Source organism: Sciurus vulgaris (assembly GCF_902686455.1).
Source record: "Sciurus vulgaris genome assembly, chromosome: 17".
NCBI lineage: Eukaryota > Metazoa > Chordata > Mammalia > Rodentia > Sciuridae > Sciurus > Sciurus vulgaris.
In genome coordinates, this window is record NC_136478.1 from 56,417,453 (window position 1) to 56,486,499 (window position 69,047).

Consider the following 69,047-nt stretch of genomic DNA (forward strand, 5'->3'; position numbering starts at 1 on the left):
TCTGTCCCTCCTCAGAGTGTTTTGGATCTTGGGTTCTGGCCAGCAAATAGAACCTGTCACTTACCCCCGGTAAAAGGTGTTTCAGTAGGTCCCTGCTTGGATGGATTCTGCCCACAGACATACAACATCCAATCAAATATCTGCTTCTTTTTTGGACTAAGGACCTAATAAGACCATCCAGGTGTCTCTGGAAACCAAGGCAGAAGCCAAAGCAGAGTGACCAGCTTAGAAGATCTGGGACTCAAATACCATAAGCGGTCGGTGATAGAGCTCTCTGAAGCGGTGATCTTTCCCAAGAGCAGCTTCTGCCCAAAACAGAGTACGATTTTCCATTGGATTACATGTGGCTGCTTCCCTGGAAAATTCGGTGTATATTAAAATGGTGCAAAATTCTTGCCGTTTATGTGAGATGGGAACGCTTCCAGCCTTGGTGATTGCTAACAGGTTCTTCCTACAGGTTCCTTGTCAGAGCCTTGCCTTGTGCGGCAGTCGATTGCCAGAAGCCGCGCGGATTTACACACACTTCGCTGGATTCTGAAGAGGGGTGTGCAGAACGCTGGGAGGGGCTGCTGGGCCTCCCAGAGTACGACAAAGATCCTCCTCCAGGGGGCGCTGGTGCGCCGCGGCCTCCAGCAAGGATCTAAGGCCACAGTACCCGGCACACCACGCTGGGCTAGTCACCGGCAGCAGTGCCAACGTATACCGCTGCATCTGCACGGGGAACCACGACATTTATGACACCTTCACATGAGCGAATGACAGCAGATAATTCAAACTCACCCGGGGCCAGGCGCTGTGCTAAGCATTCACACGCCTGATCTAATTAATTCTAGCGCGCCTGTGATCCCAGCGGTTCAGGAAGCTGGGGCAGGAGGATGGCGAGTTCAAAGGCAGCCTCAGCAATTTAGCGAGGCCCTAAGCAACTCAGCGAGACCCTGTCTCTAAATAAAAACATATTAAAAGGGGCTGGGGCTGGGGATAAGTTGTTAAGTGGCCCTGTGTTCAAGCCCCAGTACCCCCCCCCCAAAATCATACACACACACACACACACACCACAGTCTCCATAATGTGACACAGCCTGCATTTGACCCAGGTTTCTCAAACTCCAAAAGTAGTGTTCCTAACTATGGGCTTATCCTAAAGACAATCAATGGGAAGATCCCCTCCTCCAATTCCTGGGACACGCAGCCAACACCCTTCCATGGCACGGCAGTCACTCTAGAGAGGATGCAGCCTTCTCATCACTCAGAGAAAGAAACCCAGTGAGGTTCGGAAGTTCAGAACTAGGGGGTGGAAGCTCTGGGCCCTGGGAATGGGTTGTTTTCTCGCAGACACTCCACTTGAAGGCAAAAGAGGCAGGACTTCTCTCTCCCACACCAGGTCTCTGGCCCTCTTGTTGGGGAGGGTATGGAGAAACTGGAAGCTGGGATCATTGCTCCCAGGAATGTAAAATGGTGCAGCTGCAATGGAAAACACTTCAGTGGTTTCTCAGAAAGTTAAATAGAATCACCGTGTGTCCCAGCAATCCCACCTCTAGGCATATTCCCGAAACAACTCAAGCAGATGCTGGTACACATGTCTGTAGCAGCAGTCCTCACGATATCCAAAGGACGGACGCCATCTGCATGTGTAGATAGGAAGGCCTCGGGTTGGGGGTGTAGCTCAGTGGGACAGCACGTGTCCCACATTCTAGAAGCCCTGGGCTTGATTGATCCCAGCATCATAAGCAAATAAACAAAGTCTCAACTTCCCCTAAACATCATTCCCATGAGGCCTGTCGGCTCCAGCGTGGCAACTCTAGCAGAAATTTTAAAAAAAACCTCCTTCCTGACAGTGTCAGCAAATGTCTCAGGGTTGGATTAAGTCACATGCCATCCTTGAACCTATCACTGTGGTCAGGGGAACCAAGAGCTGATTAGAGGTTGTTGAGGGCAGGAGTATGGCCAGCCCTTTTCCAATCAAATAGATTGAAAGGGGAGAGAAGTAGTTCCCTAAAAGAAAACAATGGGATACCGGGGTAAGGTGGGGAGCCAGGTGGCTGGGGAAAGAGTAATATAAGCTGAGAACAGCATGTGCAAAGGTCCAGAGGCGGGACTGGCCTCTTAAATTCAAGGATCAGCAAGGACACTTCTGCTACATTGTGCACTTCTGCTACAGCGTCCTCTTCTCTGCCCCAAGTTGCATCCTGAATACAGATTCATATGCATCCTCTTCACACACATCTCTCTTACCCAAGTGCAGTACAGCTGTGGCTTTGTACCTCTCCCTCCTTACTTGGCTGGTAAAAAGATATCGTTTCTCTGCTCCTTTTAAAAGTGGGTGGTGTTGAGTCAAAACATATTTACTTGACATAAACTAATTTTTCATCAGTGGGAACCTGAAAAGAGAGTTAGGGAGGCCAAGGGGTTAGGGGTTGGTGGAGAGGGATGGAGGGGCAGGACCAAGATAACAGAGGGTGCCAGACTGGAAGAATGGGGTAGGGATTGTGGAATTGGGGTGGAGCTGGGAGTCGGGGGTGGGAGGGGAAGCGGGGCTTCATTGGATAAGGAAGAGGGGTTTCAGGAGGCTCGACTGGAGGACTGAAAGGGATGCAAATGGAGGTCAGAGGGGCCCAACTGGGGGTAGGAAATAAGGGGGTGAGTCGGCGGTGGGGTTAGAGGGTGGGACCTGGGGTACAGGGAACAGAGTGAATTCTGTTGGAACTTCAGAGGCCGGGCGAGAGAAGGAGCGGCCCGCAGACTGTGCGGGCTGCGCTGCTGAGGAAGTCCGCGGCGAGGGGCGTGGCTGGGGGTGTGTGTTAACCGGTGTCCCCCTCAGAGGTCCAAGTCTTCTCCTTCGGGCCCGCCTCTTTCTCAGGAGTGACAGGCCTATAACCCAACCAGAACCGCGGGCCGGGCGCGGAGCAGCCAATGATGCGGCGGGGGCGGGGCTGGGGAAGGGGCTCGCAGGCCCGGGGAGGGGGCTCGGGGCCTCTGAGGGCTCTGGAGCCGCGACGGGCGAGCCATGGCGCTGGGGCTGCAGCGCGCAAGGTACTGGGGTTTGGGGACAATTATGGGAGTTGGGGGGCTCTCCTTCCGCGGACCCCTGATCGGGGGAGGTGCGCGGGTGCTAGCCAAGGACGCCGAGGGCGAGCGTTTGGAGGCACACCTCGTCTCACCCTCCACCCCAACTCCTTGCCTGTCCCGCCCCTCTCACTAGGAAAGGTTTTGGGGTCGTGATCCCCGATTTCCTGCTACCCCAGTTCGTTTCCTGGGGTAACGCCTGGTTGGGGGTGAAACTTGAGATCCACATGGAATTGGAGGTGGTTGCGTTTGAGCAGTGCCTGGGCTTGGGGTGGGGAGGGGGCTTTCCACCTTGCATATTGATCCCTCTGATCTCCGAAGCCCTGGAATGGAGGTCGTTCTTTGCCATCCGACCCTGGTGATCCCGGGGATATGGGTACCTACAAACCGAGCCTTCCCAGATAGAGTGAGTGCCCTAGGAATTCGCCTTCTGAGTTCCAGAGGAGAGAGATCCCCTTTGATTGACCCCTAAGGTCAGTCTCCTTAGAAATAGGCAGAAAAGGCCCATTTTCAAAGCTGCTTGAGACCCTTCCCTGAAGCCTTTTGGTGTCCTTTTAAAAAGTAGCGTCACCCCCTTCATACCAGAGGGAGAAGCATGACCCACTTCCAAAGTCTGACCCCATTCGTCATCCATCCACTCCCCACCCCTGGTCCTGAGTACTGAGGGATGGGGACCCCACCCAAACCTCATACTGGGAAGAGCCTATGGCAAGGTGCTGTGCCTGATTCAAAGGGAGACTCCGCAAGCTGACCGGAGCACCCCTGGTTCAGGTCTCTGCTGGGGCCGTGCTGAACAAGAGGGGTGGGTTTCCGTGCTCATCTCCCAGCAGGTGCAGATCTGCTGGGGCAGAGGCAGCCTGTGCTCTGGGACCACTCTTAGGTTTCCATGGAACCGCAGAAAATGTCCCAGGTCCTTGGTTTTTCCTGTCCAATCTGAGGCATCCAGCAAGCCTCACCCCCTTCCCTCCTCCCTGGCTTCGCAGGTCTGATTGGATCGGTCCACACCCCTAAGTTGTTTTACCCCCCACCCCCACCCTCACGCTGCCTCCTCTCCCAGTCTATTCCAGTCCCTGGCTCTGGGCCCACCAGGGAACTCCATCCCACCCCTTCTGGGCCAGCTGTGGCCCTGCCCCTCCCAGCGCCCCCTCCTGGCCGGGTGGGGGCCCCCGTGGCCACCCAAGGCCAGCCCTTTCCTGTGGTGTCTTCCCACTCTGCACGCCACCCACTCGTAACTCGCACCCGGACCCCCGCAGCGCTCCAACGGTCCTGCGCCCCCAGGATGGCACTTCAGCCACAGGGGGTGATGGTGAGTGGGCCCCCTTGCCCCCTTCCCTTCTTCCAGATGCACTTGCAGGGATGGCTCCCTGGGCACAGATGTTCTCCGGAAGACCCCAAAGGGCACACAACCTGGTGCTCACCACGGTTCAGGGTTCCCTGAGAAGATAGGACTTTGGGGATGTGCACCCCACCGGATGACCATGTCCTTGAGAACAAGCAAAGTCGGGGTCAGAGAGACTCCCCCAACGCCCACCCCAAGTTCCTTCTCAAAACCCAAACCCTGCTCAGGTCACCTCTGAGCCATGCCAAGAGGGATCCCTGCCCGGATAAAATCTAAGCCTCCCGCACCCCCTAGACCCCAACAGTTTTTTTGCATCTCCCGCAATACCCAGAGAACCAGGAGAGCCCAGAAGTAGCCCTGAATGTGGGTTGGGGGCTCCCTACTTTCGTCGTGTCTTTGCTCCAGGTCTAAGTCCTTCAGGGTGGGAAGAGGTGCGCTTCTCTCCCTCTTGGTGGGGGCAAGGACCAGCCCTGGTCCCCCTTCCCAGGCCTCACCCTGGGGCCTCCTGGCCCCACCCCCTGTTCTTGGCTGGAACACCGAGGAAGGGTGGTAGGGTTCCAGCAGCACGTCTCAAGCTGGGCCCAGTGCCAAGGGGCTGGACCAGGGCTGGGCATGGGGCCAGCTGGGGAGATCCAGAGGCAGCAGCAGTGGGACAGGGGGGAGGGGCTGAAGCCACTAGGCAAAGAGGAGCAGGGTGGGGGTCCCTTGGGCAGTGGGCACCCCCCACTGAGGCATAGCACTGAAAGGCACAGACCCCAAATTCAGGGTTCAAATCCTAGCACACCCACTTCTTAGTTGTGTGGCCCTGTGCCAGTGACTGCCTCTGGGATCCCCAGCTTCAGATCCTGGAGCATGGGAGCCATCCCTCCCCTTTCCCACCCCAGATCGAGGTGAGAAGCCAGTGAGGAAAAGGTAGCGGGGCAGAACTCCTGAGTATAAACTGAGTTCAGGTCAGAGTTCTGGCTGGAATGGACAGACTGGTTCTGCTTCTGAATGCTGTGTGCCCTCAGGCCAGTCCCTCACCTCCCGGGGGGACCTGCGTCCACAACAGGAAAACCCAGAAGGAAGGTCCTAGGTACAGGACCGGGTTAACAAGAAGCAGCTGGGCAGAGCTGAGCACTGACGAAGGCGCCAGGGTTGGTCGGGTGGGGCTGCCATTGCTCCCAGCCCGAACCGCTTCCTTTTATAAAGGGAGCTCGCTTCTGCCCCAGGCGGGGTCGCTGTGAGGATTTAGGGGGGTCTCTAGCTCCGAGGGTGTGTAACACTCCAAAGCTGTCATTAGTCTTCACACCGTTATCAGCCCTCCTCCCAAGGTGCTTGTGTAAAAGCCACGCACATAATGACACCTACCAGAGTTACGTCACAGCCCACGGGTTACCCCAGTGCACAAGCCTTCAGTACCTCACGTGGACAAAGGGAGAGTACGTTTAACCTTTATCTTGCACTAACCAATTGCCAGGTCTTTGTTTTCAAAGCCCTTGATATATATTAACTCATTTAAAATTCAAAACACTCCAAAAGGTGGGTTCCATTACCGTGCCCAGGGGATCTGTGCAACTTGTCCAAAGTCACACAGCTTCTAAGTAGTGGAGTCAGGATTGGAACTCTGAACCAGAGGACCTGGCCCCCACTCTAATTGAAAGGCCAGAAAAGCCAGAAACTCAGAGAGAGGCCCACACTTCCCGTCAGAACATCCGGAGAACAGACTGGGAGCTGAAAGGAGGGTCCTTCTGCAGCCACCAGCTGGCTCCTTCTATGGAGGAAGAAGCCCTGCCACGGAGAGGATTACAGAGCCCAGCTGCCTGGGAGGTGGGGCACTGGCCCCACCTCGGTTCTTCTTCCCACTCCCTGTTCCCTCTGTCCGGGCCCCCAGCTCAGTGAGGCCCGCCCACCCCCACCCTCTGGGCAGGAAGACAAACAGAGCTGGAACAGAACAGGACGGAATGTCCTCTGGGCAGGCAGGACGGAGGCCCCTACCCCCCTCCCCCGCCAGCCAGGAGGGAGGGGATGGGGGCCATATCTCACCCCTCCAACCCTAGGTCCAGCCTGCCCCCTTCTGTGCCTCACACCCTCTTGAACTGAGGGCTTTTCTTTCTTCTGCAGCTGGAAAGAAAATCTCTCCACCCCTCATGCTAGGGGGGTGGGATTGATGCCACCCCAGAAGTGACCTCAGCTCCCCTGAATTTAGGAAGGCACAGCTTCCCCTTCTAGAGATTCTGCTTCCTTGGCGTGGGGGTGGGAGTCACAAGGAGGGGATCAGAGAGAAGACTGAAGACTTTGGAACCTCAATCCTGGGGTTCAAATCCCAGCTCAGCCAGGTACTGGCTTTCTGACTTCTTGGGCAAAGGACCTTACCTCACAGAGATTTGGTTTTCTCTTCAAGAAGCAGAGGTTTAAAAGCCTCCCTCTAGAGGTCCCCTGAGAATGGCAGGTGGGCACCCAGGCACAGCACCTACAGTGTCAGACCCATAATGCTTAGCAACTGATGGCTGCTAATTAGGAATTATTTTTGCCAACATTATAATCGTAGACAAGACTACATATATAATACAAGATACCCTTTAATTTTTTAATTCAAAAGCAAAGCTACAGAGACTTTGGATTCAGATAGACATGGAATTTGAATTCAAAGATGGTGGCAGAAACAGCATGAAGCACCTTAAAATTTGGACATAAATCCAGGGCCATAGACAGAAATCTTAGGAGTGCAGGCAGACCAGTGTTCAACCTTCGGCTTCACGTTTAAGGCAAGTGCTGGGCCTCTCTGCCTCCATTTCCTGGTCCGTTCAATGGGGATCATGGTATTTGCTTCCTTGAGAGTTGTCTGAGCATTACGTGGGTTTCACACTTGGCAGGGGTACTGATACAGGAAAACCAGATACATGGCAGGTATTTCTAACAAAACAGTACCCATTCCCCCAACCCAGCCCCACTCCAAAATTCAGGTATTTGAAGTTGATTAAAAGGTAGAGGGTGAAGAGTTCTCTGCTGGGCAGAAGCAGGGGTGGTTTGCTGTGTCACCCTGGAGGGCGGCCCCCTTAGGGCCCCTGTTGGTGCCTCCTTAGACTTTGAGATATCTCTGCTCCAAGATTCTGAGGACTCAGCTCAGCTGAGGAGGGAAAAGGGCAGGGCAGGGGGTTCAGGAGGCTGAAGGGCAGGGGGCCTGGGAAGTTCCAGCCATCTTCAAGATCCCTCCCTCCTCTGGCCCCCGTCCAGCTCAGCTATCCCCCTCCCACCAGGAGGCCTCTCTGTCCCCAGGGCGTCCCCTGCTCGGGAAATAAACTGCAGATAAGTCGGGGAGGGGACCGAGAGGTCCGAAGCACGCCATAGAGTGGAGCAAGGCGCCCGGAGCGCAGCATGGTTTGGCACCAGGACAGGTAAAATCCAGAGCTAGGTGGGCCTGGCCCACCGAGCGCCACACAGCGAGGCCGAAGAACCCGGGCTCCAATTGTCAGCGCCCCACATGCTTGCTCCGTCCATCTCCTTCCCTTCCCGGAGCGCCGCCGGTGAATGCTGCCCCTGCCCGCAGGTCAAGCACCGAGCTGCGCAAGGAGAAGTCCCGGGATGCGGCCCGCAGCCGGCGCAGCCAGGAGACGGAGGTGCTGTACCAGCTGGCACACACGCTGCCCTTCGCGCGCGGCGTCAGCGCCCACCTGGACAAGGCCTCCATCATGCGCCTCACCATCAGCTACCTGCGCATGCACCGCCTCTGCGCGGCAGGTGAGCCCCGCCCCTGGAATTCCAGCCCCAGGGAGGCTCCTCCTCCGGGAAGCCTGAGCCCGACGAGGCCACGCCTCCTGGTGGAGAATTCCCGATGGAGCCCCACCTCCCTGGAATCGGCTCGGGCGAGGCCCCGCCTCTTCAAGTGCAGGGCCAGTCGGAGCCTAGAGTCCTTGGAAGCCCCGCCCCTTTGGTCGTCTATCATTCCTGAGGCCCAGCCCCTTAGAATGCGCTTTTGAAAAGCCTGCCTCCTTAGAACTCTAAGCTAGGGCCCTAACTGCCAGAGGCCCCCTCAGCCTGCAGATTTGGTCCCCTGGGAGACCTTCCCGGTTGCTGCACTGCCCAACTTTAATTACTGTAGCGTTCCTCTTCCCCTCCCCTCCAATTATATCACTTGTTCCCTTAGCATTCCCTTGAATTTTCACCCAGTTAGAATTCCACTCCTCAGTTCACCCCCACATGCGCGGTGGACTCCCAGGACCTTGGAAAGATCTTAGTACAGAGGAAACTGAATTATTCTCAGAAGGCTCTGCCCATTAGACTTCCCTACCCCATAGAATTTTACTTCTTTGAGAGACTGCTCTCTTAAAATTCTGTCCCCTGGGAGTCTCTGCTTCTTTAGAATTCTGTCCATCCATTCTTCTCCAAGAATTCTGGGAGGCTAGAAGTCTGACTGCCTCTCGGTCCTGGCCCTTTTGAATTTCGACCTTGGGAATTGCATCTTCTTAGGGGTCTGCTTTCTTAGGAGTCACACTCCCTTAGAGTTCTGTCTCCCAAAAGGCCCTGCTCCTAATTCCAAAGCTTGGGACTCCAAGCCACTAGGATACTTCCCCACTCACCTGGACATACCCGTAAGTTCCTCTGAGTGAGGAAAGGAGAGGGAGGCTAGCTGGAGTGGGCCCAGGACTGACTAGACGTCCCCACTCCCCTGCCCCGGGCACCAGGGGAGTGGAACCAGGTGGGAACAGGGGGAGAGCCACTGGACGCCTGCTACCTGAAGGCCCTGGAGGGCTTCGTCATGGTGCTCACCGCCGAGGGAGACATGGCTTACCTGTCGGAAAATGTCAGCAAACACCTGGGCCTCAGTCAGGTGAGCTGCCTGCTCCATGCCTGGCCCCGGGCTGGTGATGCTGGGGGTACAGTGGTGACCACACAGACTTGGCCCTGCCTTTATGGGACTCACAGGACAGAGGGGATATAAGTGTGTCACCAGCAGCGAGACAGAATGGTCAGGGCCGAGATGGGAAAGCCTAGGACAGTGGGGACTGGAGTAGAGGGTACCTGACCCAGCCCGGGGAGTGGGAATTGAGGGACTTCTGGAGAAAAGGACATCTGAGCGGAACCTGAAGGACAGCCAGTCAGAGGCACGTGAAATGGGTGGGACAGTGAAGATCAGGAATGTGCATGAGGAACCAGAACATGCAGAGGAATCAGAGGTGAGCTCAAACGGAGCACTTTGGGGAAAGATAGAAGTTAATCCTGGCTGGAGCAGAGTACTGTGGAAGAAGCTGAGAGCGAGTAGGTTGAAGAGGTTAGCAGGGGCTGGCTATGTAGGACCAAGTTAGAAGGGCACTGGGCAGCCATGGAATGGTTTGAAGCAGGGGAGAGGTTGTGCCAGAGAGGTAGAATCAGATTCACACTTTAGAAAGAATGAGCCCCCATGGAGTTAGCGCTGGAGGGAGTGAGGCTGGAGAGTGGGGGATCAGCAAGGGGTGCATGCTGATCGCAGGAGGGAGGAGAGGGGCAGGGCAGGGCCCACAGGGATGGACAGCCAGAAACTGACTTTTCAGAACTGGAGCTAGTCTTCATAGTCTTCACAACAAGAAGACTATGTGGGAACTCCTGCGATTTTTTCTATTTCACATAAAATGGACTCCACAGTTGCCCTCTGTTCCTTTCCCGGCCTCATAATTCCACTCCGAGTATCAATTCCTCTGTTGGTGTGAACTCTTGGACTCAAAGAGGTGAATGTCCCAAGGTCCCAGAGCTAGGAGGTGGCAGAGTCAGGCTTCAAACCCAGCTCCAAGAGGTGCTGTCAGAAGAGAGAGGTGTCATTCTACCACCACCAGGTTGGGAGCCACATGGGTCCCCTTCCATCTGTCCCTGCTCCCAGCACTGGGCTCATTTCCTAGACTGAAACAAGTTTCTTGTCTCTGCCTGCCTGACAGCACGGCCCACCTCAGGGCCTTTGCACTTGCTCCTCTCCTCTTTAGAATAGTCTCCCCCAGGGAGCCACAGAACCACCTCACTTGCTTTGTTCAACAATTTTTTTTTTTTTTAATGTCAAGGAAATCTCAAGGGGCCACCTTTCTAAAGTAGCCTCCCATCCTTACATCACTTTCCCCAGCCTCAGTTGTCTTCCTTGGTTATCACATTGTTGTTAAATGTTGTTTTGCTTGGCTTGTTCATTGTCTCCCCAGAGTAGCCGGTAAGCTCTTATGTGTGGCCACCAATGTGTCCCTGCCACTTAGAGGGCCCGACAAGTAGTGGGTGCTGAATAGATGATGAATGAATGGGGCACTGGGGCAGGGGGATGGAGAGGAGAGGAGAGGTCCGCCCCCCTCAGCGGCCCTCCTCCAACACCGGCTCTGCTCCTTCCCGCAGCTGGAGCTCATTGGACACAGTATTTTTGATTTTATCCATCCCTGCGACCAAGAGGAGCTCCAGGATGCCCTGACCCCCAGGCCAAGTGAGTGCCCTGGAGGCCCCCGTACCCACTTTACAGGAGAGGAAACTGAGGTTCGCCCCACCCCAGCGTAGCCCCTCTTCTTCTGGAACACTGGATTGTGAGAAATGCAGAGGTGAAATGGCCCCTCCTGGGGTCTGAGAGGACACACCCTTCCCAGTGGCGATCATTCTTTTGGGGACAGGGATGGGGCGCCTTTAGCAGCCAGGGTGCTGGAGGGCGCTGGGTCCTCTGCAGCTGCGGGTGACCTGCCCGCCGTCCCCTTGCCTCCCCAGGCCTGTCCAAGAAGAAGCCAGAGGCCCCCACGGAGAGGTGCTTCTCCTTGCGCATGAAGAGCACCCTCACCAGCCGCGGGCGCACGCTCAACCTCAAGGCAGCCACCTGGAAGGTGGGCGGGGCCTGGGGCTGCTGGGGCGGGGCCTGAGGCTGCTGGGGCGGGGCCTGGGCCCTGCAGGTCTCAGGACAGGTGGGAGGCCGTGGTTTCCTCCGGAGCCGGGATTCTGCCCGGCTCCTTCAGGCTGGATCTAGGGGGACTTTAGGGCACTTAGGAAATTGGGTGTTCATGGGGTGGGGAATCTGGGGTCCTTGTCACCTTTCTCCGGCTGGATATCTATGGTCCTGAAGCAGGAGGCCCTCGGCCCCCTGAATTGAAGAGTGTCTTTGGGGCTGGAACCTGGGGTCCTCAGAGTTCTCTGAGATGACTCTCTGGAGTCAGGAATTCTCTCCGGGTTCCCTGTGGGGCCTGCAGAGACGGGCCTTCCCGCCCCGTGGGTCGCAGGGCCCAGATGCGTACCCACCGCACCCTCTCCGGCCAGGTGCTGCACTGTTCTGGACACATGAGGGTCTACAAGCCCCCCGCACAGACCTCTCCCGCTGGGAGCCCGGACCCGGAGCCCCCCATGCAGTGCCTGGTGCTCATCTGTGAAGCCATCCCCCACCCAGGCAGCCTGGAGCCCCCGCTGGGCCGGGGGGCCTTCCTCAGTCGCCACAGCCTGGACATGAAGTTCACCTACTGCGACGAGAGGTGGGCAGTGGGCCCGCCACTCACCCAGCTCCTCTTCTGCCCAGATTCACTGCCCACCCGCCCCACCCTCTCCTTCTGCTTCCGGTTCCCTCTGAATCAGTCTCTCTTTGAGTGTCTGCCTCTCTGAATCTTCTGTGGGCCTTTTGATCTTTCATTCTGTTTCTCTCTTTGAGTCGTTTTCTTACATGTCCCTCTCTGTCTTTCTGTTACTTTTCTTAAATGAGTCAGTTCATGTAAAGCAGTTAGCACGGTGCACCCCCAGCAGGATGCACTCTATAAACTCATGATTCATTCTTCTTCTGCCCTTTCTTTTATCTCTCTTTCTTTCTCCCTCTCTCTCCTCTGTCCTTCTTTCCCTTCCTTCCTCCATCTTCCCTCTATCCCTCACCCTGGAGTCATGCCCATTGACTTTCAAATCAGATTTGCTTGAGTTTCCATCCTAGCTGTGTGTCCTTGGCCAAATGTCTTCACCTCTCTGTGCCAGTTTCCTCAACTGCTCTGTGGGAGAATAATGGTGCCTACCCTGTGGAGTTGTTCTGAGCACCCAGAGCATTGCCCAATGTAGAACATGAGTGTCTCGTTTTTCATCATTATCATTCTTACTACTTTTTATTCCTTTTCACTTGTTCTCCTTTTTCTTTGTGGTTTCTTTCTTCCCTTCTCTTCTTCCTGTTTCACTTTTCTTTTTCCTTCTTTTGTTTTTCTACTCTCTCCCCTTGTATTAGGTGTTTTGTTTTGCTTTTGATACTGGGGAGGGAACCCAGGGGCACTTCACCATTGAGCCACTTTCCTGGCCCTTTTTATTTTTTATTTTGAGATGGCTTCCTGCTAAGTTGCTGAGACTGGACTCTATCTTGGCCATCCTCCTGTCTCAGCCTCCCAAGTTCTGGGATGACAGGCATGCACCCTGCCTGGCTTCTGTTAGGTTTTTATTGCTGTTGCCATGAACTCAGTGGCTCAAAACAACACAAATTCCCTGTCCCGCTGTTCTGGAGATGGGGAGTTTGAAATGAGTTTTTCAAGGCTAAAACTGAGGGCTGGTTCCTTCCGAGGCCCCTGAGAAGAACCTGTGGCGCCGCCTCCCCAGCTGCTCCGGCCGCCTGCATTCCTTGGCTCCCCACCCCATTCAGTCTCCATCCATCACCAAACTGCCTGCTTGGTGATAGCCCAGAGTCCTCCCCCGTCCCTAGGCCCCCGCCTTCATCCTGTCTGCAAAGGCCCGTGGCCATGCGGGGGACTGAGAATCAGGACGTGGAGACGCGTGGGGGCTGTTGCTTACACACCACCCCGCACACACTCTTTTCTATTTCTTACTTCCTGCCTTCCTCTCTGTTACAACCCTGCCTCTCATCTTGCTGGTTTTGTCCCTGTGTCCCCCGCCCCTTCCTTCTGCCCCTCCCTCTTCCCAGCCCTGAACCCTGACCCTCCGCTGCACCCCAGGATTGCAGAGGTCGCTGGTTATCGCCCTGAGGACCTGATTGGCTGTTCTGCCTATGAGTACATCCACGCGCTGGATTCCGACGCAGTCAGCAGGAGCATCCACACCTGTATGTGACCCACGTCCCCCCCCCCCCGCCGGTGTCCCCGCCTGGAGCCGGCGACCACTTGGCCCCCCGCCACAGCAGCCCAGCTCCCCACGCCCCAGGGAGCCCTCCCTCCCCACCCCACGGAGCTCCCACCCAGCCCAGAGCCTTCCCTGCGGTGTCCTTTCTGTGGCCCTGACTTTCCTCACACCCCCCCCCCCCCCCCCAGTGCTGAGCAAGGGCCAGGCAGTCACTGGGCAGTATCGCTTCCTGGCCCGGAGCGGTGGCTACCTGTGGACTCAGACCCAGGCCACGGTGGTGTCAGGGGGCCGGGGCCCCCATTCAGAGAGCATTGTCTGCGTCCACTTCCTGATCAGGTGAGCAGGGTGTTGGGGTGGCATGTGCACGGTCTCGCCCGTGTGCATGGACGGGCGTGTGTGCATGTGCGTGTGTGTTCACGAGCATGCATGCATGCTGCACACACAGGTACGTGAGGCACTGTGCACAGATCCATGTATGTGCAAGTGCATGGCCCTGTGGACACGTCCGTGGGTCTGCATGCTCACGTGCATGCGTCTTGACCATTTGAACAGAAAGGAACTCTAAGTTAAAATAAGAAATGCAGCAGGATCGTGGGGTCTTTTTAAAAGTTAAAGTTCACGTTGAGAGAACATTCTCATTTTGATATACAGTTCTGAGATTTTTGACAGAGGCACTCAATTATATAACCACTATCACAGTCCACCCACATTGACAGTCTCATCACCCCCAAAATGCTCTTGGGGTTTGCCCCTTTCCACCCTGTCTCCCTGGCAACCACTGACCTGTCCTCTGACCCTAGAGGGTTTTGTTGTTGTTTTGTACCAGGGATTGAACGCAGGGGCATGCAACCAGTGAGCCACATCCCAGCCCTTTTTTATACTTTATTAGAAACAGGGTCTCCCTGAGTTGCTTAGGGCCCTGCCAGTTGCTGAGGTTGGCCTTGAACTCACGATTCTCCTGCCTCAGCCTCCCGAGCTGCAGGGATTTCAGGCATGTCCCACCATGCCCAGCTGAGCTTTGCCTTTGCCTGAACGCCACATGCAGGGGATCGTGTGGCCCACAGCATCTGGGCTCCAGCTTCCGTAGCGTGTTATCCGGCTGCTCTTCTGCTTATGACAGGGCAGCATCTCAATATCCCCATCGTAAATGGAAAACGTCATAAGTCAAAAACGCGTGGAGAACAGCTGACCTACCACACCCTGGAAACCAGCACCCTGGGGCCAGGCAGTTCTTCCCACTCCAGATTGCAGGGAGCCATAGCCCGCTGCCACTGCCCAGCATCATGCATGAATGTCGTACTGTGTCTCCCTAGCCTGGGAGAAGTTCCAAAGTCAGAACTCAAGTACAGTTTGTCCTGGTTGCCTGTCACTTTTGCAACACTGGAAAACTGAAAAAATCATTGAGGACCATCTGTCTGAAATTCACCTGTGCCACCTGTGTTTCAATGACCCCTTTTCAGGGCTGGCTAGTATTCCGTGGTAGGAACGGACCACAGCTAGTCTGGACTGTCCCCTCTGTGGGAACAGTGATTACAAAAGCAGCTCCTCTAAACAGCCCCTCACACATTTTGTCAGACGCATCTTCGTTTCTCTTGGTCACCATCTGGCCGTGCTGGGAGGCTGTGGGGGGGTGTTCAACCTCTGCAGGAGCTGCCGACCCTCCTGCAGGGTGGTGCTGCCTCTCGCCTTCCCAGCAGCCACGTCTGAGGTTCCTGTCGCTCCCCACCTGGACTGTGTTCTCCTGTGGCTGCTTTGCTTGGCTTTACTTTCAGTTATGTCTATGGGTGTGCGGGGGTAAGATCCCAGGTTCCCCCACCCCTCACCTTCGGCAGTGTGGAGGACAGCATCGTCCTGAGGGCAGGTGTGGCTCAGTGGCAGAGCACTCACAGGCTCTGGACTCCATCCTCAGTTCCACACACAAAACGACAGAAGCGCAGAATTACAGTTTTTCCTTGAAAGGTATTTTACAAGACACGATGGTTCCTCAGAGGTTTTCCCAGATCTGGGAGGTGTTCTGGAATTCAAACCAGTGTGCATCCCACATCTCTGTCCTGATCAAGCCCTTCTGCATCTCCCCAGTGTCCTTAAGAGAAAGTTCAAGGCCCTATGGGACTCCTGCCTCTCTCCTCCTCTCACTCGCCAGCCAAACCTCAGGGCCTTTGCACGTGCAGTCTCCTCTACCCAGAATGCTCTTCTCTCTGTCCACCCCCACCCACACACACTTTCTCCTGAGTCATGCCTACTCATCCTTTCCCTTTTATCTCAGTCATCACTTCCTGAGAGACCACACAAGGTCAGGTCTCCCCATCTTCTCTCCTGATATTCTGTAATTTTGTTCCAGTTACTTAATACAATTTGTAATCACCCTCCTGCATGTTCAGCCAGGCATTCCTTGACTGAGCTTTCCAAAATGGCAAACCGCTTCTTTCCCTTGGTACTTATCACTGTAACTCTCCTATAAAAATGTGGTTTGCACCATACATCATTTTGAATTTTCTGGCAGGTAAAATTAATTTTAATAACACATTTTATCATGTGTGTGTTTACATACAATACACCCATAAACTATCATTTTAACATGTAGTCAATATAAAAATTATTGAGAACCTCTAGATCCTTCCGTTATATTCAGAGTTTGGAATCTGGTGTGTGTTTTACACTCCTAGCACATCTGGAATTGACCAGCCAACTTTCAAGTGCTTTCTTTATGAGAAAGATTTGCAGTGTGTCTTGTAGCTAGATAGATACATTTAGCACACAAATAATGTTTTATTTCAATTCCGTCTTTTACCCAGTAGCATTTCATCCCCACGAGGGCAGAGGTTTTTCTCTTATTTGTGGCTGAATCCCCCAGGTGCCTAGAACAATGCCTGGAACACAGTAGTTGCTCAGTAAAAAATGGTAGGATACGCTTACATAGCATTCACCACCTGCTTGGTGAATGTACATTTTACTTATATTAACTCACTTAATCCTTATAGAAATTTGGGGAGGTGGGGTGCAGTGGTGCATGCCTGTAATCCCAACAACTCGGGAGGCTGAGGCAGGAGGATTACAAGTTTGAGGCCAGCCTCAGCCACTTAGCAAGGCCCTGTCTCAACATAAAAATAATTTAAAAGGGCTGGGGATGTGGCTTAGTGGTGGAGTGCCCCTGGGTTCAATCCCTAGCACTGGGGTGGGCAGGGAACCAACCTGGGAAGGAGATACGGTTGTTATACCCTCTTTGCAGAAGAGAAGACTGAAGTCCAAAGGGCTCAGTCACATGTTCAAGGTCACACAGCTCAGAAGTGACAGAAGTGGATTTGAGCCCACCTGGGCTGCCAGGTGCAGGGTGCGTGTGTGTGTGTGTGTGTATGTGTGCGCGCGTGCGTGCACCTGCTGTGTTTTTTGGGGGGAGAAGTGTGGCTTTGGTCCAGATCTAATTGGGACATCTCGAGCGCAGGACCGGTTTAGTAAGGGTGGAGGGGGTCGGAGCCGGTGGGGAGACCAGCCCGACCCACATTCTGCCCGGTTGCGTGGATCTCGCTAATGAGATGCAACTGAGGGGTGATCCCCAACCCCACTGGCACTGTCCCTAAGCCAGTGAACCCAGCGAGTACCTGGATTGTCTCTGTAGGCAGAGACTGTGGGACAGGAGGCACGGGGTACACCAGAAGGATGTATTTATAAACCCGTCCCCTTGAGTATGAAAAATGCCTATGAATAGAAGCTTCCTAAACAAGCCCTTATTCATAAAAATACAGCCCTGTGAGTTCTTCATATTTGGAACTGTAATGAAGAAGGTGTTAAAAATACACGTTTCAGGGACACATTGATCAGAGGATGCTGATAAGTAAATACCTGTGAAGGGTCTATTTAGATCAGGCCCCTCACGGGCCCCTCTGCCCTGTGTCCCCGCTGCCCCCTGCGGCCCCTCACCTCTCGTGTCTCCTCCCCACCTCCCGGCTGCCTTCTCTCCGCCCGCCCAGGCTGTGCCAGATGCCAGCTGCTTTTTCCCTTTCCTTCTACAGAGGGAGCTTGGGAAGTGACAAATTTCACTTTCTTTTAAATGCCATTACAGGCTAGTGTCCCTTACCCAAAATGCTTGAAACCAGAAGCCGGTTGTTTTGTTTGGTTTTGTTTTGTTTTTTGGATTTTGGAATATTTGCAGACAAACATAATGAGATGTCTTGGAAATGGGACCAAATCTAAACACAGAATTCACTGTTTCATAGGTACCCAGACACATAGCCCAAAGGTAATTTTACACAATGTTTTAAATCATTTTGTGCGCGGCACCAAGCTTAACGGTGCAAAACTTTCCACTTGTCAGTCCAGATTTTGGAGTGTTTAGGATTTTGGATTTTCAAATTAGGGATGATTGACCCATATAATAAAAAGTAGTCGCAAAAACCAAATCCTGATAAGAAACAAATAATCATGAGGAATTTTTTTTTCTGTGAAAGGCAACCCAGGGGTGTGATTTCCTTCTGGACAGGGCATCTCTGAAGGGCAACCTGGGCTCAGCCGAGACACTCTCTGATCACCATGCCCCTGTCTGCTTTGTACCCCAGCCGAGTGGAAGAGACGGGTGTGGTGCTGTCCCTAGAGCAGACGGAGCAACACTCTCGCAGACCCCTGCAAGGGAGTGCCCTCTCTCAGAAGGATGCCCCTAATCCTGGGCACAGGCTAGGTATGGAGCTGAGCTGTTGTCCCCAGGACCCTGTGAAGAAAGCATGGACCTTACCATGACTCTCCCTGCCCTGTGGAACCTGCTTCCTGCCCTCCTCCCCCTTCACTCACCCTCCAGACCACACTGGCTTCCTCAGATCTCTCAGGACATTGCCAGACCCTTTTTTGCCTCAGGGCCTTTGCACATGCAACTTCCCAGAATGCTCTTCTCTTTCCCATCCTCTCTTTCCTATGTCTGATGGCTTCAGTCTCTGTCACCCCCACTCTGTATCCTGCTATGGCTCCCCATTGCTCACCCCTCACTACTCCTTGGCTACCAGTGACCTTGGCCCTTCTGCGTCTGGCTCCCTGCCTCCTCTTCCTTCTTGGCCCCTCATCCTGGATCAGCTTCCCTCCCTGTCCATGCTTCTGGGCGCACCTTCTCCAAGCCCTTGGTGGCAGCCTATGCTTCTGGACGTGGGGTGGGGCTGCTGGTATGCTTCTCTCTTCTCAGTGCTGGCCACCTCGATCCCCAGGGACTGGCCAGCCTCCCTGGGGGCCTTGGCCAGTCTGAACCACCACATGCTATTTTGGGCCTCTGAGCCACATGCCTAGAGCCCTTCAGGGCCTCATCAAGCAACCAAGGTTGACCTCTGGCCCGGTGGGGGTCCTCCAGCCCCTCCCCCCCAGGATGGCAGAGGCTGTCCTGATTGGTTGTTGATGTTGTCAGCTGTCCCCTGGGCTTGGCATGGGGAGCTCTGGCCCTGGGTCCTAGATAATCACCCCATGCCTCCCCATCCTGCAGATGTCCCTGGTCCCCGCATCCTGGCCTTCCTGCACCCCCCTTCCCTGAGCGAGGCCACCCTGGCCGCTGACCCCCGCCGTTTCTGCAGCCCTGACCTCCGTCGCCTCCTGGCACCCATCCTGGATGGCGTTTCCGGAGCTGCCACCCCCAGCACACCGCAGGCCGCCCGGCGCCCCCAAAGTCCTCTTCCGGTAAGCAGCCCCTCTTGGGCCTTTGGCCTGATCCTTGCTGCTCTCTGGGCCTCGGTTTTTCCATCTGTCGTGGGATGAGGCGACGCTGGGCTTCCTTTAAGACCTACACCCCAGATTCTTCACTGGAGAATTCTAGAATCCGGCCCTCAGCCTGGGTTCAGAACCTCTGGCACGTTTGAACTGGCAGGAGTAACAGTCACAGCTGGGACCAAACATCCAGGCTCTCTGAACTTCAACCTCGAAGAGTCAAGAATGTCTAAAACCTTGACATACAGGGTCCCAGGTTCAAATCCAGAACCTGCTCTTTTCCTGCTGCATTACCCTGGCTGGGCGAGCTGAGTTCTTGAGGCCTTGCATTGGTTAATGGGGGTTAAATGAGATTGTTCAGGGAAGTGCTTGACAGGGACTGGGCATCTCACGGGTGCCATCTTTACCAGAGTGCAGACAGCCTGACCTTCCATCTCAGTGGGTCTAGATCATCTGCTGAGGACTGTCGTTCCCACCCTCCACCCCAAGAAAGTAGCTTCCCTCCGCTGGAGAAATACAGATGACAGCTCAGGAGCATGCTGCTGAGACTCCAGACCCCAAAGCTTGAACCACCAGGGCCTGAACTTCTTGGCCTCTGGCCTTCCTGGCCTTCCTGGCCTTCGCCATCTGCCGGTCTAACACCAGGATCAGAACTCACTTGCATTTGTTATCTGACTCCCTTGGTGTCCCAGCTGTCTCACATTTGACCCCCACTTCTGCCCTGACCCCCAGGCTGTCCTGCTGTTGAGGCTTCCCCAGCCTTGAGAGCCCCTCACCCTCTGCTCTGTTTCCCCACAGGCTGATCTCCCATGTGAGCCACCTGTGGGCGTGGAGAATGCACGGGGGCTTTTCATCAGCAGGAGGATCCACGAGGCAGCGGAGAGAGGTCTCCACGTAGCTCAGGTGAGGGCGGGTGTGGAAGGAGCTGTCCTCACCTCTGTGCTCTGGGGACTGACATGTCTGGATTTAGGGATGAGTGGATGGACAGATGGACCATTGTATTCATTAAGTGGATGATGTGGATGGATGGGTGATGTTTAGGCAGATATATGGATGGATGGATGGATGGACGGACAGGCAGCCGGATCACTGTATTCATTAGGTGGCTGATGATGAATGGCTGGTGTTTACCCAGGTATTTGGAAGGATGAAGAATGTTTGGGTGGATAGTTGTGTAGATGTGGACCTTTGGTTCTTTGGGTGATAAGAGACAGATGACGTTTGACCGGCTACTCGATGGACTAGGTAACTGAGGTGCCTGGGGACATGGTGTACCACCACCTATTGCTACATAGCAAATGACCCAAAACTTAACAATTAACATGAATTATGTCTCGGGTGGTTTCTGAGAATCAGGACCTGGGGAGCAGCTCAGCTGGGTAACTTTTGCTCAGGGTCTCTCGAGAGGTTGAAGCTTTTGGGCTGTGCGACCTCGGGCGAGAGGATGTGTCCCCAGGTCCATGCATGTAGCTCAGGCTGGCCGGGCTCCTCCCTGGCTTTGGCGGAAGGCCTCAGTTTCCCACTACACGGACTGCATAACTGTCCTCAGAACGTGGCAAGCAATCCAACCAGAAAACGTCAGACAGAAAAAAGGGAGACAGAAAGAGAAGCCAAAACAGAAGGCACGGTCTCTCGTGACCTGTTGGCAGACTGACATGCCATCGCTCCTGCTGGATCATTTTGGTCATGCAGACCACCCTCCAGTACAGCGTGGCAGGCAGCTACGTGGAGTGTGAGCACCGCCCGGGACCCCCAGTGAGTCGGGTCTCACTCGCCCCCTCCCAAGGCCCCGCCCAGCTCTCTTCCCATTGGAGCATCAGGTTGAGGTGTAGGATTACGTCATCCAGACCGATCTGGGTGCAGATGGAGCCCCTGGTGGCCTGTGAACTGAAGACAAGTCATCCGTCACTGCACACCCAACACTCGGAGGTGGGAGGGGCACAGAACTGCCGCTGGCACTCCTATTCAAACGGGGAAAGAGGGAGCATTCAGGTGTCACCGGTCCGTGGCAGTTTCGTGGTTCCTCCTGGCAAATCTTGGAAGTCCTTGGCGAGGACTCCTCCGTGCGCGTCTCCGGGGCTTTCTCTCCACGGCTCTAGGTGCCGCCCTCTGAGCTGCTGGCTCCTCACCCAAGTCACTTCTCCTTCCTCATAGACGGTAACGTGCAGCCAGGCACAGGGGCGCATCCTGCGATTCCAGCAACCCAGGAGGTTCGGCAGGTTCAAGGACAGCCTGGGCAACTTAGCGAGACCCAGTCTCAAATTCAAAAATTAAAAGGGCTGGGGATGTGGCTCAGCGGTAGAGCACCCCTGGGTTCAATCTCCAGTCAAAAACAAATGTAAAGAGTGACACGTATTCACAGCTCAGCAGCTTTCTCAACCTGCTTCCTCTGTCTGAAATTTGGGTGGTCCAGGAATACCAGCTCTGTTTTACGGAATGAAGTGTTGCCCAATTCAAAAGAATTGAAAATGAAGCCAATTTAGATCTTTAAACAAAAAGAAAAAGGAAGAACTTTGGTGATCCAAAGGTCTCTTTTCCTCTAGTACCAACTCTGTCTCTTCCTTCACCCCTGCCACCCACACTACTGGGGATTGAACTTGGGGTACTCTACCACCGAGCAGCTATACCTCCAGCCCCTTTTTATTTTTTATTTTGAGACAGGGTCTTACTGAGTTGCTTGAGGCTGGCCTCCAATTTATGATCCTCCTGCGTCAGCCTCCCAAGTCCCCGGGATCACAGGCATGCACTACCACACCCGGCTCCATCTCTGCCTCTTTCAGTCCCAGCTGACACGTGTCTGTTTCCATGGTTGTCTTTAGAAGACCTTTGTGGGTCTGCATGGGTCTCTTTGGAGTTCTCTCCAGTAGTCAAAAGCAAACCCACAAGTCCCTTCAAAATAAGCCCTTCTCTCCCTTGGCCCTGCTGAGAGGGCTAAGTGACAGAGTCCTGAGGTTCAATAACGGGTCTGCTGGGTGAGTCCTTGAGCTCTTTAGAGTGGCCTTGTCTTACTGAAGGGTGGTCAAGCATCCCCTCTGGTCTTTCCATGGTTTTACCAGAGAACTCCAGTCACACCCTGAGCTGCTGCTTCAGCCCCTGCTTTTCTGGGCCTGTTTCCTGGGGTCTTTTTTTCTGGGCCCTTATAGGTTCAGAAACCACTTCTTTTTTTTTTTTTTTTTTTTTTTTTCTTTCTTTCTTTTTTCTTTTTTCTTTTTTGGTACCAGGAATTGATCTCAGGGGCACCTAACCACTGAGCCACATCCCCAACCCTTTTCTTATTTTATTTTGAGACAGGATCTCACTGAGTTGCTTAAGCCCTCGCTAAGTTGCTGAGTCTGGCCTTGAACTCACGATCCTCCTGCCTCAGCCTCCCAAACTGCTGGGATTGCAGGCATGCGCAACTGCACCCAGCTCTATCCATGACTTCTGACAACAGTTGAAAGTTTGGGGGTCCCCACGGCCACTCTCACTTCAGACCAGCAGGCTTTCCATTCAGAGAGTCCCCTGGCCTCCCTCAGGTTTCCCTTGACAATCACGCATCACTCCGTAACCAAGAGACTCTGGGGAATGCAGCCGTAGGTGAGTCATCTGTGTGGTGCAGACAGCTACACGCCTAAATTCCACAGCGTACGCGGTACCCGTGGCCTCGAGCTCCTTGGGCCATGACCAGCAGCATGAGATTGAATCAAGCCCAAGAAGATCAAAAAATCCTGCCAACCCTAGTGTATGTGAGGCACTGCTGATGTAACACGCGTGCCATCTTACGGCAAGCTTTCTTTATGTGCTTATCTATCTATCTATCTACTTACCTATTTATGTAGGGAATGGGGTTTTGATTTGTTGCCAGGCTGGCCTCAGATCCCTGGGCTCGCGTAGTCATCCTGCTTCAGCCTCCCAGGTAGCTGGGCCTCCAGGTGAGTACCACCATACCTGGCTCGGCCGGCCTCTCTCCTATGTAGCAGTAACATGCTCTAAAGTGACAGTTAAAGGTATACTGGACTCAGTAGTTGAGCCAGCAGAAGAGGCGTCTGACATCACCCTCAGGTATCACGTCCTGGACACGAGGGTTTGTGCTCAACTTTCATGTGACTAGGAGCAGGGTGGGTTGTTTCCACCAGCGTCAGGACAGACATGGCCACTGGCAGCACCCGGGCATTACGACGGCTAGTGTCACTAGGCGGGAGGAACTTTTCAGCCACATTATGACCTTATGGAGTCACATCACCTATGCAGACAAACCATTGTTGATCAAAACTTCATTGTGTCGCACACACCTGTGCTAACAGCTGTAGGGGGTTGGCTTGTTTGTTTTGTTTTGTTTTTTGGGTTTTGGGTTTTGGTGGTTTGGGGTACTAGGGATTGAACCCAGGGGCATTTGCCCACTGAGCCACATCCTCAGCCCTTTTTAGAGATGGGGTCTCGCCAAGTTGCTTAGGGCCTTGCTAAATTGCTGAGGCTGGTCTTGAACTTGGAATCCTCCTGCCTCAGCCTCCTGAGTCGCCTGGCAACAACTGGCAACGACTGTAGTTTTATGATGGCAAAAGAATACAAATCAGAACCAAAGGAGGAGTTGCTGGAGGTGGAATCCGGGACTGGAGGGGTCCCTGTTGGGAAGTTTTCTTGTCCTTAGGGACACATGACCCTCCTGGCAACATGCACGCTGAGTCTTGCTGACCCAGAAAGTCACCCACTGAGGTCTCATTAGCTGGGCACGATTGACTGAGTGATCGCCCACATCATTCAATTCAATTCCAGTGCACCCCCGCCTCCCCTGGAGGTCAGGCTGATTCCGCGTGGCCCCAAGCCCCAACTCGAGTGACATGTTGTTCTTTCTACCAGGGCCAGCACCCTGTCTATCATGGCCATCTCAGCAGCACAGACTCTCCTGAGTCAATTGTTTGTATAAACCATCAGGTGCTCCAAGGTGAAGAGCAGGCACGGCCACCACTTGGGAATCCAAGTGTACCTCCCAGGCAAGACCTCACTTCAGAGAAAGTCAGTTTTCTTTCTTTTAATTTTTTTTATGCAGTGCTGGGGATGGAACCCAGGGTCCCACACAGGCTAGGCAAGTGCCCCAACACTGAGCCACACACCCAGCCTGAGAGTTAACGCTTCAGCACACAGAGATTGAGAATGTTCCAATTCATATTTGAAAATCCCTGTCCCTTCACGTTCACCCTCTCCTCCTCAAGCTTCTCCGTCTCCTCTTGCCTTTCCTGGAGCGATGGGAAGGCCTCAGGTGCCCCAGCGCTCTGCTGCTGACCTCCTGGGCCCTCCCCCCGGCTCACCAGTTACATTTTCTACTTTCCCCGCAACTGCAGGCAACAGTGTTGCTCAACTCTGGGCCGCTGAGCAAGAAAGAAACCCTCTCTTCCTCCACCTCCTGTACCCTGCTCCTCTCTCCCTCCGCAGCCCGCGCACGCAGCCACCAGGGTTCAGATTGTGACGGATCCTGTTTTCAAAGCTGTGTTAACTTTTTGTCACCGTGACCAAAATACCTGACAAGAACAACTCAGAGGAGGAAAGATTTATTTTGACTCACAGTGTAAAGGTCTTAGTCTGTGGTCAACTGACTCTGCCAAGACACCATGGTGGAAGGACATGGGGGAGGAGAGCAGCTCAGCCGGTGGCAGCTGCAGGGCAGGGAGGGATCTGGACCATGGAGATGATGGACCCGTCCAGGCGTGCCCCAGTGACCCACGTCCTTCAGCGAGGTCTCTCCTCCTCATAGTCCATCCAGCTGTTATGAACTAATCTACTGATGATCCATTATCAGTGGGTAATGCACTGGTGAGATCAGAGCCCTTGCAATCCAGTCACCTCTGACTGGCCACCTCAGGCACCGTGCTGTCAGCACGTGAACTTTTGGGGGGACATTCCAGGTCTGAAAGTGCTTAACAAACGCAGTTTCAGACTTCTCTGACTCACGGTCCTTCCGACCCCTGCCCGGTTCCCAAGCCCCTCCTGTGTGGCAGATTCTTGTTCATGGCAGCACCCTACTCTCAATATCAAAATCTTGTGTCTACTTCTGGGTCATCAATGACCCCACCCTTGGCGGTTAAACACCATTCGCATTTGTAGCTCCACCTAACTCTTGAGGGTCTGGGATCTGGGAGCACTGAGCTGGTTTGCTCAGGGTCTCTCCTAAGGCTGCGATTATCAGAAAGCTTGGCCAGGACTAGAGAATTCACCCACTGGGCTGTTGGCCAGAGGTCTTAGTTCATTGCCTTGCGGGATGGGGGTCTCTCCCTAGAGCTGGTCATGAAGTGATGAGAGAGAGAGAGAGAGAGAGAGAGAGAGAGAGAGAGAGAGAGAGAGAGAGAGAGAGAGATGGCAGCCACCATGCCTGTTATAACCCAGTGTGGCAGTCACAGGTCACCTGTTGTCACCAGGTCCAATCACTGTGCTAGGGGACTAGCTAGGGTGTGGATCCCAAGAGAGGAGCTTGGAGGGCTGTCTGTGCCTGACCACCAGATAGCCCCCGTACCCACTGTGCAGATGGGGACACTGAATCTCAGGTGCCTGGCCTCGGCTGTACAACTCAGAGGTGGCGGAGCTGAGACTCCATCCCAGGTCCGCTCAGGTCCCAGGCTCACACTCCTAACGCCCTCCCGCCCCCCGCAGGATGCCGAGGCTCTGGACTTGGAGATGCTGGCCCCCTACATCTCCATGGATGACGATTTCCAGCTCAACGCCAGCGAGCAGCCACCCAGGGCCTACCACAGACGTCCAGGAGGGACGCGGCGGCCCCGCGCTCGGAGCTTCCACGGCCTGTCGCCCCCGACCCCTGAGTCCTCTCTGCTGCCCCGCTGGGGGAGTGATCCCCGTCTGAACTGCTCCAGCCCCTCCAGAGGGGACCCCTCGGCATCCTGCCCCGCCCGGAAGAGGTGAGCCGTAGTTAAGGGGGAGCCAGCAAGGGTAGAGAGAGGGTCTCCGCCCGCCTGCCTCACTCCCCCTTCAGACTGTCCCATGCCAGTCACCCCACCCCCACCCCCACATGCTCCTGCCAGGCCCTCACTGTCCTCAGCAAAAGCTAGGTCTATTCCAGACTCTGCTTTTACCTGGGCTGCCTTCTGGAGCACCTCCATGACTCTCATTGCTAACCCCAGTCCCACCTCAGCTGGGTTCGCTCCTTTGCATCATATCTCTGACTCAGCGACAGTTTTCTCATGGTAACACGTGGGACACACCTGTAATCCCAGACATTCAGGAGACTGGGGCAGGAGGACTGCAAGTTAGAGGCCAGACTCAGCAGCTAAGCAAGACCCTGTCTCACAATATAAATAAAAAGGTCTGGGCATGGTGGCCCACCCCTGCCACCCCAGGGATTCAGGAGACTTAGGCAGGAGGATTGCAAGTTCAAGGCCAGCCTCAGCAGATTATCAGGGCCCTAAGCAACTTAGTGAGAACAGTGAGACCCTGTCTCACAGGAGCTGGGGACGTAGCTCAGTGGTAAAGCGCCAATGGGTTCGATCTGCAGAGGGGGATGGGAGAGGCATTGCAGCACTATCCAACAAAGTGTCTAGAACTTAGTTTCCTAACATCCTTGAGAACCTGAGATGAACTTGTGTGTGTGGTGCTGGGGGCGGAGCCCAGGGCCTCACCCGCGACAGGCAGGTGCTCTACCGCAGAGCTTCCTCCCCACCCCAGAGCCTGCAGAAGGCTGTAGACTCTTTCCTAAGGAAATTCACACCCACACAGAATTTTGCATATGATCTGGGGGCCACGTCCCCTGCCACCAACCTTAGATCACTATCCTCTGCTGTCCAAACGGCAGCCATGGCATGTCTAGTCTCCAGAGAGGTCTCTTCTCTATCCTTCTGAGACGTCTATGGATTCATTTCCATATTGCCCAGGGCTCCCAGCTTGGGGATGGTTATACAGTAGGTGCCTAATAAAGACATACTAAATGAAGGAAGGAGGGAATTGCTGAGCATAGTGGGCAGGTGGACAGATGGACGAGTGGGTGGGTGGTGCGTTGGGTGGTGATGGCTAGGAGTTGGCCAGGTGGGCAGTCGCTGGGTCGCTGGGTCGGGGGTAGGTGGGTGGAGGTCCTGGGGCAGCGCAGGGATGCTCGCCCTGCCTGCACAGGTGCGGCCCCTGCCCAGGCCTGCTGTGTTCTGAGCACTGCCTGTCGTTCCCCAGGGCCCTGGCCCAGAGCCCAGAGGACGAAGGGGTGGAGCTGCTGGGAGTGAGACCCCCCAAACGGGCGCCCAGCCTAGAGCCCGAAAGCTTCCTGCTGCCTCCCCTCAGCCTGGTATGTTTGGGGACTGGTGGGATTCTCGCCCCCTGGGGACGTACAGCTGGGAAAACCAGAGAGGGCCGGGGCCAGCTGCAGGTCACGCCGAGGATCCACGGTCCCGCTGAACCAGCCGTGACCTTGTAGTTCTGCTCTTGGGTAGGAGAAGGTGCTGCAGATCCATGATGCCTGCCAAGAAGAAACGTTTCGCAGGGTGAGGGGAGCGGTGCGGGTGGCCAGCGCCAGCACGGGACCCTCCCAAGATGGGAACGGGCCCCAGGCTTGGATTCCTGGTGAGGGGCCGAGAGTCTACCCGTACAGCCAGGCTGGCTCCAAGCCCGGGTCTGCCACCTAGTTCCCGAGAACTTGGGCAGGTGATGTTACCACCCTGACCCTCAATTTCCTCCTTTGGAAAATGGGACTGGTGACGTTTCGCAGGACTGCAATGAGGATTCAGTTACATCAGGCCCACAGATGACGGCGGGCCATCCCTGACGTGCACACAACTGCACTGAACCAAAGCAGCCTCCCCTACAGTCCCCTTGCCTCCAGCCTGGCCCCCACTGTCCACACTGCACAACAGCAGAGTGTCCTTTCTAAAAGCCTGCCTGGACTGTGTCCCTTCTACAAGGCCTCCTTCTGGGACCTTCCAAGGCTCCCTCGTGCCTGGAGAAGAGCTCTCTTGGCCCTTGATCTGTGAGGGGTGTGGTGATAGTATCAAGTGCTTAGGTCTGTTGAGCACCTACTGTGCACCATATGCGGACTGCGCTAGGTGCCTTGCGTGGTTAACCTGGTGATCCCATGTCTGCTCTTGAAGCGTGGTTGTCATGATGCACACTTATACACAGGAGGTCAAGCGACTTTCCTCAGAACTGGGCCGGAGGGAACTACCTCAGATGGGATGTTGAGGAGAATTGATTCACAGGTTGTTGGGGGGGGCAGCGTGCAGGGGGATCCAGCTGGTGCAGCGCTGTCCCTGGCCAGGAGGTGACAGGGCTGATCCCTGGGTCCCAGAGAGAGCAGGGTCCCCTGGTGAGAGCTGGAACCTTCCACGGAAGGACGCAGCCAACCACAGCAACCCAGCAGGGAAGCCACTAGAGGAACACGTCCCCTCTCCTGCCCCCCACAGCTGGCGTCTCCCGTCAGCTGAGCCCAGTGGGAACCACAGCAAGGTGACGCCCCGGGGCACAGAGGAAGGGGAAGAAGGGAGGAGGAGGTGGCTCTGGAGGAACACAGAGGATGTCTGGGACAGTGACTTGCCCATAGTCACACAGCTGACAGGTGGCCCCTGGACCCCAGCAGTGCCCTTGACTGACCACTGTGCCCTCCTGCCCCCTTGGACGTGTACGATGGCAGGCGGAGATGGTGGTGATGATGGCCACTTCTTCTCCCTCCCTCAGAGTTTCCTTCTGACGGGAGGAGCAGCCCCCAGGAGCCAGCAGGACCCCGCCACCCGCCTCCTGGACATGAACGTGCCCTTGGGTGAGTTGTGGCCTGGGCACCAGAGCCCGGGTCCCCCTCCAGCTGGGAGGAGCCGCCTCTTGAGTGGTGGGGACTGTCAGGGACGGGAGGCGGCTGCTCTGGAAGGAGGAACAGCCCTGTCGAGGTTGGGCCCCTGGCTATCCCCAGCCTGCAGCGTGGGGGTCAATTCCGCTTCCGGGAAGCTTCGGTTTCCCCGTCTGTCGGTTGGGGACCGGTTGCCATAGTTCTTACCTGAGGGAGGTGATTCGAGGACCCAGGGAGGTGCACACCAGCAGAGCATCACACAAGACCCGCTCAAGAAACGTCCCCCCTCGTGGCCACGGTGGTGGTGCTGACCCCGCAGACTCTCCACAGAGCGGGACGCTTGATGGTGGTGTTATCACCGTCTCCCAGGGAACTATCAAAAGCTGGGCTCTCCCCAACATCTCCAGGCTTCATCCTGGGGGTCTTTCCAAAGCCTGAATCTGGCCCTGGCCCTCAACTGCTCAAAGCCCTTCTGTGGCTCCCTAGTGCTTTTCAGAAAAAGATTAAGCTTCTCACTTTGGGTTCGAGTCCCGTCAGGGCCTGGTTGCTACCTCATCTCAGAGTGCAATGTCCCATGTCCACCACAGTCTCCGCCTTTTGATTGACACCTTTCTCCCCTTTTTTTTGAACCCAGAGATGCTTTAACTACTGAACCACATCCTCAACCTTTTTTTTTTTTTTTTAATTTTTTTTATTTTGAGACAGGGTCTTGCTAAGCCTCTCAGACTGGCCTCAAACGTGTGCTCCTCCTGCCTCAGCCTCCCAGGTCCCTGGGATTACAGGCATGCCACCACCACACCTGGCTTAATTGACTCTTCCTCACACCTACACAATGTGCCAGGCACTGTCCCAGGTGCTGGAGAAACACTGGGGAAGCACGTGGACATCCCAGCCTTCACGGCGCTGTGAGAGAGAAAGACCATAACAAAGAAATAAATGCAATAAAAAAAGTGGAGCAGAGCCCGGCACAGTGCTGCTGCACATCTGTGATCCCAGCTAACTCAGGAGGCTGGGGGAGGAGGATGGCAAGTTTGAGGCCAGCCTGGGCAACTGAGTGAGACCCTGTCTCAAAATAAAAGTTTAAAAGTGTAAAAGATAAAAACTGCATGTAGGAGAGAAAGAGCTCTGGGCAGGCTGGGGCTTCAGGTCAGAGCCGGCCTCACGGAGAAGGTGATAGTGGAGCAGAGACCTGCAGGAGTGACCCTGAAGATTTCTGAGGGAAGAATGTCCCAGGAAGGGGGACCAAGAAGTGTTAAAGGTTTTCGTGGGAGTGTCCCTCTCTTATTTGGGGAATAGCAGGACCGATGTTGCTGAGGCGGAGAGATAGGGGAGGGTGGCTCACACGGGGCCTCTGGAGGGCGCTGCAATGACTTTTAAGTTCTCTTAATGACTTGAGAGGCTGCCTCCGGGCCTTTGCACATCCTGACTCCTCTGCCAGGAATGCTTTTCCCAGAATTCTTTGCCTAGTTACCACATCCCGTAGATCTCAGATCAAATGTCGCCCCTTCCCCAAAGCCCTGCGTGACCTCAGGAACTCAGGTCATACAAGGCCCCTTGTGACACTGGCATGAGTGTCCTTGTTTGACCACAGGCCGACCCCTCCCTGTGGGTCTGCACCCCACAAGGGCAGGGCCAGGGCTGTCATGTTCACTGCTGTGCTGCCCTGTGTGCATGGCCAGGTGGGGGCTGAGGGCTCACTCTGGGCCTCGCTTTGTGCTAAGTCCTGGGTGCACGTGATCCCATCGGCTGCCGGTCTGGAGGGTCAGCTTTGCTGCTCCACCAGGCACACTCCTGGCACCAGTAGGTGCTCAGTCAGTGTGTTTCGGATGAGCCACTTTCGGTGCTCCGGTGGTGTTCGCCCGTCCCCTTCCCACGTAACACACCAGCACCAGCTGTCCTTCAGAGGACTTCCCGTGAATTCACTCGATGACTCCCCCAGAGGCCCCTGGAGGGGGTACTACTATCAGCCCCTTTTACAGATAAGGGGACTGAGGCCCAGAGAGGTGAAGTCACCTGCCCCAGGTCACCCAGCAAGTAAATGGCAACCCCTGGATTCATAGGAGGACGAGATCGGGGTTTTTTGTCTGTTCAGTCCCGTGGTGCTGAGGGTCAAAGCCGGGCTCTCCGCCACTGAGCCCCACCCCCAGCACAGAGCTACTTCGGAACCCTAAGAGGGGAAGGCAGGTTGGCTGACTCTCTGTCTCCCCACAGGCCTGGGCCCCTCGCTGCTCTCTCTCTACCCAGACGAGGACCCCGTGCAGCCCAGGAGTCACTTCCAGGCGGCCGCAGGCTTGGCCCAGGCCCGCTGAGCCAGCCCTGCCTGTCTCCCTTCTCCCGCCTCAGAAAGGACCTCAGCCACACTCCACGCCTGCAGCCAACGCACAGGATGGGGGCCTCTGTCCTCGGAGGCCCCGCTGGCCTCGGGCCTACCTCAGCCCCCACCCCTTTGCCGGCACCCAGTCTGGGGGCTCGGGGTGGGCTCAGCTCAGTGACCTCTGGAGGGGTGTCCGCCCCTCCTCCACCTCTCAGGACTTCCTCTGGGGTTCTGGCTACCTGGTTCCCTCACTTCCCTTCTCCAGAACTCATGGCTTTATTCTGAGGAATCGGTGGGCGGGCTGGGGTCAGACCTGTGCTTCTGGGCTCCCGGGAATGAGGGTGACCACAGTCGCATCTCTTTCTGTCCTTCTTTTATTATTATTTTTATTTTTGTTGTTTTCGTGATTTGGTTTTTAATCACTATGAATAGCCTGGGATCCATAGAATGTGGGACCCTGATGGTCCCCACTCCTCGGGCGGCAGTGGGGTGGGAAGCTCGGGGCAGACCCCAGGAACTCCACCTCCCGAGCTGCCCCCCAGCTCTGCCGGCACCGGGATGTCGGCTGCCGCAGCCTGGCCAGCACAGCAATTCCATCTGTGGTCTTCCTATTTCAGAGGGAGCCTGGAACTTCCTCTGCTTCCAGACGGGTTCACCTCCAGCCTCCCCTGGCGCTGGACCAGGGCCTGTGGCCTCCTCTGAGCCTGGGCTGCCCAACCTCCAGCATGCTCTGCGGGGGACCCCACACCCTCCAGAACCCTCTGAGTCCAGATCTCATGCCTTTGGCTCTTTCTCATACTCCAGCTCGCAACTTCCTGATTCTGCCTGGTTTTAAGCCTCCCAGTCTCCAAAGATCCGTTCTGGGTCACACAACCGCTGACTCCCCAGCTCCAGAGCCTATGAGCACCTCTGGGACTCTGGTTCTGGAACTCGTTTTGTAACTTCCTCTGTTTTGGTTTTTTGGTGGTTTGGTTTTGGGTCCTGGGGATTGAACCCAGGAGCGCTTAATCACTGAGCCACATCCCTAGCCCTTTTAGTATTTTAGTTAGAGACAGGGCCTCGCTAAGTTGCTGAGGCTGGCTTTGAACTTGTGATCCTCCTGTCTCAGCCTCCCGAACTGCTGGGAGCCACCACACCTGGGCTTCCTCTGGTTGTGGACCCCAGGACTTCCAGCTTCCTTGGTTCATGTTTTTCTGACCTGAAATATGTCTGTTTCCAAATCTTGACCTCCCAAGTTCTAAGTCATCTGAGCTGCAGACATCACGGGGCCCAGCTCATTTCTTCAATTCTACACTCAAGACTCACTCTCCCCTTTAAGAGGAGTGCAGTGAGTTTATGTCTTGATCTGGTACCAGCTGTCCCAGAGCCAGGTGCCAGCTTTCTCAGGTTCCAGACCTCATGACCTCCACCACTCACTGGTTCTAGACTCTACAACCTCTTGACCTTGCAGCCTTCAGGATTCTAATGGTCTGTGACCTCTGGTTCTGCAAGTGTCTTCTGACTCTAGATGGCAGCCCCTACGTGCCCTTGGTTCTAGACTCCGTATTTTCCAGCTCCCCCTCACTCTAGATCAGATGACTCCACCTTGCGGTGTGGGTCTAGAACTCACCTTCACACATCTGGTTGGAGGCCTGTGCCTCACACATTTCTCTGGTTCTGGCCCTTATAATCCCAACTCCTCCTGATTCTGGATCTCATGATTCCAAAATCCCTGTGGTTCTAGAACCAGGTCTTTGGCTATTTTCTAGTTCTGTCATTACTCTATAAATCCTTCTGGTTCTAGGCTTCTCAGCTTCCACCTGCCTTTGACTTCAGACCCAAATTCCTCAGTTCCTAGAACTCAGCTTCCCAGTGCTTCTGATTCTAGAACCTAGCCTCACCCTGTAGATTGCTCTGGTTTCAAATCTTACAACCCCTGACTCCAACCTCCTAACTGTCCTGCCCCGCTCCCCCAACTTGCACCAGCTCCCACCCTTGGTCTCCAGGCTTCCCAGGCCAGCTCTCTACCCTCCAGGCCCTCTGCTCGTGAAATTCGAGTTCAGGCCTCTGGTGTCTCACCTCCCTGAGATCTCCCTGTCCTAGAAGCCCTTTCCCTCCCCACCCAACCCTCCAGATACACACTTACCTTGACTCTACCCCGGGTGCCTGGGGGCTCATGACCAGCCGCATAGGCCCACGCACAGCATTTCAGGGGAGAGGGGAGGGGGGCCAGCTCTCTGCCACCAGCTGGGTGTCCTCCTGCCCCTTCAGCTCCCTTCTCAATGGTGCTACTCTTGATCTCAATGGTGCTACTTTTCAGGCAGGGGGTGGCCTGTCCAGACTGGTGCTATGAGGGGAAAGGATCGGACAGGTCTGACCCCTCCCCTCTCAGGGGGTGACGTGAGCCCTCGAGGAGGGAGCTGTGTCGGGCTAGGGAAGGAAGAGACTCTGGAACCCACTAATGTCCCTGCCGTCACATAAAGACCTCGCCTTGGTGGGCACCCGAGCTCCGTGCACTGCGTCATCTGTGGGGTGACTTCTGGGGGACCCTGTGTGTGAGGGAGCCTGCACTATGTGGTCTGAATGTGGGTGTCTGGTGATGTTGTCCTCCTGTATGCATGTGTGAATCTTGATGACACAAGTCTATGAACCTGGGATGGGGGGCATCATTCCTCCTAAGTGCATATGAGTCTCGGGGGAAATGATTTGCCGTGTGTGTGTGTGTGTGTGTGTGTGTGTGAGAGAGAGAGAGAGAGAGAGAGAGAGAGAGAGATGGAGATGCTGTGTGCTTGCATGGGGCTGCTGGACATCAGTTCCAGGAACCGATGCGTGTCTGTGACATGACGTTCTCGAGGAAGCGTATGTGTGCTCGAGACTGTGAGTCTGCAGATCCGTGTGTGGGAAGATGTGTCTGTTCTGTCGCGTCTCTGTGCTGTCACCCTCATACCACGCTCCTGTGTTCCACGTAGGACTCCTTTCAAGGGAAGGAAACCCCGTTCAAGCCTGTACTTGCCGCCACCCCCCTGCCTCAAATGCCTTCCTCCCCTCAACTGCAGATCTTGCTTAAGACGCCCTCTCCTCCAGGAAGCCTTCCCTGCTGTCCCAGCTGGACAAGGTCTTCCTAAATCCCCTGACACCCCCCTCCAATGCGACACAACACATCGTCCCTTGCAATGGAATGAATAGGAAAAGTATTTAGTCTGTTCAGTCCCTCAGCCAAATACAGTGCTCATATAATCTCATCAAACCTCCTCTAATCCTATGTGATGGGCACAATCAAACAGATTCAGAGAGAGTGATCACTTGCCCAAGGTCACACCGCCTCAGCTGTGTGAATCCATTCTAAACTGGCTTCAAATTCATTAGGGCAAAGCACCCCCCAGAAAAAGAAAGAAAAGAAAAATTCACGAACACTCAAGAAATTAAGAGCAGGGGAATTGAATGAGGCAGATCCAAATCCTGCCTGTCACTTCTCAGTGTGCCCTTGCCTATGTAGGTTGATCCCTACAAACCAGTGTCCTCATGTGTAAAATGAAGATGATGTTAGCAGCTACCTTCTAGGGTGTGGCTGGCTGTGGTGGGAGAGGTGAGTCAAACTGATGGGATAAGAGGTTTGGGGATGGGACAGATTATGCTTCCAAGTGGGGAGTCAGAGCAGAGCTCTAAAGAACTTAATTGCTCCAGTTTGCCTGCGTGGAGGCCCTAGGTTTGGAAAAGCTGGACAGAAGATAAAGTGCATAGGGGTTAAAGGGGGCGGGACCTGGAGATGTTGCCTGAGGCAGGACTGTTGGGGGGGGGGATCTCTTGGCTGCTCGGGAAGAGTTTGGGTCTTCTCCTAAGGCCCACTGGGAAGCGATGGAAGGCTGAGGGGTATCTTCCAGTCTTACAGCGATTTAGAAAGATCCCTGTAGCTGCCATTTGGAGGGTAACCTGGAGGCTGCGTGCAAGCGGCAGAAGAGGCTGAATGAAGCTGCAATCGAGGCAAGAGAATGCAAAACCAGCATGACAACCAAGATTCAGCAGGATCCGGGGAGCTGAATACAAAGAAGGGAACGAAAACGATGCGACAAAATCGAGGCTCCTTCGGGACCCGCGGATCCGGGTGTCCTCAGTTAACAATTTAGAAACCCTGAGCCGCAAGGTTGGAACTCTGAGAAAGCACCCATTTTCCGGAGGGGTCACTGAGGCACTAGAGACGGGGGAAGATCTGTTCAAGGTCACACAAGTTACTGGCAGTAGGGCTGGACGCCCGGCTCTGGCTCCGCTCGGGATTGGGCACGGCGCTGCCTGGCACGGCAGCCCCGCCTGCCAGCTGCATCTGCCACCCACCCATGGACCCAAAAGGACTCGGGATCCTTAAGACCCAAGAAACTGACGGCCCCGGAACACGGTAACTTGGGGAGCAGGGGCCACGCCGGGCCTTTTTTCCCCGTGCGCCCCTTTCTCCTTCTTCATTGGCTCATTCTACAAGGGGCGCTGTCGGGGGACCCTCTGGTCACCTTGTCCTCCGCGCGCTCTATGGCGAGGGGAACCCTGCGCAGGCGCGCCAAGGGCGCCTTCGGGGCCCGCGCTTTACGACACTTGTGCGGCAGCGGCGGCGGTCACTCGGCGCTCCTTCGCGACGGTTCGGCCGGGTGCCGCTAGCGGCCGTTGCCAGGGTAGGGGTCGCTTTGCGGCATGGCGATGGCGGAGGGCGAGCGGACTGAGTGTGCTGAGCCCCCCCGGGATGAGCCCCCGGCTGATGGCGCTCTGAAGCGGGCGGAGGAGCTCAAGACGCAGGCCAACGACTACTTCAAAGGTGCGCCCGGCCCGGACGCGGCGAGGGAGGGTGGACAGCGGCCGGGCCGAGGGGTGCCAGGCCCGCGCGGAACCATGGCAACGCGGAGCGGCAGCCGGGGCGCGGGGCAGGCACTACCAAGTGACCCGGCACGGGGAGGCCCAGAATGGCGCTACCAAGGGGCGACATAGGGGGCTTCTGGGAGAAGAGCTGCTACCCAGCAGCGGCTACCGAGCAGGCTTTACTGAATGGGGAGACTGAGGCGGGCGCTCCCGGGCGTGGGGCGGAATGGGGACCGGGATGTGGGCGCCACCGAAGGCGAGACCTGGAGAGAGGTGCTGCCTGGTGGTGAGACCTGAAGAGGGCGCTACCATCCAGTGACATGTGGCTGGGAGTGATGGCGCTTCCAGTGGGGAGACCTGGGGTGGGTACCACCAAGTGTGGGGGAAGTCCAACAGAGAAGGGAATCGGGGGGGTGGGAGATTAGGTCATTAGATTGGGAGGGAGCAAGAAAGTAGGAGGTTTGGGGTGACACGAGGAAAAGGGACAAGGAGGGAGTCTTTGGGAGAAGAGGTGGAGGAAGCGCTAAGAATAATATCACCTGAGGTCTTGGGCTAGACTGAGACGTGGGGGGCAAGTATCCGTTCATTCATTTGATAGATGTTTATTGAACACCTGTTATGTGCTCTGGACAGCGCGAGGCTCTTAGGATATAGCAACTAATGAGACACATGTGGCCTTGCCCGGAGCTTGCAATTTAGGAGTATCACATTGAGTTAGCACACACAATACTTAAGCTGAGATGAGCGATTTGAAAGAAAACCAGCAAGGTGGTGAAGTAGAGAAAAAGATTGGAGGCTTCTTTAGATAGGGTGGACAGGGAATGCATTGTGGAGAAGGAGGTGTTTAGGCAGAAATCAGAAAGAGAATGAGAGGGGAGTATTCTAATTAGGTGGAGCAGCATGTGCCAGGGACCTGGGGTGAGGAATGAAAGGAGGCTGGCATGGTTGGTGCGTTAGCACATTGCAGGGAGAATGATACAAAATGAGGTTAGGCTGGGGCCAGATAGTGCAGGCTGCAGGAAGTCATTGCAAAGACTTGTTTGGATTTTACTCAGCTGTCCGAGAAGAAATGGAGTAGGTAACATGGGCCAGTTGGGACTGGAGAAAAATTTAGGCGTGATCAGCCTATGGTTGGAAATGCCCTGGGAATGATGAGGTCACCTAAGAATAGCACCTAGAGAAGACCTAGAGTGGAACACTGAGGAACTCTAATATTTAGGGTGGAAGGGGGCTGCTGAAGAGAAGTCGTTCCTGAGGCAGAAGGGAAGCCATGAAAGGTGTCTTGAAGCTGAGTGAAGCAAGTGCTTCCTTTAGGGGAGGCAGGTGCCGGGGGTCAGGACTGCCACATGAAGCTCCAAGCACCAACCATTAGATCCGGCTCCATGGATGTTCCTGGGGAATGATGGCATGTGTTTTGAGTTTGGTTCATGTTTGGCTTGTGTTTTGAGTATTTGGTTCTGAAAGGAATGGAGAAATGGGCGGGGGGGGGGGAGGGGTAGCAAGAAAGGAGTGTGTGGGGTCAGGAGTCTGCTTTTTCAGTCACACCCAGTAGGGATGCAGAACTGATTCTGCTGGAGAGAAGGAGACTTGCACCTGACACTCGAGAGAAGATGGTGGGGTGGGACAGACCTGGAGCTCAGCATAGAGTAGGCCACCATCCGATGGGAAGAGAAACCAATTCAAAGTGTGAGGAAGTTTGATAAGTTGGGAGCAATGGGGGGAGCAGGCTGGTGAGGGACAAGGCATGTCCTTGGAGGCTGGGTCGCAGAGTATGGACATTATCCTAAAGTGGCAGGGAGCCATGGAAGGTTATAGGAGAGGAGCAGCCTGCTCTGATTAGCACTGGAAGATGATCCCCTGGCTGCTGTGCAGACTGGATGCAAAGGCAAGGCTGGAGACAGGGAAGGAGACTGGAATGGTGGAAAGGTGAGAAGTGGGGGAGCCTCTGACTAGGGTGGAAGCACAGACTCAGGAGGTGCTTCAGACAGGAAATGAGAGTGGGGAGGGTGGTCCAGGCAGAAACACCCAGGTGGGAGGCCAGTGTTGTGGTGCATGCCTGCAATCCCAGCAATTCAGGAGACTGAGGCAGGAGGAGTGCAAATTTGAGCCCAGCCTCAGCAACTTAGCAAGGCCTTGTCTCAATAAAAAAGGACTGGGGATGTGGCTTAAGGGCCCCTGAGTTTCCACACACACACAATAACCAGGTGGCAAAGGCCTGAAGGTGAGCAGAGCCTGGCGCTGAGGAAGGGAGTGGGGCGGGGATGGAGGAGGGGAAGGAGTTCACAGCGGAGCTGCTGGGAGCAAGTCCTGTAGGCCTGTGGGAGGCACTAGACCTCTAAGCTGAGGGCTCCGAGGACCACCAATGCTTTTGAGCAGAGAGGGCAGCAGACTTGTGCTTTGGAAAGACCCCTCTAGAGCTGAACACAGTGGCACATACCTGTAATCTCAGCTACTCAGGAGGCTGAGGCAGGAGGATCACAAGTTCAAGGCCAGCCTAAGCAACTTAGTGAGACTTTGTCTCCACAAAAGAGGGTGGGACACAAGGCTGGGGATGTGGCTCAGTGGTCGAACCTTTGCTTAGCATGTGCAGGGCTCTGGCTTCAATCCCAAGTACCAAGAAAAGAAAATACAAAAAGAAAGATCCCTCTGGAGGGGCAAGACTAGAGACTGGGAGACCAGGAACCTAAGCAGGGGAGGACAGGGACCTGGCTGGGCAGGGTGGAGTTGTGGGTGGATGTGGGATGCTCAGGAGACTGACTTGACGGAATGAAGAGACTACAGGGCTCTGGGGCTAGTAGCCTGGAGGTGTCCAAGATGTGACCCAGTCTCCAGCTGGGCGAGGGGTGGAAGGTGTATTCACCCTTAACTGGGGCACTAGAGCAGCAAGAGTCTGACTGCTGTGAGGCTAGGTAAGAATTCTGGGAAAGAGTAAGCCACTGGGAGGGGCTTCTTGCCCCTAGGACCTGGGCAGGCAGCCAGTAGTAACTGGCGTGGAGCTGCTGCGGAGGACACCCCTCCTGGCCCAGGCCTCTTGCCTTCTGGCAGGCAGTGGCAGGCACAGAGCCTCAGGCTTGGGGGGCTGTGGGAATACAATAAAAAGAATAATTACAGCTCACTTTAATTGAGCCCCTGTGGTGGCCAGGTATACCGCAGGCCTAACCTCCCTGGGGCGCCGGGAAGTAGGTGGTTGCAGCCTGTTTGTTTTATAGAGGAAGCCAGGCTCAGAAGCAGAACCTCTGCCAAGGTCAGAGCGTGAGCAGCCCGGATATCCCCTTCCTCGCCACGTGCCTGGCTCTCCCGTTCAGAGGCATCCAGGCCCCTGCAGAGAGAAGAGGGCCTGGGGGGCGGTGGTCTTAGGGACTCAGAAGACTCCTGCCCCAGCTGCTTACTCTGAGCTTGGTCCCATTCCAGAGATCCTGGGGCAGAGCCTGGCCCCTGCTCATTCTGAATCCAGGAGAGGTGGCTCTGTCCTCTTCCCTGGACCCAAAGCCCCCTTCTCTTAAGTGGGGTCAGGGAGCTGTGCTTCACCCCTAAGGCATGTTCCTGGTCTGAGTCGTGGAAAGGAAGGCCGGCATCATGGGCTTAGGCTGCCTGAGCTCAAACCCTCTTCCTCTGTGACCCTGGGTGAGTGGCTTGACCTTGCTGGGCCTCTGCTTCCTCATTGCCGCCTGGGGGCCCTCTGAGGAGGGGGTGCGCTGGTGCTAGTGAAGCACCCAGAACAGGACTGGGGGATGGGGAGGTGGCCGCTCTCCTCGGCCCTTGGTGCAGTTGCTCTGGGCTGCTGCCACTTGTCCTGGTCTCACAGAGCTCTCACAGCCCATGACTCTCGAATTTCAGGTGAAGAAACAGGCTCAGGGAGGGGGCCGTTTGCCCATGGTCTCGTGCTCAGGGCCTGCACGGCCAGATGTGGGGCTCCACACTCTGCACTTGATTGAGTACACCTGACCCTTCAAGAGTGCTGGCCAGCTGGCTCTGGGGCACAGCCAAGAGGCTGGAAGGAGCCCTTGAGGCCTCTGGCATTCAGGGAGGGTCTGTCCGAGCTGGTGCTCAGCCCTGCCCATGTCTGAGGAGTTCTCAGTTCTGCACATCACCTGACATGACAACCAGAGGGGACAAAGCTGGAGCCCAGGGGCAGGGAGCCCAGGAGGGGCACCTGACCCAGACTGGAGGTCAAGTAGGGCTTCCTGGGGAGGGAGAGTGGAGCCGTTTGGAAGGTTCAGGAGGGATGGTCGTATTGTTGCTGACCATCTCCCTGCTCTAGTTTCAGTCTCTATCATTCTCTGTTTTTTCCTTTCGTCCTTCATCCTTCTTGACCCCTCTTCCATTATCTTCATCTGACTCATTCCTACCCTCCAGGGCTCATCTGTTGTGTCCCCTCTGAGCTGCCCGAGCCCTAAGCGCTCTGGGTCCTCACTGTCCGGGAACAGATCTTTCTCTCCCCCGGGCTGTGATTCAGGGAGGGCAGGGCTGGGGCTGCTGTGTCCCTATTCCGGGCCAGAGCTCAAGAAGTAAGACAGACGGCCCCGCCCACAAAGGACTTGGGCTCAAATTGGGGAGACTGATAATAACCAGAGAAAGCAGAGGAAGCTCATGGCTGTGAGGTACGTGGTCTGGCGAGCAGAAGTGGGGGTTGGAGAGGGCACTGCCTCTTGGCTGAGTGGCAGGAGAGGACTCACACTCACACACAGTGGGTGGGTGAGTTGTCCAAGATGCTCAGCTAGTAGAATGTGGAGCCAGCAATGGGGCCCAGGCCACAGCCCTGTCTGTCGCTCCTGCACCAGGCACCAAGGCCAGAGGGGAGGCATTCTGTCTTGACCTGCTTCAGTTCTCACCTCCCATTTGCTGTGTCCTCATGCACGGGCGTTCCCCCTAAGAGCAGCAGCCCCTCACCCAGGGAACAGGCCGCTGCAGCTGTCCTGGGGTTATTAAAAGGGTTCAGGCCTGCATGGCACCTGGCACATCACAGTCCCCCAGTTCAGGCATGCCGCTGAGGCACTCCAGGCCTTGCCTCTCCCGTGTGTTGCTTGGGCAAGTGGGAGGAGTTCAGTGTGGCTCTGCAGGTACAGACGAGGCATTTGACCTTGAGCAAGACCTCTGTGGCTTGAGTGTAAAGTGAGCGCCAGATGGTATTTGCGCTGTGGAGACCGGAGGATTTTGCAGATCGGGATGTAAAGTGCAGGGCACAGCTGTGGCTCATTTAAATAAAATCTGACCTTTTGCCCTTGACTGGATGTCACACCCTGTCACCCTACACTTAGAACATAAATACACAAGCCTCGCTGTGGCCACCAGGGCCCAGGGAATCTGTCCCGCCTGCCTTCCCACCTCACCTGCCTCAGCCACGCTGGCCTCCTTGCCCTCAGACCTGAGGCCTGCCCTGCACCTGCTTGTCCTTCTGTTAGGAAAGCTGCCCCTCCAGGCTGGCTTCCCTGTCTTTGGGGCCCCTTCTCCTGAAGGCCTGGGCCATTTTCTTCCCTTTATTCACCTCCTCTCCTGCTGGTTGGCCCTCTGGGAAGCTGGACCACTGGTGGGCTTGGGGCATACTCACATGGCTGGTGGGACTGCGCCTGGATCACTGCCCCTCCTAACTGAGGCCAGGGTCTGGGGTCCTCCTGATGCCCTGGAGGAGGTAGTACCCTGCCTGGGCTTTGGGAGGGTGGGCGTGTGGAATCTGGGTCCTGGAGATGGTAGCTGGAGGGGATATCGCCAAGCTCCACTGTGGACCTCAGTCTCCCCATCTGGTCAAGGGGACCCGGCCAATAGTGGGTCCAGTGGCTGTTCTCACCAGGTGGCAGCACAGCCTCACGTCTCCCCCTCTCCCACAGCCAAGGACTACGAGAACGCCATCAAGTTTTACAGCCAGGCCATTGAGCTGAACCCCAGCAATGCCATCTACTATGGCAACCGCAGCCTGGCCTACCTGCGCACCGAGTGCTATGGCTATGCCCTGGGCGACGCCACGCGGGCCATCGAGATCGACAAGAAATACATCAAGGGCTACTACCGCCGGGCCGCCAGCAACATGGCGCTGGGCAAGTTCCGGGCTGCCCTTCGTGACTATGAGACGGTGAGCCGGGCCTCGGGGAATGGGCCAGCTTCCAGTCACTGGGCCTGGTGGATGGCGGGGCTGGAAGTGCGGAGAGTGAGTGGCCATCCCACTGTGCCCAGCACTCACCAGCAGACACCCAGGAGGCTCCTAGGCCAGGAGTGCGCTGCGGGGTTCCCATCCCGCCCTGCTGTCAGCTTGGTGACCTGGGCAGGTCACCTGCCCCTCTGCCCTCCTTCCACATCTGTGGACTGGGGAGCGCAGTGGGCTGCCATAGGTAGTCAAGGAGTCTCTGCCCCGAGGCACCGAGAACAGTGCTGCACGTGCCAGTGCCTGTCACCGTTGGCCTGTGAGCATCGCAGCTGTTTTTGCTGGTCGGGCAAGAGCCACACGGCGCAGCAGGGCGTCTGGGGGAGCTTGGACTCGGGCCTGACGGCGTCACAGGTGCCACTGAACGGTGCACGGGGTAACTGCAGGTGAGGGTCTGGGCCTTGAGCAGCGTGGGCACGATGCCATAGAGGGACAGCACAGCGGGACGTGGCGCCCTGTGGTGAGGGAGGATCTGAAGCGGGCAGGACTCTCCGTCCTCCCTGCCTCCCTCCCCACAAGTGTGTGCTGAGCCTTCACAGAGGCCAGCGGGCTGCATGGCTGCAGCAGACTGGAGGAGCTGGCACCCTCACTGTGGCCAGGGCTGAAGTCGTCCACCCAGCAGTCCCCAGCTGTTTGGGGACGGAGCTGGGATTTGAGCCCAGAGTGACTATAGGCCCACGTCTGCTTCAGAGAACTGGCTCCCTGAGCGGGGGACAGAGCTGGGGTGCATGGCAGGGCTCTGGTATCGAGTGGATCACCCTGCCTGCCACAGGCCAGCGCACCTTCACTCCAGTGCCCCCCCACCTTCTGTCGTGTGAGGGGCAGCAAGGCCACTGGGAAGCCAGGTCAGCATTGGAGGGAGTCGGCAGACGGCGGCCTGGCTTGGTCCAGGGTGGGGAGTGATGGCAGGCAGGCAAGGGCTGGCACCAAGCCAAGGCCAGGGACACTGTCAGGGTGGGGACAGAGTGACCCCAGAGTTGGGGAAAGACTGTACAGCAGTGTCTCCCTAGCTGGTCCCTATAAGCCATTCCCTTGCCAAGCCACTCCCTTCTTGTCCCTTGGTGCCCAGATCTGAAAGATTGCGCCTAGGGGAGTGACTGCTGCCTGGGTGCCTGTGGGCTCTGGTGCAGGCGTGTGAGTAAAGGTCGCTGCGCTGGTGGCTCGGTGATGAGTAACCAGGGGCGTTCATGGTGGGGGCAGGGCCCCGCAGGGGGCGGGGGGCAGAAGTTGAGAGGAGCTGCAGGACAGGTTGAGGGCAGGGTCTTTGTCACTCTTACGTGGTGGGGAAAGACTTATCCCGTATTCTGTGAACCCGAGGTGGTTGGTCCCAGCCAGTTTGTGGACATCCACCATCTGAGCTATGTCCCAGCCTTGTGGGTGCCTTGGAGGGCTGGTGGGGGGCCCTTTGCAGGACTGACCTGAGGCAGTGCCTCACACATGCTAGGAAGTGCTGTACTCCTGAACCACATCCCAGCCCCGATAGTCCTCTTTAACCAGATGTCCAGCACTGAAGGCCCCCAGGCCCTTTTCACCTGGAGCAAAGGGCCTGCCCCAGGAGCAGGCATCTGGCAGGGCTGCTTCGCTGTCCTGGTCAGCCGACCAAGTCGCAGCCAAAGGAGCAGCAGCCGCAGGCCTTGCAGTTGCACGTTTGTGCTGCTGCACTCAATGAAGGCCTTGGCGGTAAACCCTCATGCCAGCCCTCCCTGGGTGCTGGCACCACCCCCTGTCTAGAACAGAGCCACCTTCCAGTGGGGCAGACCACCTGTCCACAGCCAGTGGCAGGACCCTTCTGGAAGAGGGGAGGTGGGACTAAGGAGCTAGAAAGGAGCAGAGGAGGGGACCAAGTGTCTGGCAGGGACCTCCGGAACAAAGTCCTGCGGCTAAGGGGGCTGGCACATTTGGGGACTCGAGCGGTCTGACTGGTAGTACTGGGCAAGCAGAGAAAGAGTGGGCAGGACACGTGGTGACGTGGACTCTCCAGGGTGGGGACTTCCAGCCCCTCCCACTGGCAGGGTACTGCAGGGCTGTCGTGCGGGCCTCTCCTGCCTGGCCCCACCCACACCCCAGGTGGAGCTGCTGGGCAGGTGGCCCAGCCTGACCTGCCCCAACAGGGAAGAGGCGCAACCTGCCACCACCCTGCTTCTTCCCACCCTCTTGGTCCATACACCTACCCCAGGGTGCGCCGGCCTCACTGCCCTGCCTCCTTCCCCACAGGGGATAGCGGGTCTTCGATGTGGCTTCTGACTCCCACCACCAGGCTTTCTACCACGGGAGCCCCTGCCCCTTGGGGGCCAGCACTGGCCCTTACCTCTCTGTCCCCTGCACAAGATTTATGGGGATCTCATTCCTGACGAGACCATGGTGGTAGGAAGGCTGGGCAGGGTGCACACGGGTAAGATAGTTACAGATTAACTACACTGAGGAGCAGAGGTGAAGTCTCTTGCCCAAAGTCACAAAGCAGGTGGCAGAGCCAGAATCTGAATCCAGTGCTCTCTGCTTTTGGGCTTGGAGGATCTGGGTTTGTAGGAAGTGGGATGGAAGGTGAGAAGCCGGGACCAGCTCCTTTAACTGGGAATTCCTGTGTCCCAGAGCCTTGTGCCAGTGCTTGTTGGGTTTGGTCTTATTCATTTGGTCAGCAGCCAGGGGAAGGGGTGGCCAAGAGCAGTGGAGGCGGACGCAGCATCCCGCGCCCTCACCACCGCGCCTTCTTCCCACACCGTCCCTTGCTTCCTCTCAAGGTGGCCTCTGAGCACAGCAGAGGGCAGGCTGGCAGAGCCGCCTCCACGCATCATCTGCAGAGCTGATTTGACCTGGAAGTCCACAGCCTCAGTCTCCAGGCCAGGAGACTGAGGGAATCCACTTGTCACCGTTCTCCCAGAAAGCCCTAGTCCACTCACAGCGGCCTTAGCACTTAGCAAGGCCCAAACAGCTGGGTGAGACCCACCTCAAAGTACAGCATGAAAAGGGCTGGGACGGGGCTTGTGCTGAGCGCCCTAAGGTCCAGGCCCAGACCTGGGTCCCTCGCTCAGCCTTCCAGCGGCCTTGGTGGCAGAGCCCCAGCACTCCCGCTCAGGCCTCGGCACCAGCTCCACACGGGCCAGTGAGGTGCCACACTGCTCCTCGTGACTGAGCCACCACCCTCCTCCCAGGCTCCTGGTGGTAGCAGCCTGCGAGCTCCAGGGCACCCCGTCTCCCGAGCCAGCTGCTCCAGGAACCTGCCGGAGCCCGGTCCTCAGACACTGCCTCTTTCTTGTTTTTGGTTGTGGAGGGTTTTGTTTGTTTGTTTTGAACCAGAGGCACTGCACCACTGAGCCACACCCCCAGCCCTTTCTATTTTTTATTTTGAGACAGGACCTCCCTGAGCTGCCAAGACTGGCCTTGAACTTGCGGTCCTCCTGCCTCAGCCACCCAAGCCGCGCCACCACGCCTGGCAGTTCTGTGCCGTTGCAGGGGGAGTGCAAGCTGCCATCTGTAGGCGGGCTGGTGTGGGCTGAGGCGCCTGCCCTCGCCTAGCCCTGGGGCAGCTCTTGCCCCGTGCAGGGGTGCAGAAACCCAGGGCAGGTGCCTCCAGGGTTGCACCTCCATGCAGGGCAGCCTGGGGTGGGCAGACCAGGGCAGTAGAGCGCCCCCACCTCATCCCGAGTGCTGACCCTCTCCTCCCTCCTGCCTTCCATCTGCCCAGGTGGTGAAGGTGAAGCCCCATGACAAAGATGCCAAGATGAAATACCAGGAGTGCAACAAGATCGTGAAGCAGAAGGCCTTCGAGCGGGCCATCGCAGGCGACGAGCACAAGCGCTCCGTGGTGGACTCGCTGGACATCGAGAGCATGAGTGAGTCAGGCTGGCTGTTCACCCTCCCCGCCCAGAGCCTTCTACATGCCTGCGCACAGGGCAGGTGGGCAGGAGAGCCGAGTCGGCTTCAGCACGCATTCAGGAGCGTGGCTTTGACGCGTTGGTCTCACCCGCAGCTCTCACCCCTGGGCTTCCCTTATCTTTTCTCCCTTCCATCTTTGGGCCCTATAGTTATATTTAGGACCTCTCAGAATTTTCCTTCATCATGATCCAGCAAATGCCCTCCCCTCAAACAGGCTAAGGCAGAACTATGGGCCATTTAGGCAGGTAGAGCTGCGCCCCAGTTCACCCGTTTGCCAGGTGGAGTGCAGGCCTGACCCATCCCATGAGGCCTTGGGAATCCTGGCCTGAGGTCTGAAACCTGGGTCCAGTGCCTTGATTAGGAGTCACCCCGCCACCTGCCCTGGCCCTGCGACTACCTCGAGGTGGGGCTTGAGGTGATCCTGGAAGAAAGAGCCATGGTAGTCTGGTGGTGTACTGGTGAGAGCCACACAGCCACCCCTGCATCCCCAGCCCCTGGTCCCCAGGTGCCCCAGGAAGGCAGGAGTACCGGGGACGCTCCCGCAGTCCTCACCGAGAGCGAGCGCACACTCAGGAGGGCACAGGCCCAGCCCTCCCGCCACTCTCCCTCCCTTCATCTTAGACAGCTGGTCCTCTGACAGAGGCGGAGGACGTGGTGGGCTGTGTGGAGACATGAGGGCTGGCCATCCACACCGTGCAGAGCCTTCTGCTGCTGTGGACCTCCTGGGCATTTGCAAAGCCCCATTCTGAAACCATGTCTCATCATTTTGGGACCCATTTGTAGCCCCAGGACCACCAGCGCCAGTCCTCCTTGCCAGCTGGTTCAGGACTCCCCCAGGGAAGCTGGCCCGTGGCCATCTGCAGCCTTTGCCTGTTGCTGGTGGCAGAGCAGCACTCCGTGGCCTTCTCTGCCTGAGAGGAACTGAAGGAGCGCGTCTAGACTTGTCACTCCCAGGCCCCGGGGACATCTGCTCATTACCTTCTTGGCCCAGAAAGGAATCCCAGTGGGCATCTGCTCCCCCCACTTTAAGCCACCCCTCAAACTTCCATGGGCTGTGCTCCGCCTCACAGCCAGGCTTGCATCGCCCTGCCTGAGCCCTGTCTTTCAGACTATCAGGGACACTTGGCCATTGGCTGCTAGGTCACGGACCCATGTTCATTTTGTTGCCCCTCAGTAGGTGAGAGCTGGCGGGGGAATCAGGCCTGCTCAAGGGCTGTGCCCTCACACGATGGGGCACCCAGACCAGACAATCACAGGGAACTCCGGCATCGAAAGGGCGCAGGGAGGGAGGGAGAGGAAGCCCAGGGGCAGTGGGCAGGGAAGCCACGCGCCCGGCAGGGTCCTCCTCACCCTCTTTGTCTCTTTCTTTTTGTGGGGGAGCATTTCGGCTGCTCCTGACCTCTACGGCTTGCTCCTGCAGTCCTTTAGACAAACGCATCACTTCCTGCAAGCTGGCCCTCACAGCATTCTCCGTGCTCCCTGAGCACAGGGTTAGAGACTGAGGGAGCACTACACATTCCCACGTCATTTGGAGGTCACCAGACGTTCTGGGTTCTACAAATCTAAAGAAAGATTATTTCAGTCAACACCTTAATCATTTGGGAGCCATTGTTCATGGAGTTAGAATGCTTCAGAGGACAGTCGCAGCCCTGCAGAGGCCAGGGTAACAGGACACCAGCACCTGGAGACTCCCTGGCTTTCCACGGTTACACGCTAACACTGACACCCAGGAGCACTAGGCATGTCACAGCCTCACAGGAACCTTCCCTCATTCCGTCCTCGTCACCTGTGTACAGGCCAAGTCTACTCCGTCCTGGGAGCCAGGTCCCCTCGCCACCCTGCAACAGCTCAGGCCCCTGACTCTAGGTCCCTTGTTCACACAGCCATCGAGGATGAGTACAGTGGGCCCAAGCTTGAGGACGGCAAAGTGACAATCACCTTCATGAAGGAGCTCATGCAGTGGTACAAGGACCAGAAGAAACTGCACAGGAAATGCGCCTACCAGGTAACGCGCCTGTCACGTCAGCACACCCGGGGACCCGGGTGACCTCATGGCACTGCCAGCCCTGAGCACTTTCAGGTTAGAGAGCAGTGAAGGGGGTGGTGATGACACTGCCCTTCTGAGCGCGTGTGCTCGGCGCCACACGGAGGAGTCACGTGTGTTGCTCTGGTGTTGGAGCAGCTTGCGGGGTGGCAGGCAGTAGCTCCCACGGGTGCAGACAGGCCAGAGACCCTCCAGGTCAGAGGTGAGATAGCTACAGAAAGGTTGGGAAGGGGTTTCCCGGGAGGGAGATGGCTGGCACGCTGTGGGGGTGGGAGAGGAAGCCCGTGGTCAGCAGAGGCCTCAGGTGAGAGGAGTTGTCTGGAAAGTCGGCAGGCACAGTCTGGCCGGGCATGGTGTCCTCCTCTGGTGAGCTACCTCCTGAGGACTCTCACTCTGGTTGTGGGGGCTGCAGGAGGAGGTCAGAGAGGAACTTTATTTGGGGGCTACTTCTTAGGCCTTCCAATTTCCTTTAGCTCAAAGGACAAAATGACAGCAATTTAGTTTGAAGATCTTAATTGGCTTTATTTCGACTCTAGAATCAGGCAGTACTTCATTCCATAAAATAGGTCGACCAGCTGAGCCGGGAGGCTTTCTGGACTAGGGAGGCTGGAGAAGGCAGAAACAAGAGCACATGGCAGATGGGTCGCCCCAGGGTACTGTCCTCGCAAGGCAGGGACAAAACCGAGATAACTGGTTGGCTGACATGGGAGAATTGCCTGCTACTGTGTGAGGAGCAGAGGTCGAGAAGAGAGGCAGAGAAGCAGCGTGTGTCCACGGAGACAGCCTGTCTGGGAATGTAGCCATTGCCTCTCATTCTCCTAGAAGGTCAGACAAGTAGCCGAGTTTGAGCACAGTGATGTGGAACTTCAGCAGGAGCGACACCATTTTGATTCCTGGCCTGACCTGTTGCAGCCTCGTGTAAAAGTTTAATTCAAAACAGTGGCCTCCTGTCATTTTTGTTAATAGTCCAAAGTGCTCAGCGTGTGACAGTGTCATACTTCGGGCTGTGGTTTCTGGACACCAGCACAGGCCATTTTGTGTAAAGGAACAGTAGAGACTGAGGTAGGTGAAACGTCCCCACAGAGGCACAGTGTTCGTGTCGGACTGCGGGAGCCCAGCCTGCATGGGCCTGGTCTGCACTCCTGGTTGGAGTCACTGGCCTGCAGCTTTTGGTTCTCGGAGCGACTTTGGAGCTTTCGCTTCAGTATGGCTTGGGACCTTCACCCTGGCAAAATCGCAGGGTGTCTTTGTGTTTTAGAGTCACCAGCCTGTGGAACTGTGGGGCTCTCTGGTTTGTAGCACTGCCGCCAGATATTTAGGTTGCTGGGAGATTTTTCCTCCAGACTCTTTGCACCAGGCTTCCCCCTGCCCCGCCTTCTGGGAGGGGCCCAGAGAGCTGGCAGCTGGGCAGAGGCACCTGCTCCTGCACCTCCCCCAGATCCTCGCCTGCTGCCACATATGGCCACGGGTGTCCAGGCTTCCCACGCCCAGCCTGCCTCCAGTGTGAAAGCTGGCGTGGCCTTGCTCCCGAGGAAGGGCTCTCAGGTGGCTTGTTCATTGTTTTAAAGTTGCTGTAGTTAGCCAGGCACAGTGCCGAACACCTGTGATCCCTGCAGCTTGGGAGCCTGAGGCAGGATCACAATGTCAAAGCCAGCCTCAGCAGCGTAGGAGACCCTGTCTCAAAATGAAAACCAGAAGGGGCTGCGGACGTGGCTCCATGGTCAAGTGCCCAGGTCCAGAGCCTGGCACCTACATAAGTAGACCGATGCCTCTCGCTGCTCCTGGGGAGCAGCAGTGTGGCCTCCTCCCTAATGCTCTCTTCCCAGTTTTTATTTTGAGGATGGTCGAAACTGCGGGGCATGGAGGGGACAGTGCAGCCGACGCCTGTGCTCTCCACCCGCCCTGATGATTGGTGGCTTTCTTCTTCTGCATGTGTGTCTACCTTTTTCTTTTTTTCCCCCCGGAACCATTGGAGAATAAGTTGCAGCCATCGTAGTCTGCATCTCCTAAAAACGGGGCATTCCTCTGCATGACTGGCTCAGCCGTCCCACCCATCGATGTGACAGTGTAGACTTATACACCCACAGACTGGCTGAAAATCTGGAAAGATACACTTGATATTGTCAAGATCATCTTCAGTCTGTGAAAAGAAATATTACCTACATTTCCAGGTGTTTTCATTTCCTCAGGTTTTCTCTAAAACATCATTTTCAGCTGTTTTCTGAAACTCCAGCATCCATTGAAGGCTTGAATACTGCATATGATCTGCCAGGATGGGCACCTGTCCCCCAGCTGGTCCCACTCACAGTCTGCCCTGCCTTTCAGATTCTGGTACAGGTCAAAGAGGTCCTTTCCAAGCTGAGCACACTCGTGGAGACCACACTTAAAGAGGTGCGTGTTGAGCCAGGCGTGGTGGCACAGGCCTGTAATCTTAGCAGTTCAGGAGGCTGAGGCAGGAGGATGGCAAATTTGAGGCCAGCCTGGGCAAGTTAGTAAGATCCTGTCTCAAAAAAAGGGTGGGGGGCTGGGGGTGTAGCTTGGTGTTAGAGAGAGGGGTGCTTGAGGGGCAGAGGGAGGGTGGGCTGGTGGGGGGCCGGTGGCTCCCTGGCTAGGGAGGCACCACTGAGCTCAGGAACTCACAGAGCCACCTGGCACGGTCTGCCCTTCCCTCTGTCCCTGACGCCCCACCCCTGTCTTTCTTCCCGCATGTCCCTTTTCTGGCCTCTTGGTCTCTGTCCGTCCTCTTCATTGCTGTGCCCGCTGTCCCTGTCTCTTGCATGGATCTTCTCGGTCTGCCATGATCTCTCGCCCCTCCCCTCACCTCTGCCCCCTCCCCACGTCTCTCTCTGGGCCCCTCCCTCTCCGGTGGCCTCTTTTCTTCCAGACAGAGAAGATTACAGTGTGCGGGGACACTCATGGCCAGTTCTATGACCTCCTCAACATATTTGAACTCAACGGTTTACCCTCGGAGACCAACCCCTATGTATCCTTCTTGGCACAGCCAGTCCTGTCCCCTCCCACCCCTGACCTGTGTGAGGGAGACAACCACTCCAGGGAAAGGCCTGGCCATGGAGGGAGAGGCAGGACCAGTGTGCCTGTGCTGTGTCACCTGGGCCAGCGCCTCCTCTCCTGAGCACCCGCTTTCCTCATCTGCTACAAGATTGCAGGCAGACAGTCCCTGTGTGCCCACCTCCCATCCTGGCTCTGCCACTTGCAACTAGCTGACTGAGGCAGATTGCTCCACCTCTTGGTACCTCAGTTTCCTCATATGTGACATGGGGACAGGAGGGTCCACCTCACCGGGTTATTGGCAGGAGCAGAGGAGTTGATACCAGGCGCTGAGCACAGGGCCCCGCCCATGCCACTTGTGTCTTTGATATCATGATATTTGCTTGATAAATAACCACGGTGCAGGACACTGGGCCTGTACATGGTTGGGTATGTGGTTTCCTGCCATCCCTCTGTGGCTTCAGACCTGCTTTGTGGAGACACTGAAGCAAGATGACTCCCTGGGGCCTCAGTACCATCCTACAGAGCCTCAGGCCAGCAGCTGGCCACAGCCACACAGCAGTGCAGGCCCTGCCCCCGGTGCTCACTCCTTGGGAGGTGTTGATGGGACCTTGAGGCTGAGCAGGCTCAGGGGATGCAGCCCATCTTCTGTCGCTGTGCCTGCCATGTTTTCCTTAGCAGGGCAGATATTTAACGGCGACTTCGTGGACCGCGGCTCCTTCTCGGTTGAAGTGATCCTCACCCTTTTTGGCTTTAAGCTTCTCTACCCAGATCACTTTCACCTACTTCGAGGTGAGCTTGGAGGCGCCTGGCCTGCAGGCACTGCAGTCTGGGCCAGGCACCCACTGTCCCTCTGAGCTTTAAGGCCAGGGTCATGGTTGCCGCTCTTCATTTCGCAAATTCATCCAGAAAGTGTGCAGGGCCACCTGGTGAGGCCCTGCAGGCTGTGCACTGCCCACAGGGCACCACACTGAGGGCAGCACTGCACCCAAGGTGGCCCCGGTGTGTCCAGCGGGCGGCCTTCAGAGGCCCTGTTTATAATTTGCACAGACATGAAACAGTCTTCCTGGGTGACCCTACTCGAGACGTCCTGCCGGGTCCTGTGAGCGCTCTGGACAGGGGGCACTTCCTGCGGGCTTCCCTGCCTCCTGGCTCCTCAGCCCCAGGCCCCAGGCCCTTCCAGCCTCTGTCCTGCCCCTGGGTCAGCTTTTTTGTGCACATACTGCCCTGGAAAGTGCCAGAGGCCTCCAGAGAAGGGTGAGGGCTGGGGGCCAGGGGAGCAGGGCGGGGGTCACGTCACTCGTATTACCACTCAAAGAATTAAGTGACGTTTTTTAAAAAATGAAAACTACAAAAAATGATGAGACAGGGTTGAGTGTCTCTGAGGGGAAGTGGTGAGGTCCCTGGCAGGGACACAGCTGTGCCGCCCAGGCCATCGGTGCCGCCTCTGGCCATTGGAATCACCGCTATCTGTCCTGTGGAGTGTCCCTGAGCTCCACTGTGCACTGGTTCCCCCGAGTCCTGGGGAGCAAAAGGCTGCCCCCAGGATGATCCTGGGGCAGTGCAAGCAGGCAGGAGGTCCGCAGGAGCTACAGTGGATCACACCAAGGAGCTCCGAGTGGGAAAGGAAGTGGGGAGCTGGGGTGGGAGAACGCCTGGCTTATTCAGGGTGGCCCCGCTGAGAATGTACGGCTTGACAAGGATCTGAAAGAGGAGAGGCAGCCGGAAATGGGGGAGAGAGCAGCAGAAGCTGTGTGTACAAAGGTCCTGGGGCAGAGGGAGCTGTCTGGCTTGTCCCAGATTCAGCCAGGGGGCTATGGGACTTGAGCAGGTGAGGGGAGGGTCTGAGCAGGATCCCTGGGAGAAGGAGGTGGATGGAGTGAATGGCTTCCTTGTGGACTGTGGTTGGGGGAGAGTCTGGAACTAAATTGGGGGTCAGCAGGTCCTCCAGCCTCCACATAGAGCACAGATGGAGCATCACTGTGGGAGCTGGAGATGGTGGAGAGGCAGGTCCAGGTGCTTGAGGTAGAGCCCAGAGTATGTGCCAGAGGTGAGGGGGAGAAGGTCCAGAGAGCCATGGGGTTCCATGCAGAGCATTGGAGGACTGGCTGGTGGTGAGAAGCTCCTCCCTGGACATAGGAGACTTCATGGGAGTGAGGTTTCCTCAGGAAAGTTGATTCTGAGTGGAGCGAGTGCACCATGCACTGAGAGGCAGCTGCAGGAGAGAGGAGTGCCACCAAGGTGGAGCTGGGAGGGGCGGAGCCAGGGGCAAGCCCCCCAGATGCCTGGAGTTCCCGGGCAGCCTGAGCCAGGCGGAAGCTGGACAGCTGGGCTCTTAGCAGATGCCAGCAAGGTGAGAGGAGCCAGTGAGGCTGCATGCAGCAAGAGGCTGGCTGGGCAGCTGCTCTGCAGGGGGACCCTCTGCCCCCTCCAGCCTGGGAGGCCTGCCATGGGGAGGCTGAGGTCCATAGGGCTGGAATAGCCCAGGCCCCAGCCACGTCCATGGCCATGGAGCCCCAAGAGTGGCCTGGGCCTGGTTACAGGTGACTGTGGGTCCTTCTCAGACTTGATTTCTCCCTCCAGAAAATGGAGTAGGAGCTGTATCTGCACTTCATTGGGTTCCTATGGAGGACCGGGGGCTGGAGTATGAACTGTTGTCAGCTTGGGACCTGCTGGCCACCAGTGGGGAATCCCCGGGCCCCCAGAGCACTTAGGCAGGGGTCATGAATGAGCCCAGAGGCTGAGGTGCTCTTCTGCCCCCCGTCACTGTCAGGCAACCACGAGACTGACAACATGAACCAGATCTACGGTTTCGAGGGTGAGGTGAAGGCCAAGTACACAGCCCAGATGTATGAGCTCTTCAGCGAGGTGTTCGAGTGGCTCCCGCTGGCCCAGTGCATCAACGGCAAAGTGCTGGTGAGGGCGATGCAGGGACCCTCCCCATCCTGCTGTGGGCAGTGTTGGAGTGCATGCAGGGGGCTAGCTGTCCCCTCACAGTGGCCATCTGCCCCTCCCCAGATCATGCACGGAGGCTTATTTAGTGAAGATGGTGTCACCCTGGACGACATCCGAAAGATTGAGCGGAATCGGCAGCCCCCAGACTCTGGTAGGTGGGCAGGTGGAGGCAGGCCCTACCTCCCAAGGCCAGGCGTCTCAGAGAGCCCCAGGCTGGGGTCTGAGCTGCAGCTGTGGCTCTGGCCAAGTGGGCTTCCTGCCTTGGGCAAGGAGCAGCCCAGGAACCTTGGTTTCCTACCTGTGGCTTAAGTCGGGGGACCCCCATCACGGGGCCATGCTGGCTGGGGAGTCCCACCACGCAGGGCAGGGACGCTGCACCCAGGACACGCCTGTCATTTACCATGAGTCCAACTCCTGACCCCCAGAGGAAGGTGTTGAGGTGACACTCAAGTCCTGGGGACAGACCACAGAGGGCACGGGTCCTGGAGGACATGGATAGCCTCTAGGGAGAGAGGGGTGGGTGGCCTCTCAGGAAGGTGACATCTGAGTTGACACCACCACAGGATGAAGAGGTGTCTGCACAGAGGGATCCAGGGCCACCAGAACACAGAAGGGAATAGAGCAGAGTGGCGGGGTCCAGGGGTTGCAGTGGGACGTGAGGCCTCAGGCGTTCCTCAGGAGGAACCAGGTGGGGAGCCACCAAGACTGAGCAGAAGGACCTGGTCTGAACTGGGGTGTGAAAAGCACCATTGGCTTCAGAGCTGTAATGGATTCAGTGGGTGGGGAGGGGCCTGAGCCCGAGCCCCAGCTGTCCCCTGCCTGACCCCCACCCGGAGTGTGATGTGGGGCAGGTACCTGGCTGGTGCAGCAGCATGAGGCCTGAGCGCCCCCGTGGGGATGGACAGTCCCTAATGTTCCCTCCCTCCCCCCCAGGCCCCATGTGCGACCTGCTGTGGTCGGATCCACAGCCTCAGGTGAGTCTCCAGGGCCAGCCGCTGCGGGCGGCGGGCAGAGCGGGCAGGCGGGCAGGTGGGCGGGGCCGGGAGTCACCCTGACCTCTCATCGTCCACCCCAGAATGGGCGCTCGGTCAGCAAGCGGGGCGTGAGCTGCCAGTTTGGGCCTGACGTGACCAAGGCCTTCTTGGAGGAAAACCAGCTAGACTACATCATCCGCAGCCACGAGGTCAAGGCCGAGGGCTATGAAGTGGCACATGGCGGCCGCTGCGTCACCGTCTTCTCCGCCCCCAACTACTGGTGCGTCTCCACCTTCCCCAGCCAGGGCTCCTCTCAGGCCACAGGTTTTTGTCTGTTTTGGTTTTAACGTTTTATGGTGGAAAATTTCCATTGTAGGAAGGGGGTTAGATAAAAACTGGACGGACCACCAGGTACCCACCGGGCCCCTCAGGCTCCCTCACCGTGGGCGGGTCCAGAGCAGACCCCTGTCTTCCACTGACCCAGGACGTTTCTGAAAGAAAAAAACTTTTTCCTCCTTATCTGTCAGTGGGCCTGCGCCCCTCTACCCCTTCCGCTCCTTCTCCTTTTTTCTGATGAAGCCAAGAAGGGGAACTGCAGGGTGGCCTGCCCTAGCCTGACTGGAGGACATCCCTGTGGTGTCACTTGCACCTCCCACGGATCAGCTGCACAGGCTGTGGGCCCTGGGCGCTGCCCACTCCTTACTGCACCCACTGCCCTGCTGCAGCCCATTCCCCCTCCCCCTCCCTTCTTTAGCCCCAATCCTGACAGCCCAGTCCCAACCCCAGCAGTCACTCCACTCTTGTCCACGCAGCGACCAGATGGGGAATAAAGCCTCCTACATCCACCTCCGGGGCTCCGACCTGCGACCCCAGTTCCACCAATTCACAGCAGTGGTAAGTCACCCTTAGGCCTCTGCCCTTCCCCCAGGCCTGGGGAGGGGGGAGTATGTATGGGTGCTCAGGGGCTCCCCTGCTGACCGTCACTCCGTCTCCGTCTCCAGCCTCATCCCAACGTCAAGCCCATGGCCTACGCCAACACGCTGCTGCAGCTAGGAATGATGTGAGGCCAGCGGCGGCTGCACGGGGCCTCACTCCACCAGACTCTGGGCGGGGGCGGAGCAGGCCCCGCCCAGGGCAACGTTGGACCCCCTTTTACTTTGTAAAGTTTGTATTTATTCCCTTTTAGGTTTGCAGAGGGGGTGGGGAGCAGTGCGGGGCTGGCCGAGGGTCTGCTCCCTGCACAGAGGGAGGCGCTGGAGAGGCTGCGTCAGGCAGCCTGGGCATTCTGGAGGAAGGCCGGCTGGGGTGGGCGGGGCCAGGAGGCTTCCCTGCCCCCCTTGTTTGCATGGCTCCTCCCCCGCTAAAGCAATAGGGCCCCCCACCATAGGAAGACCCCCAGAAAGAGGGTCATCAGGGAGGCCTCGCCTGCACCCTGCTCCTGGTCGCCCCAGGGTGGGGCTAGGCTGGGGCCCACCCCCTTCCCCAGCTGTTTTATGTCTGTAATTAAATATGTTAAAATAAAATCATTATTGTAAGTCATCCTGTCTCCGATGATGGAGCCACTGGCTGCCTGGACTGGGTAGTTCTTGCCTCAGGAGGTCTGGAGGTGTGCCCCCGAGCTGGCCTGACCCCCAGGCAGCCCCGGACACTAGGCACTCGGGAGAGTTGTCCTGAGCCCCACCTGGGAGGCCCCTCCACATACGTCTTGCACAAGAAAGGGTACGAGACACCTTGGAGGGGGGAATTCCGAGAGTATCTTGCCCCATTTGGTGACCTCCCCGCACCCAACCATCCCTGTCTGGCCGGCCGTGTGGGCATCAGGGAGGGCTTTCTTTTTTTATTTATTTATTTATTTTTTAATGTAAAAGGCACTGTTTATTTTATATCTCCTAAATGTTTAACACATACTTTTTTTCTGTTTGTTCATGGAGTAATAGCATACCATTTTTGAAATCATACATTTACATAGGGTAATGCTGTTTGATTGATTCTGTTATTTTTTTCCTTTCCCCCCACCCCTCCCACCCCTCTTTTCCCTCTATACAGTCCCTCCTTCCTCCATTCTTGCCCCCCTCCCATTCCCCATTATGTGTCATCATCCGCTTATCAATGAAATCATTCGCCTTTTGGATTTTGGAGATTGGCTTATCTCACTTAGCATGATATTCTCCAATTTCATCCATTTGCCTGCAAATGCCATAATTTTATTATTATTTATAGCTGAGTAATATTCCATTGTGTATATATATATATATATATATACACCACAGTTTCTTTATCCGTTCATCAGTTGAAGGACATCTAGGTTGGTTCCACAGTCTGGCTATTGTGAATTGAGCAGCTGTGAACATTGATGTGGCTGTATCTCTGTAGTGTGCTGATTTTAAGACCTTTGGGTATAGGCCGAGGAGTGGGATAGCTTCATCAAATGGTGGTTCCATTCCAAGTTTTCTAAGGAATCTCCACACTGCTTTCCAGAGTGACTGCACTAATTTGCAGTCCCACCAGCAATGTATGAGTGTACCTTTTTCCCCACATCCTCTCCCAACACCTATTGTTTCTTGTTTTCTTGATAATCGCTATTCTAATTGGGGTGAGATGGAATCTTAGTGTAGTTTTGATTTGCATTTCTCTTATTACTAAAGATGTTGGACATTTTTTCATATGTTTGTTGATTGCTTGTAGATCTTCTGTGAAGCATCTGTTCATATCTGTAGCCCATTTGTTGATTGGGTTATTTGTATTCTTCATGTAGTTTTTTGAGTTCTTTATATATTCTAGAAAGTAATGCTCTATCTGAAGTATGAGTGGCAAAGATATTCTCCCACTTTGTAGGCTCTCTCTTCACATTGCTGATAGTTTCCTTTGCTGAGAGAAAGGTACTTAGTTTGAATCTACCCCAGTTGTTGATTCTTGCTTTTATTTCTTGTGCTATGGGAGTCCTGTTAAGGAAGTCTGATCCTAAGGCAACAAGGTGAAGATTTGGACCTACTTTTTCTTCTATAAGATGCAGGGTCTCTGGTCTGATTTCAAGGTCCTTGATCCATTGTGAGTTGATTTTTGAGCAGGGTGAGAGATAGGGGTTTAGTTTCATTCTGTTGCATATGGACTTCCAGTTTTCCCAGCACCATTTGTTGAAGAGGCTATCTTTTCTCCATTGCATATTTTTGGCACCTTTGTCTAGTATGAGAAAATTATATTTATTTGGGTTTGTGTCCGTGTCCTCTATTCTAAACCATTGATCTTCCTGTCTATTTTGGTGCCAATACCATGCCGTTTTTGTTACTATTGCTTTGTATTATAGTTGAAGTTCTGGTATTGCAATACCCCCTGCTTCATTCTTCCTAAGGATTGCTTTAGCTATTCTGGGTTTCTTATTCTTCCAGATGAATTTCATGATTGCTTGCTCTATTTCTGTAAGGTACGTCATTGGGATTTTAATTGGAATTGCATTGAATCTGTATAGCACTTTAGGTAGTATGGCCATTTTGACAATATTAATTCTGCCTATCCAAGAACATGGGAGATCTTTCCATCTTCTAAGGTCTTCCTGAAGTTCTTTCTTCAATGTTTTGAAGTTTTCATTGTAGAGATCTTTTACCTCTTTGGTTAGATTGATTCCCAAGTATTTTATTTTTTTTTGAGGCTATTGCAAATGGAGTTGTTTTCCTCATTTCCCTTTCAGCTGTTTCATCGCTTGCGTATAAAAATGCTGTAGATTTATGCGTGTTGATTTTATAGCCTGCTATTTTGCTGAATTCATTGATGAGGTCTAGAAGTTTTCTGGAGGAGTTTTTTGGATCTCTAAATATAGAATCATGTCATCAGCAAATAGTGACAGCTTAAGTTCCTCTTTTCCTATTCGCATCCCTTTAATTTCTTTAGTCTGCCTAATTGCTCTGGCTAGAGTTTCGAGGATAATGTTGAATAGAAGTGGTGAAAGAGGACATCCCTGTCTTGTTCCCATTTTTAAAGGGAATGGTTTCAGTTTTTCTCCATTAAGAATGATGTTGGCCATGGGCTTAGCATAAATAGCCTTTACAATGTTCAGGTATGTTCCTACTATCCCTATTTTTTCTAGTGTTTTGAGCATGAAGGGGTGTTGTATTTTGTCTAATGCTTTTTCTGCATCAATTGAAATAACAATATGATTCTTATCCTTAAGTCTATTGACATGATGGATTACGTTTATTGATTTATGGATGTTAAACCATCCTTGCATTCCAGGGATGAACCCCACTTGTTCGTGGTGTACGATTTTATTAATATGCTTTTGGACACAGTTTGCCAATATTTTGTTAAGGATCTTTGCATCTATATTCATCAAAGATATTGGTCTAAAATTTTCTTTCCTTGATGTGTCTCTTCCTGGTTTAGGTATGATTAGCTTCATAGAATGAGTTTGGTAGGGTACCCTCTTTTTCTATTTCCTGGAATACTTTGAGAAGTATTGGAATGACATCTTCTTTGAAGGTCTTGTAGAACTCGGCTGAGAATCTGTCTGGTCCTGGGCTTTTCTTGGATGGTAGGTTTTTAATGGCTTCTTCTATTTCATTGCTTGATATTGATCTGTTTAAATCATGTATGTCCTCCTGGTTCAGTTTGGGAGGAGCATATGTCTCTAGAAATTTGTCAATGTCTTTGGTAGATTGTATTTTGTTGGAATACAGATTTTCAAAGTAGCTTCTCATTATGTTCTGTATCTCAGTGGTGTCTGTCATGATATTTCCTTTTTCATCACGAATTTTAGTAATTTGAGTTTTCTCTCTCCTACTCTTTGTTAGTGTGGCTAAGGGTTTGTCTGTTTTGTTTACTTTCTCAAAGAACCAACTTTTTGTTTTGTCAATTTTTTGAATTGTTTCTTTTGTTTCAATTTCATTGATTTCAGCTCTGATTTTAATTATTTCCTGTCTTCTACTACTTTTGCTGTTATTCTGTTCTTCTTTTTCTAGGGCTTTGAGCTGTAATGTTAGTTCATTTAGTTGTTGGCTTTTCATTCTTTTCTGGAATGCGTTCCATGCAATGAATTTTCCTCTTAGTACCGCTTTCATGGTGTCCCAGAGATTTTTATATGTTGTATCGTCGTTCTCATTGACCTCTAAGAATTTTTTTTATCTCCTCCCTGATGTTTTCTGTTATCCATGTTTCATTCAATAGCATATTATTTAGTCTCCAGGTGTTGGAGTAATTTCTCTTTTTTATTTTGTCATTGATTTCTACTCTCAGTCCATTATGATCTGATAGAACACAAGGCAGTATCTCTTTTTTTTGCATTTCCTAAGGGCTGCTTTGTGGCATAACATATGGTCTATTTTCAAGAAGGTTCCATGTGCTGCTGAGAAGAAAGTGAATCCACTCGTTGATGGATGGAATATTCTATATATGTCTATTAAGTCTAGGTCATTGATTGTGTTATTGAGTTCTATGGTTTCTTTGTTTGGTTTTTGTTTGAAAGATCCATTTAGTGGTGACAGCGGTGTGTTAAAGTCACCCAGAATTATTGTGTTGTGGTCTCCCTGATTCCTGGAATTCTGAAGGATTTGTTTGATGTACATGGATGCACCATTGTTTGGAGCATAAATATTTACAATCATTATGTCTTTCTGATTTATGGTTCCCTTAAGCAGTATGAAATGTCCTTCTTTATCCCTTCTGACTAACTTTGGCTTGAAGTCCACTTTATCTGATATAAGGATGGAAACCCCCGCTTTTTTACTGAGTCCATGCACGTGGTAGGTTTTTCCCCATCCTTTCAGCTTTAGTCTGTGAATGTTTTTTTCCATGAGATGAGTCTCTTGCAGGCAGCATATTGTTGGGTCTTTCTTTTTAATCCATTCTGTCAGTATGTCTTTTGATGGATGAGTTTAGGCCATTAACATTCAGGTTATTATTGAGATATGATTTGTATTCCCAGTCATTTTCCTTATTTTTGGTTTTTAAGTTGGCTTGATTTCTCCTTTGAGTGGTTTTTCTCTAAGGTAGTTCCTCCCTTTGCTGACCTCCATTGTTGTTTTTCATTTCCTCCTCATGGAATATTTTGTTGAGAACATTCTGTAGTGCAGGCTTTCTATTTGTAAATTCTTTTAATTTTTGTTTATCATGGAAGGATTTTATTTCATCTTCAAATCTGAAGGTTAGTTTTGCTGGGTATAGGATTCTTAGTTGGCAACCATGTTCTTTCAGAGCTTGAAATATGTTGGTCCAGGCCCTTCTAGCTTTTAGAGTCTGGGTTGAGAAGTCTGCTGCTATCCGTATTGGTCTCCCCCTATATGTAATCTGATGCTTTTCTCTCGCGGCCTTCAAAATCCTATCTTTATTTTGAATGTTAGGCATTTTATTATAATGTTCCTTGGTGTGGATCTGTTGTGATTCTGTGCATTTGGTGTTCTGTAAGCCTCTTGTATTTGATTTTCCATTTCATTCTTCAGATTTGGGAAATTTTCTGATATTATTTCATTGAATAGGTTGTTCATTCCTTCGGTTTGTATCTCTGTGCCTTCCTCAATCCCAATAATTCTTAAATTTGATCCTTCATGAAATTCTGTTCATGATTTCTTACCATCTTCTCTGTTTCGGCAGCTTTATTTTCAAGATTAAATATTTTGTCTTCATTGTCTGAGGTTCTGTCTTCCAAGTGGTCTAGTCTGTTGGTGATGCCTTCCATTGAGTTTTTATTTGGTTTATTGTCTCTTCATTTCAAGGAGTTCTGTTTGTTTTGTTTTGTTTTTTTTTTTTTTTTTGAGAATCTCTATCTCTTTGTTGAAATGATCTTTTGCTTCCTGCACTTGATCTTTCAGCTTATTGGTATTATCATTCATTGCCTGCATTTGCTCTCTTATCTCATCCTTTGCTTCACGAATCATCTTAATCATGTATAATCTGAAGTCCTTTTCTGACATTTCTTCTAACATACTGTCATTGGATTCTATTAATATAGAATCTAGATTTGTTTGGATCATTTTCTTCCCTTGTTTTTTCATGTTGTTCATGTATCTTCCCCTCTAGCGCTGCAGATCTGGGGTATTGCAGATTTCCCCCTATAGGCTTAGTGGCCCTATAGGTTTCCAAAACCCTTTCTTTAAGGGGAGATCAATATTAGCAGTGCCCAATTCAGACACTATGCAATCCTAGACCAAATAGCCCCTATGAGGACAATAACAAAATTGTCATAATAAACAGAATGAGTTAAAATATTATCTTCAATAAAACAAACAGATTTGCAATAAGGTCTGCAGTTTCTAACGGAGGACAAAGAGGATGCAGAGGGATATAGAATGTGGCTGTTAATGGGATAAGAAAAGAATATGCAGAAGTTCTAGATAATAGAGTTCAGTAGCCTGATGCATGAGAGGTACCTGACAATGAGCTTCAAGCCTCCAGTAGGTGTCTCAGGATGGGACTTGCCCCACCTGAAGATTGGAGCTACAGCTTCCAGGAGTATCCAAGATGGCCGCTCTGGCTTCAAAATGTGTTGGCAAATGGGGTGCTGCAGCTTGGGGTGTGGACGTGGTCAGTTGGAGGTCCTGGAGGCGGGATGCGGTTGGTCAGGCAGGGGTCCTGGAGGTCAGGTGTGTTTGGTGTGGTTGTGGGATCCTGGAGGCCGGGTGCAATCAGTCTGGGGTCCCAGTGATAGGGCGCAGTCAGTTGGTCTGGGGGTCCTGGTGGCAGGGGGCAGTCAGTCGATGTGAGGGCCCCAGAGGCAGGGAGTGATGGGTCGGGCCGAGGGATTCTGGAGACGGGGCTCAGTCAGTCTGGCTAGGGGTCCTATGGGGCCTGGCTGTTGTCTCAAAATGGCAGCAGCCACGTGTATTCAAACCTGCAGGTACTGTGACAGAGAACTTCCAGGCAACAGCAGGCAGCTGGTGCTCCACTGGCGGTCGGGGATCAGTTTGCTGACTGTTGTTGGATGATCGGGAGGTGAACCTCGTGCGTTGGGTGATGGATAGGTGTAAGGCAGGTGATAGACAGGCGAGAGGCAGGCAAATCGCGGATGACAGGCGCCTGACAGTGAGCAATCTGCACTCAAAAAAGGCGTTGCTATGCTGGCAGACTGCAGGTCATCACAGCAGACAAATGGGTAAACACCAGGGAATCGATAAGCAGCAAAAACTGCCTCACCAAGAAACAGATATCCTCTGCTTGAAACCCGAGTTATGGAGAGGCAAGGAACGCAGCCTCCCTCTAGTCGCCATCTTGGATCCCAAGGGAGGGCTTTCTTAGGCCGGGGTGCACGGCGGTGCCGGTCCTCAAGGAAGCCGGTGACTACAGGTAAAGAGCAGAGCCCCAACTGCTGCGCCGCCCGTGCGGGGGCCGGGGGGGGGGGGGGGGGGGGGGGGGGACAAGGACCGGCGTCTGGGGACTGGCACAGAAGCCGGCCTGCTCTCCAGGGGCAGGGTGCTGGGATTCTGGTTGCAGGTCAAGGGGCCCCAGACCACTCGGGTTCAGTGATGTGCCAGGAGGACCCGCTGGGCTCAGAGAAATCTACTTAGGGTTGTCATGGCAGCAGGAAGGCGAGCACTTGGGGACCCTGGAGGCCAGGCTGAGCCTCCAACCCCCTCCCCTGGGGAGCACCTGCTTCCGCTGGTGGTGTGTGTTCCTCAGGGTGTGTTCTGGCAGAGGAGGATCACCAAGCCCTGGTGCCTAGCATGGTCTGCAGGGTTGGTTAGGGTGACCTTCCAGCCCACACGGCTGGTCTGGGTCTCGGGGAGAGTTCAAGGCCCCAGCATAAATCACCCCACTAGCTTTGCCTTTCTGTCTGGTCTAGACATCATCTTACCAGAAAGGACACTGTAAGGCACACAGATGACCTCTTGGGAGGCAGGCTTCCCTTTGGGCAATTCACTGCACATCTGTGGAGCCGAGCGGAAACTTCCTGGACTTAAAAGAGGTCGTCACTGACCTTCCCGTCTCAGGATGGGCTGGGCATGACTGCAGTTCTCCCAGAGGTTGTGGGCATTTGTGGTCAGGTGCATTGGGTGCACTTGCCTGAAGACAGGCCTGATGGCCCACTTGCCCCCTGAGCCTTCCAGCCGCCGCCTCTGCTCCCCAGATACGGCTCACCCTCAGATGCTAGCCAAGGCTTCTTTCCAGCGTGGAGGGTGGACCGTGCTGTTCCCTGTCCTGGGAAAATCCATGACACCCAACATTCTCCAGGTAAACCCCCAAGAACCCACAAGGACCAGAACAGTCTGACAGTCTGACTTTACCTTCCCGCAAACCTTCACGCCAGTTTAAGCTAAATTCAGGGATTAGGGTCTTCAGTCTCATTCTCATCCCCCCACCCCCCGTCAAACCCCCCCCCCTCATTTTTGTTTTGCAATACTGGGGATTGAACCCAGGGATGCTCTACCACGGAGCCACATCCCCAGCCCGCCCCCCGTCCTTTTTTTTTGAGGCAGTCTTGCTAAATTGCCAAAGCTGGCCTCAAACTTGTTATCCTCTGCCTTAGTCTCCCGAGTCCCTGGAGTTACAGGTGTGCACCACTGCACCTAGCTTGGATCTTATTTCTGTACATTCTTGTTCAAGCCAACATATTCCCACAATTTATTATACTATTTTAAAAGTATCTTTCCCATTATAATAAATAATAGGTGCCTAGTGAAGATATTCTTAAAAACAAAGATACTGCCCAGAAAAAAAAAAAAAAAAAAAAAAAAGTCTTGGTTTCAAAATATACAAAGAAATCAGCAAAATCACTTAGCCAACACCTCATTAAGCATCCATCCACAAGGTAAGATCGTTCACCGTAAATATTCCTATCAGACCTTTAGTCTTCAAAACTGTGGAGGTTAGCCTTGTCTTGATTCCTAAGAATTCTCTAGCAGGCAGGATGAACTCAGAGAAAACCGCCTAGTTTAAGTTGAAGAGTTACCCGTGCCTGTGGTTGTGGCAGAAGTCTGGCAGTTCCAGGAGGCAGAATGCAGAGCAAACACGTGTCCTGGGCGAGCTCATGGGTCCCTCATATTCATATCTTGAAGTCCTAACTCCCAGTACCCCCAAATATGACTTTGGAGATAGGAACTTTAAAGAGGGAATTAAGTTAAAATGAAGTCACAGGGGTGGGCCCTAGTCCAATTTGACGAGTGTCCTTGTGAAGGAGATCAGAAGACGGCCATTTACAAGCCAGGGGGAGGGTTGGCCGTGTAGCTCAGTGGTCAAGCATATGCTTAGCATGTACTGAACCCTGGATCAGTCCCAGCAGTGTACACACTAAGGAGAAAGACAAAGAAACCAACCCTGCCAGCACCTTGATCTTGTACTTCTGGCCTCCAGAATTATGAGAAAATTAATTTCCATAGTTTAAGCCACCCAGACTGGGCTCCTTCTTTATGGTGGCCCTTGGTGTGCAAAACGTGATGCCACTTGTATGGCACAGTAGCTTGCTGGACACGTGTTCATGTGTGTATACCCTGATGGACACATGGGAGGGCTGGCGGATTTCCCTGCCCACCCCACCCTGGGGTCTTTACTGAGAATGAGCTTTTTCTGCCCCTTCCAGATGTGACAGGATTACGCTCAGTACTGGAGTCACACTTTAAGAAAATGTACAGAAAATGAGCCAGAAAATCCCAGCAGCTCAGGAGGCTGAGACAGGAGGATCACAGGTTCAAAGCAAGCCTCATTAACTTAGGCCCCAAGCAGCTGTCTACATACAATTTTTTTTTTTTTAAGCTGGGAATGTGGTTCAGTGGTTAAGAGCCCCTGGGTTCAATCCCTGGTACCAAAAGAAAACAGAAAATGCAAGTCTCCTAGAACAGTGGATCTCAACTTTATTTTTGTTGGTAGTGGGGATGGACCTCAGGGACGCTTTACCACTTACCTACATCTCCAGCCCTGATTACTTTTTCTTCTTGAGACAAGGTCTCCCTACCTTTCGGAGGCTGGCCTCCAACTTGCGATCCTCCTGCCTGGATCCACGCTGGGATTGCAGGCGTGATCACCACGCCCGGCAAATTGAGCAATTTTTAAATGGAGTGCATTTAGGTTTATATAAATACCATTTCCTAACTTTTCATACCCCTCCTGACGTTCTCACCACCTGTGCAAGTCGAGCAGGGCGCCTTCCGGACTGTTGGGGAACAAAACGTAGGCAGATCCTTCACACCGCTTTATAGGAGGAAACTGAGGCCCGAAAAAGTGGGAAAAGAGGTGCCCGGTACGACTCCAGGGCTCCTCCCACCTCGTGCCCTAGTCCTGTCACCGGGTGGACGCGATCTTCCAGCCTGAACCGGAGGTGCCCGCCCTGAGCCCCCCGCCCACCTTCAGCGGCTGAACGAGCCCTGGGTTCGCTCAGGCAGGGAAAGGGACGCGCGATACCTCCGGATGTGTGGCCAGGACCTCGAACAGCTCACCGGGAGGAATGGACGTTCTGGGGACAGAAAGCAACCCACTCCCCGCCGCCGGGTGCCAAGCCAGACCCGCTTCGCGTCCGCCCTCGTGAGCCGCGGCGCTCTAGTTCCCCACCAGGGGGCGCGCCGGGAGCGCGGGTTAAGACCCGCGCCTGCGGGGCGTCCTGAACGCTCCGGGGAGCAGGGAGAATAATGCGCCCAGACTGAAGCGAGCGGCTCGGATTTAATTCTAGTCACAACAATAACAACATGGGCACAGCTCTCACTACCAGGAACCCCCGGCACTGCCTGAAGCGCCCAGGTTGTCTGATGCGAGTTCAGGAGCGCTTTCGGTGCACGCCTCACAGATGGGGACGCTGAGGCTCTCGGACGCAGATGATTTGCCACGCGTCACCCGCGCTGGAATCTGAACCCAGGCAGTGCGGCTTGACTCAAGTCCCAGTGATCCAGAGCCTGGCTGGACAACCCACTTGCTCCCCCAAGCCCCAGTCAGGAGGAAGCAAGTTGTGAGAAGCAAGGGACAGACAGCAGCTGGGATGGGCGGGGTCACAACACGGGGACTTTGCGAGGGTCTCCACACCCTCTCCCACTGCAGGCACGACCACACGCGGTGTAGACTGGAAAAGATCGGCCCCACTGGTGTGACCTCTACTGGACTTGCTGAGAGCTGGGGTGGGGTGGGGGTGGTAGGGGTGAGAGCCTGCTGACCGGGTCCCCAGCAGGAGCAAGTCACAGCCCCTTCCATCCTTCTGACGTCGCTAAGAGGACGTGATTTTCAGGCCACACACTGAGGCCCTGAGAGCAAGTCACCAGTCCCGATCTTGAGGATGAGGTGTGGGGCCGGGTGGAGTAGCCAGGAAGCCCCCTCCAAATGCCTGCCTCCCACCGCGGGCATCTCCTGCCAACCCCTCTGCTTCCCTTTTCCGGATCTGGGGCTGAGGGCCGAGAATCCCCGGCCTGTCCCCCTCCTAGGACAGGATAGGCGGTCTCTTGTCCCCTTCCCACCTGCATTCTGTTATTTTTCTCTTTCATGACCTTGCTGGTGGCTGGGCTGGTCCCGATAAACACTGATTTGGAGTCAAGACTTCCATCTTTTCAATGACAACTCCGAGTTTGAAACCACTAACCCAGTGGCTGAATTGAGGACCGGGGCCTTCGGACACCTTCTAAATCCTCTTTAGGTTAAAAAAAAAAAAAAAAAAAAAAAAAAAAAGGCAATGAGACCCTTGCAGCAATCTCAGGGCTACCCAAGGCCACCATTGGGCATCTGATGGTTATGTTCATTCGGGACAGGCAAAGTGACTTCTCCAGTCGCCACCAGAGGGCGCCGCTGTGAGCCTTCTCTCCAAAGATGGCCGCTCTCCATTCTTCTCCCTGGATGCTCTTGATACTTTTCCACCAATAGATCATCTTCCCTGCGCTGCATTTGGGCTAGCCTTTAGACTGTGAATGACTTATAAAAGACTGCCTTCTCCTCTCCAAATCCTCTAGTGGCTTCATGTCACTAAATATCAAAACAAAGTTCCCCATAATAGTCTTGACCTGTTCTGTCCAATGAGGTAGCCACTACCCACCCACATGGAGAGATTACAGTTTCAATGTAATTAGATAAAATTAAACGCCCGTGTCCCAGTCACACTAGTCAGGTTTCAAGTACTCAAAAGTCACATGTGGCCAGTGGTTACCATATTGCCATTTCCATCACTACACAAAGTTCTCTAGGATGACTGTCCACACACTTCTGCCCCCATCCTACCTCTCTGCCTCACTTCCCAGCACCCTCTCCATCTATCTCTTGGCTTCAGCCCCCATCCTCCCGGTCTCAGGGAACAGCAGGCATGTTCCAGCCTCAGGGCCTTTGCACTGGCTGCTCCTGCTACCTGGAGAATCCTTCCCCAGGATACTCACAAGGTTCCTTCCCTCACTCCATACAGACTTTCCTCAAATGCCACACTCCCCAGGAGGGCTCCCCTGAGCCCCCTATTAACAGTGCAGCCTTTTCTGCACACCCTCACTGACCTTCAGAGTTCTGGCTGCCCCCTGCACCCCGACTTGTGTCTCAAGAGCACTCCAGGGATGTTTGTCAGGGAGTCTAATGGAAGGAATTGGTGACAAGGTCCTGCTGTCAGAAAGCACAAAAGGGTAAGAGCCGGTTGCCCAGAGAGTAGTAACTGGCAAGTCGCTGCCACCCAGGGACTAGAGGAGCCTCGTGGGACACGCTGCCAAGCTGCCCAGGTCGTACTCTGAGCCCATCTGCTTGAGGAGAGTCCCAGGAGCTCTTGGTCCACCTCTGTGGCTGTGGGTGTGGCGCTGCCGCCACCACGTGGGAGCAGCCTCTGGACAGCACCCCTTCCTCCTGCTTTCCAGCCGCAGCACTTCCTCCACACACAGCAGGGGACCCTGGCAAAGGTGGTGGCTGCTGGGTGGCTGCAGGGGTAGGTGGGCGCGGAGGGGAGGGGCAGCAGAGCCTCAGGTTCAGCTCCCCTGGTGGGATGGGGTCTGCCCTGTCCTGTTCATGTTTGTTGAAAGACTGCCGGACAGAAAGAACCACGCGGCTGGGAGAACCAGGCCACAGATGCGCCTGGTGAGGAACATTCTAGAATGGCACGGCCCTGGAGCGAGGAGCGGGTGAGGCTGAAGGAGCAACGGCCAAGGCCCTGGGGCCAGCAGGGAAGCGCAGCGCCAGGCGAGCAGTTCGGGCAGCCGCAGCAGGCGCCTCCTGTGCAGGCAGCAGAGTGGGCCAGCCCAGGAGGGCAGGGGAGCGCG

General features: G+C 54.8%; 2 protein-coding genes across 3 annotated transcripts; both read left to right on the forward strand.

The window, feature by feature from the left end:
* The first annotated feature begins 2,958 nt into the window (after positions 1-2,958).
* Positions 2,959-33,675, forward strand: HIF3A (hypoxia inducible factor 3 subunit alpha). Of its 2 annotated transcripts, none has more exons than XM_079117421.1 (15): positions 2,959-3,029; positions 7,931-8,121; positions 9,066-9,211; positions 10,726-10,810; positions 11,083-11,195; positions 11,623-11,831; positions 13,272-13,378; positions 13,584-13,731; positions 17,949-18,067; positions 18,851-19,041; positions 19,867-19,971; positions 25,690-25,952; positions 27,211-27,322; positions 28,705-28,786; positions 31,022-33,675. In XM_079117421.1, exons 1-15 carry the CDS (start codon positions 3,004-3,006, stop codon positions 31,117-31,119), a joined length of 1,995 nt encoding a protein of 664 aa, XP_078973547.1. In that variant the 5' UTR covers positions 2,959-3,003; the 3' UTR covers positions 31,120-33,675. The 2 variants fall into 2 exon arrangements, with proteins under 2 accessions (XP_078973547.1, XP_078973548.1); XM_079117422.1 differs by lacking the exon at positions 2,959-3,029 and adding an exon at positions 4,378-7,778.
* A 2,013-nt stretch (positions 33,676-35,688) lies between these two features.
* On the forward strand, positions 35,689-56,472 carry PPP5C (protein phosphatase 5 catalytic subunit). Its single transcript, XM_079117429.1, has 13 exons — positions 35,689-35,901; positions 41,768-42,009; positions 45,761-45,908; positions 47,835-47,956; positions 50,321-50,386; positions 50,880-50,978; positions 51,691-51,796; positions 53,778-53,920; positions 54,023-54,110; positions 54,893-54,933; positions 55,035-55,213; positions 55,746-55,827; positions 55,935-56,472. Exons 1-13 carry the CDS (start codon positions 35,781-35,783, stop codon positions 55,995-55,997), a joined length of 1,500 nt encoding a protein of 499 aa, XP_078973555.1. The 5' UTR covers positions 35,689-35,780; the 3' UTR covers positions 55,998-56,472.
* The last annotated feature ends 12,575 nt before the right edge of the window (positions 56,473-69,047 follow it).

Bases quoted from the DNA above. Each gene is read 5' to 3' on its own strand.
- HIF3A (XM_079117421.1), top strand. From the start codon at position 3,004: ATGGCGCTGGGGCTGCAGCGCGCAAG. The intron at 3,030-7,930 runs GTACTGGGGTTT...CCCTGCCCGCAG, and splicing joins CTGGGGCTGCAGCGCGCAAG to GTCAAGCACCGAGCTGCGCA. The intron at 8,122-9,065 runs GTGAGCCCCGCC...CCCGGGCACCAG, and splicing joins GCACCGCCTCTGCGCGGCAG to GGGAGTGGAACCAGGTGGGA.
- PPP5C (XM_079117429.1), top strand. From the start codon at position 35,781: ATGGCGATGGCGGAGGGCGAGCGGACTGAGTGTGCTGAGCCCCCCCGG. The intron at 54,111-54,892 runs GTAGGTGGGCAG...CCTCCCCCCCAG, and splicing joins TCGGCAGCCCCCAGACTCTG to GCCCCATGTGCGACCTGCTG. The intron at 55,828-55,934 runs GTAAGTCACCCT...CTCCGTCTCCAG, and splicing joins TCCACCAATTCACAGCAGTG to CCTCATCCCAACGTCAAGCC.